General features: G+C 33.1%; 4 protein-coding genes across 4 annotated transcripts in view; all 4 read right to left on the bottom strand.

Moving 5' to 3' along the window:
• The window catches only part of LOC106121656 (uncharacterized), a 1,079-nt gene extending 759 nt beyond the window's left edge, over window positions 1-320 (bottom strand). The window contains exon 1 of the mRNA XM_013317372.1: window positions 154-320. Coding sequence (XP_013172826.1) covers window positions 154-258 — 105 coding nt within the window. The 5' untranslated portion in view covers window positions 259-320. The remainder of the gene's footprint in view (window positions 1-153) is intronic.
• An 18,378-nt stretch (window positions 321-18,698) lies between these two features.
• LOC106121639 (uncharacterized) lies at window positions 18,699-21,973 on the bottom strand. The gene is made up of 3 exons (XM_013317358.1): window positions 21,760-21,973; window positions 20,583-21,489; window positions 18,699-18,771 (listed from the first exon to the last, which is right to left on the bottom strand). Exons 1-2 carry the CDS (start codon window positions 21,881-21,883, stop codon window positions 20,588-20,590), a joined length of 1,026 nt encoding a protein of 341 aa, XP_013172812.1. The 5' UTR covers window positions 21,884-21,973; the 3' UTR covers window positions 18,699-18,771; window positions 20,583-20,587.
• A 7,571-nt stretch (window positions 21,974-29,544) lies between these two features.
• LOC106121634 (4-coumarate--CoA ligase 1-like) lies at window positions 29,545-33,355 on the bottom strand. The gene is made up of 9 exons (XM_013317352.1): window positions 33,213-33,355; window positions 32,805-33,004; window positions 32,233-32,443; window positions 31,462-31,821; window positions 31,073-31,258; window positions 30,788-30,909; window positions 30,543-30,704; window positions 30,105-30,275; window positions 29,545-29,886 (listed from the first exon to the last, which is right to left on the bottom strand). The coding sequence occupies exons 2-9, from the start codon at window positions 32,997-32,999 to the stop codon at window positions 29,596-29,598; spliced, it is 1,698 nt and encodes a 565-aa protein (XP_013172806.1). The 5' UTR covers window positions 33,000-33,004; window positions 33,213-33,355; the 3' UTR covers window positions 29,545-29,595.
• Window positions 33,356-49,501: 16,146 nt separating this feature from the next.
• Window positions 49,502-57,225, bottom strand: LOC106121574 (connectin). Its single transcript, XM_013317286.1, has 3 exons — window positions 57,168-57,225; window positions 50,676-51,748; window positions 49,502-49,953 (listed from the first exon to the last, which is right to left on the bottom strand). The coding sequence occupies exons 2-3, from the start codon at window positions 51,736-51,738 to the stop codon at window positions 49,502-49,504; spliced, it is 1,515 nt and encodes a 504-aa protein (XP_013172740.1). The 5' UTR covers window positions 51,739-51,748; window positions 57,168-57,225.
• Between the last annotated feature and the right edge of the window lie 14,864 nt (window positions 57,226-72,089).

Genomic DNA, 72,089 nt, shown 5'->3' with positions numbered 1-72,089 from the left:
AGACATTAAACCAAAAATTGCGGTGTTGACGAACAAAAGATTTTTTTAATTAATCTCATGTTAAAGTTACTATAAATATTTTATGGCTTCACTAAACCACAGTCTTTTTTTTTAAAGACATATTCTTATATTGTTAAGAAAGCAATAACTTACCGGACATTTAAAATGTCTTCCATATTTCGCATAAATATGTCCATAAGGCACTTTCTCTTTATATAATCGATCTTGAGCCACCAAGAAATCATTTCTTTTGAACATGCCCACGTAAAAATCTCTACAAATAATTGTCTTACTAAGAATAATTAAGAAAAACACGTAATATGGGAACATTATATAAAATCTAGTGAATTAAAAATTAAACTGTTTGAACATCGTAAAGTATTCAAGCGTTAAACGATTTTAAAATTACTTAAAACGTTCTGAGTAATGAATCTCAACTTGATTATAGTTTCTAATTATATTTCGAGGTGTAAATGTATTTTGCAGTAATTCATTTTCTGAAATAAAACCTTTCAAAGCCTCTTAAAGAATAGAAAAGAAAGTTTTTAATGTTTTCAATGTTTTGCAATCTGGTGTCAGGATATCCTAAAGCGTCAAGAAACTTTTACGAAATTTGGCGTTGAGCTAGTAAAAAGTTTGTTTTGGAATTCCCTCTTTGTTGAAAGTGTATTTGAATACGTTTATTTTGAGAATTATTATTTGCAGGATTTTTTTTGTTTTATATCATAAGGTCGCAAACGAAGTGGCCGCTCGCACCTGAAATCGCTGAAATAGCGAAGTGACCGTTGCCCATAGACATACGCAACTGCATATGCGTTACGAGGATGCACAGAAAGAAAATATCTTCCCTTTCCATGCATCCTCTCATCCGGAAAGTCCACTTCCACTTCCCATCCTTTCCTTATAAGAAAAAGGGTGGGAAGGGAAAGATGACTAAATTAGGCCTCCGGGACGCACACTCATCAGACGAAACGCGGAATCGCTTCCACTTGACGCCTGACTTCTGTGGATTTTCTGTATAATGCATAATTCTATGTAGATTTAGTTCTTAGGATGTAAGTGACGTTCCAAGATCATAAGGGATTACAAAGGTTGTTATAATCCATAGAAAAGTCTGGCGTCTAACAATATTAAAAACTTGAAAAATAAAACTGTTATAATAAGAAAGTGTCGATTTTCTTATTTAAGTCCTCACAGTAACATTTATCTATAAATTACCGCTTTTACAATACGCTAGCTTTCAGAGACTCCGTCCGAGCAGAATAAAAAAAAAACTTAATAAGTAGCGTATGTGGTCTTCCAGACTATGTTCGGCATCTTAGCGAGATCCATACAGCCGTTCTGAAGATACCTCGTAACTAACATCCATCCATCCATGTATTTACATTTATAATATCTACAAGATATTAAATTCTTTATAACGCAAAATTTTGTATTCGTAAAAATCAAGTGTATTAACAAACAAAAAGCTTTTATGAATTGTTTCTTTTTCACATTAGAATTCACTCTAAAAACATCCAGTTCTCGGATTTTCCGATGTTACTCGATTTAATTTTCCACAGAGTAACAAACATGTGTCGACAATTTCACGTCCTATGATTCTCAATTCTATTTTGCATCAAAATATGATCGATGGGTTTGGCTGACTGCCATTCTGTCCGAATATCAATCAAAATTTATTAAATATTCTCATACATGTGGTTTTTGTTTATAAAAAAACTCTTAAAGCGATGTACACAAATCATTTGACGTTGAAACAGAGCAAAAAACATATTAGGATACTGTGAAAATATAGTATTTTCAGCTCGGATAAACTACTAAATTTCACGTATCTGTTGCAATGCTAATTCAATACGCGAACCTTGACCTTGACCTTGACCTTGAATGCATTTCATAGGTATCAAAAATGAAATACTGAAATATACATTGAAAAAATTATGATAAAAAGGGATAGGCAATGTGTCCAATTTGCTATATTGTCCCAAATAAAATACCATTTTACCAGGGTCGACGTTGGGTAAAGGCCCGCGCCTTTTAGGGCGCTGGACAGAAAAAGGCGCCACAGATTTTTTTATTTTTCAGTACTCTGGAACGCACCCACGATATAGTTGGCCGGAAACTCTGGCGCCGGCAACTTATTCCAATCCTATGCTGTGCGCACGAGAAACGATAACACAATCGCTTTGTTTGAAACCGCGGTACATTAAAACAATTTTGCAAAGTCTCACATGACTGTTGCCTCCCCCAAGCATAGTAAAAAAGGGCGCCATGAAAATGTCGCCGGGGGCGCCAGTAATTACAGGTATATTGAGATTCCTAAGCCATGTAAAAGTTTACATAAATTCCAGCTTGATACTTTCACGCAGGTAAAGGTAGGCAACGCATATACGCGCTAGCTTGGAAAACGTAAAAAAAAAGTATGCAATTGCGTATGTCTATAGGCAACGGTCACTTCGCTATTTCAGGGATTTCAGGTGGCCGCTCGCTCGTTTGCCACCTTACGATATAAAAAAAACGCGTTTTTGAGAAAAAATGTCTTGTCAGACAGACGGACGGACAACAAAGTGATCCTATAAGGGTTCCGTTTTTTTCCTATGAGGTACGGAACCCTAAAAAGTAAACATTTTTATTATTAAAGAAATCCAATACAAATATCCAATTGTACTAGATTAAATAACTCTATCTTGATACTAGTTACACAATCAACTTATTAATTTGAATTGAGTGTAATTTTGTGAAAAAAATCCAACGCTAAAGTTAAATTAATTTTCTCCGAGGAGTTTAACGCAACTTCGCTACACTCCGCTAGTTAAATTTAATTGAAATTTATTTTAACGTTGTATTTATTTTGCTGGGAATTTAATTGGATATTTTACATTTATTTATTAAAATGTGTTAAAAAAATATGAAAAATTTGTTTTTTTTTTGTAATAATATTAGCAGATTTTTTTTTGTAAATTTACTAATATTTCTTTAACCATTCCAACTAAGCTCTAGGCTTGTGCTAGGATATGGTTTACGACAATAGTCGAATGGCGGGACTCGAACCCCCGACCTCGTGGTCGGAAATCCGTACCCTTAACCATTAGGCTATTGACGTTTATTAATTTTTATATTACTTGTTTGTGATTGAAATTTAGAGGTATTGTTATATTTTTACCATCAGAACAATAATAGCAGCTTCTTCGTATTTTAGCGTGCAATAAAGTTTGTAACAGCGAGACAGTTTTTATGATTATTATGGTTTTAAAGGCTCTCCGAAGTTATCCTATTTCGCGAGGTATTCACTGCTAAATGCAGTGTTTCATTACTTTTTCTCAATTTAAAAAGTAATCTTCGGATTTTGCTAACGTTTTTAAGATGTTTTATGGTAAGGTAAAATTTTGCGTATACTCTTAAAATAAAACAACATGAAGATCACTTTATGAAATAGACAATTATTAATTTAGTATAGTCATTTCATTTTTTTACCCTATATCAAGGTGAGACAGCGATATAAACAAAGAATGGAATAATCCTAATACCTTTTCCAATCTCGACCTTTTGTTCGCACCTGCGACTTGCTGTCAGAGAAATAAATACATTTAGAACGTATTTCATACAATGAGACATTTCATAAAGTAAAAGTATTGGGGAAATAAATATATATATAATAACCATTTGGCAAAGTATTTTAGAAATACTTTTAAAGAGTGACAACGGTAGATAAGTTAGTTGTTAAGAACGGTGGTAGAGCCCGCTTTAACATCTTTGCACGAATTGGCCCGGCTCGCCCGGTGAAATACCACGACCATGCAGAAGACAGGCGTGAAGTGGAAGCAATTCCGCGTTTCGTTTGATGAGTGTGCGTCCCGGAGGCTTAATTTAGTCCTCTTTTCCTTCCCACCTTTTTCTTATAAGGAAAGGATGGGAAGTGGAAGTGGACTTTCCGGATGAGAGGATGCATGGAAAGGGAATATATTTTCTTTCTGTGCATCCTCTCCGTTCGATTCAATTTCGATCGACGATATCAATATTAAACCTTATGTCACAATTCCCGGGAGTGCAAAGAAAATAACTATTTGTTCTCCGTAATCAAACAATAGATTAATAACATTCACACAATGTAATAAAGAATTACAATGCAATATTATTGAATATAATAATTGTTGCTAATTTGTTATAATATAGACCGGAAGCAGATACTTCATTGTTGTAGATGTTAATCTGAACCTTTATAATATATTTAAGAGACGACACTATCGAAGCATCTACTACTTTAACAACGTCAAATCAAGAACAAACATCTCGACATGTATTCAAAGTATAGATAGAAAAGTTAATCTGATAAAATTCACGAAAACGCACAATATGAAAAGCATAGGAGATATAGCTATCAAAACAATAATAACAATGACAATTTTACAATATGCTTTTTCAGGACAAGAATACAAGAAGTTGAATATATTTTATAGGAACGATGACTTCAAGACAAATTATGAACAAATAGCGAAATATTTTAATACAACTGGAAGAAGTAGACCAGAAACTTATTGCCGTCATTTTAATAATTGTATAGAATGTACCAGTGGTACTATGTATCCGTGCAATTGGTGTCATGATATTGGCTGCGTTTCGGAAACAGAAAGAGCATGTAAACTTCGCTACAGCGCTAAGTCAACGAATTCAAGTGCACAGGATATCAGATGCCCCTTCATAAGTCATTCGGGTCCAATTCTGCTACCCGCTGATGTACGTACCAATATTAAAGTTAAAATATTCTCACCAGATCCAGTAATATATGACAAAGAAATAGTTTGTGAAATCAATTTTAAACAGAAATATATACACTTGAAAGGTATGATTGTAAAAAATATAGTTCATTGTTATCCTGTGCAATTAAATGTCAAACGTACTGGAGATATAGAAACGGGACTTTTACGTATATTATGGGATGGTATTGAACCTCATTCGAATGTTTTACCAGTGGTTGTTTATACTTGTGAAAATTTAGCACAAGACTGTGATTCATGTCGGACAATACCATCAGAATACGGATGCGGTTGGTGTGATATTTATAATGCTTGTATATTAGGTGATAAATGTATAAATAATTTTGTTAAATGGGCTCTTAATAGGTTATCTTGTGACGCGTTTAATCGTAAACTATATTACGTTTAATTATAAACAAGACAAGGTAAGAAAACATTCATTATGTCTACGATATTTAATCATCAACTTGACCTTCTATTTAACTGCAATAATTCAAGGCAACTCGTAACCCTTTCAATGGATGTTTTTAATACACAACATAAATTTACTTCATGATTTTCCTAATAAGCATTGTTTTGAATTTGACCTATATAAACAAACTCTACTCCTATAAAGCAATTGTTCATAGATTTTCGACTAGTAATTAAAAATCATCCAAGAAAGGTGCTCAACAATTATTTTTTTTAAATCTTAATGTAAAAATTAATTTAAATATGGAACAAGACTTAATAAATATTATTTTAAGGGTCAGTATTTGCGTACTATTATTAGTAACATCAGTGAATTTACAATTTGAAATAGAGGAAATGGATGATATTTCTACACAGAAATCGTGTCGGTCGATCCAGTCATGTCGGGACTGTAAGAAAAGTGACCTTGAATGTGAATGGTGTCATAATTTGGGATGCACGAAATTCCCTCATCTGTATTGCCCGAAGAAAATCTTGTTAGCATATTTATTTAACAATAAGAATAAAATAATTCAACACGATTGTACGAAAATTGTAACAAAGGGACCTTTATTTATTCCAGCAAATATAAGACGTGTTATAAGTTTGGAGATAGTGATGGACGATGTAACAATATTTAAAGAAGAAGTATTATGTGTTATTCAAATTGAACACAAATTAATTGAATTGCATGGTTTTCTTATTAATAGTACTGTATTTTGTGATTCCATATCTCTTCAGTCTTCGCGTAGTGTGGCTTTAGGATCTATATACTTGAGATGGCAAAGTGTAGAGCCATTTTCAAATCGTGTTCTCATAATAGTGTACAATTGTCAGAAATTAGCTCAGAGTTGTGATCAGTGCCAGATTTTGAATAAACGTTTCAATTGTGGATGGTGTGATGATTCCTCTATGTGTACGTTAACAGAAGAATGTCCAAAAGGTTATGCCGCGTGGACAGATGATAAATATAAATGTCCAAAGACTGAAGCTGAATAGACAATCGGAAATGTATTGATTAATTTGGATTACGGCGATTGGCTTTAAGAATGTAATGATAACAGTGTTCTCGGTAAGAGATATGCCATATAATCTACACCACAACGCTTAATATTTGTTTCATAAAACTTAAGAATTAAAGTTCCATTCAAATTGTTTATTAGCGGCAAGTGTTAAGGCGCCACGATTCGTCATGTGGCATATCCCTAAGATCTATTTAATTACCATTTTAGATATTTTGCAAAATGCTTTCTATGCCTTTTTCCGTAATCTTTACATCCAATGTCAAGATACTTGTTTATTAATTAACGTATTTTTCTTAGAATAAGTATAAAACTAACAAACTGATTTGCTCAATGAGTTTTTAACGTAATATACATTTTCCTAATATAATTATGCAAGTTCATTTAAATACAAATTGACTAGACAAATAATAATTTGAATATTATTCAAATTTAATTCAATTTGAATTAATTTATATCAATTTACTTTACTAAAATAAAGCTATTTATTGTTCAAAATGTGGAAATATTTTCATTATATAATTAAATTTCATTATAATATTAAAATGTACATCGTTGTTATTTCGTGATTCTATTTTGTTTAAAGAAAATTCAATCTGTTAAACGAAATTATTTTTAATATTTAAAAATAATTAATTATTATAATTAATTAATTATTAAAATGAAGTATTATTTTATAGTGTCAATATTAAAATTAAAATAGAAATCTAAAATAGTGTATTGTTTTTTATTTTCGTTGTTTGTCCCTTTTGTTATTCATAATGGATTTATTTTTATACAGATAACCACGATAACTATCGATCGATATTTTTGACAGAAATATTAATATAGTCAAAAAATGCAATTCCTATTATTGCACGAGTAAAAAATAAAATTGTTTAATTAAAAAGTAATGTTTTCTTTTATATTGAAAAAATAAATGCTTTGGATGTTGCCAGTAACAACTAGTGAATAAATTAAAGAAAATCTTTTTGCCAATATAATTCATACATAGATGCATAAATTGTTTTCTATGTTAATCGTTTAATTCTTAATGTCTTAAAATTCAATAGTACTTGGCAGAACTTGTTAGTTTAACAAACGACTCAAGACGGAGTCCCATTATGTGTAGGAATGGCCTGTTTCATTAAGACAATGGGTTTAAATTGCGGCGGTTAGATAGGCAGGGAAAGAACGACATGGTATAAATTATGAACTGAAAGCGATAAAATGCTGTATCCATATTTTAAAATTAAAACCTTTTAGGGTAATCTGGTCCGCTGAAAGAGGCGCTTACATCGCTGTTATTTCTAAATTAGTTAGGAACGGCTGAACTCTATTAAGCAATTTAATTACTTAAGCAAAAAAAATGACTCATAAAAAATTGACGTAAGGACCCTAAGAAGCTACATTAATATATAATATAGTACCACTTGTGAATATCGAGATATGTTTGTCAGTCTAATGTCATTACTAGAATAAAACTTATCTAGTTTCATTAGTAGTAGTATCAAAAAGTACTATTAAATATAAAGAACTAGTTTAAAAATCGCTTCCGCTTACATTCTAAGCCACATAACTATGAATAGGCGGATGAAACAGTTGCATGGTTAATTCATGCCAACGGAAATAATGGACATTAGTCAACGGCACACAAGACTTGCATGTAAGTATATATTTCCGACTAGATATTAATTATTCACCTAGTTAAATGATAACATATTTTATTCTTTTTTAATATGACATCCTTTTAGTATATTGCCTTGTGTATATCTAGGATAATATACAAAGACAGTAAGGTATTATTCATATTTTTAATGTGGCTGCGGTTCGTTTTATTTTATAAATTCAACAGTAAACAGTGAAAACGAACCGAGCCCAAATGTTACGTTCTAAATTGTTACCGCAAAGCAATTAACAAACAATTTTAGACTCGCCTTAATTGTAGGATTTTTTATTTATTAATTTAATTAAATACTTTGAACCTTTAGTATTATTAATAAAATAAATTAATAGACAATGAATATACCACTAAAAATAACTTCCCAAAAAAAGGAAATATTCTGTTACATGTCCGAAAACATTCTTTGCACTCCTCTACCAATAGCCATTAAATTATTACAATGTAACATATTACCCCAGTTATTCTAAACAGAGAGAGATGACAACCTGTTTATATGCAAGCATTTCAACAGTGCTAGCTAAGTTTCTATAACAGTTTTCTATTAGATATTTACAGACCGACAATTCTAAATCCAATTTCAAAGCTATAAATCTGAACGGGGCATAAGTCACACTAAATTATGAAAGCTCACTAGCGCCCCTCTGTCAACGTCAAAAAATGTTACAAGATCTTTTTTGTACTGTACCTGTCATGTAATTTTTTTCTTATATCATTTTCTAAGTCTAAGTAGGTTATTTTATATACACTGACAGAACCGCAATAGTAGCGCCGCTCTCGCCGATTCAGATATTCTTGTTTGACTATCGTGAGTATAATTATCTTTTTTTTTGTTTCGTATGTCAACAAAATCTTTACTATTGTGTGTGTACATTGTATTTTAATAAGTTTTAGTCGGGCGTAGGCGGGAATGAATCTCGTTTCGTCTCCAGTGTATCGTAAAAGTAAAGTAAATAAATAAAGCTGGGAATGAACAGAGGTTCACTTTTAAACATATCAGTTTATTGCGGTCGTCTCTGCACACACAATGTACGTTAAAGGGACTTACGTAATGAGATGAGTAATTGTTTTTCTCTTCTATATTATGTGTATTCATAATGTACTGTTTTTCTGTAACCCTTACTAATATTATAGATGCAAAAGTAACTCTGTCTATCCGTCTGTCTGTCCTGCTTTCACGCCAAATCTATTGGACCGATTTAAATGAAATTTTGTATCATATAGTCTTTTCTTTACTAATATTATAAATACGAAAGTAATTCTGTCTATCTCGGTTTCTTAGTTAACAGTGTTTTGTGAGACAGCAATAGTTCGCAGACCCGTGGCGCTGCTTTCTGGACAGCGCCCTGGACGATCGCCCAACCGCGCCCTACCCTAACGCCGGCACTGGTAACAGGAAAAAAATTTCAAACCTGTCTTTTATATTTTGATCTGTAGGATTTGGATGTGGATTTACGGATTTTGAAGGATGAAGTATGTTTTATAATGACACACAAACATAACATCGAATACGAACAATTATTTTTCCAGTATGAATTTATAAAATGATATTAAATAAAGGTAGAGGAAGGAAAAGAGAGCCTTGAGCGAATATTATAATTGTATTTTAGAGTAGGTAGAGCTTTGGAGGCTTTTGTAAGGACTTTCAGGACGGCTTAATTTTAAGTTTGAACGACTCTTGTTCTAAACTTGTTATATGTTGCCTTATTACATTGTAATTCAATTAAGTGACGAAAATTTTTTTAAGACAAAAAAGCCAACGACAATTTCTTGCTTGTTTAGGTTAATGTGTTTCGCAAAGCAGTTAAGGAAAATATCTTTTAGGTTTCAAGTTTGAATTTTAAGGTTATAGTTTTTTTTTTAATTTAACTTACTTCGGATGTTATGGTAAGGGGTTCTACATTCAAGAAAAAAATAAAAGAGTAAATAACTTAGTTGTAAATTAAAAAAAAAATTACTTGCAATTTAGCGCCTACTGTATTATACGAGCAATCTTTGTTTATAAAACCTTATTCGTCTAAATCTCGTACAATTAGATTTTCATCGTGCGGTACATGTAGACGTGGTTAATAACTGTTTTATTATTTAAATTAATCGTTGACCTCTCGTAGAGAGGGATCATATAATGAGGGTAAGTTTCATTATTCTCATTCAGACGGCTACAACAGTCCCCGCGTCTCCAATTACTGTTTACGAGTATTTCACTTTAAGCTTTATAATTTTTGGATACAAACGTACTACATGTTACTGGCAAATATGCCCATGGGTTATTAATAAAATGATAATTTCATATTTATAGACCGACAAAGTTATTTGACCCGGTGGACATACAAGTCAAACCAAAATTATGATAGCTCTCTCTATGTAAAAAAGTGTCTCAAGATTCTTGTCGTACTGTAGCTGTCTTGTCATATATTTTCTTTTATATCGTTTTTGTTGTCTAAAAATACTTCTACGATAAACTATGATAAAACTACAGGCCACTACAACAATATTGTAATCATTCTAATAATAATAATTTTCTAAAAAATGTGTTATAGCGCATGGGATACGTGGAATGATTTTAGCGTTTTATAGATAAATTTATTCTTTTATGTGAACATAGATCTTAGAAGACTCGGATATCGCTTCACGCTCCATTTGCCACTAAAGAGGGTCCCGAGACTTTGTTGTGACGTTTCCTTTTATATGGCGCGCAGGAGAAACAAATGTCATTAAATCAGGAACTGAAGTAGTGAAGTTGAATAAGCTACCACAGCTATCTAATATATATGTTTTATCATAAGGTGGCAAACGAGCGAGCAGCTACCTAAAATCACTAAAATAGCGAAGTGACCGTTGCCCATAGACGACTTTAATCGACGGAAGAGAGGATACACAGAAAGAAAACATTTTCCATTTCCACGCATCCTCTGATCCGGAATTCCACTTCCATTTCCTATCCTTTCCTCGTAAGAAAAAGGGTGGGAAGGGAAAGAGGAATAAATTGAGCCTCCAGGACGCACACTAATCAGACTGCACGCGGAATTGCTTCCGCTTGACGCCTGTCTTCTATGTGGTCGTGGTATTACACCGGGCGAGCCGGGTCAATTCATGCGAAGATGTTAAAGCGGGCTCTACCACTATCAAAATAGTATAGTCACGGATATCTGACTCGTGAGAGGCCTTACTATCGTAGTTCTGTCAGAAGATATGTAAAACCTATTTGGGCAAAAAACATGACAGGTATGGTACAAAAAAGATTTTGTGTTACTTTTGACATTGACAGGATGATAGGAGGGCGCTAGTGTGCTATCATAATTTAGTTTCAGTTATGCCCACCGGGTCAGATTATGTGGTCGGTCTATAGTAACTGTTAATTTTCTTACAACTTTTCTGTTTTTTTAGAATATGGAGTGATGACAAATGTTTTGTATATATGCTTAGAAGTGAAATTTCGCGGTTCATTAAATTAATAAACCACTCATTAAATAAATATTGTATAAAATTGTTATCTATATTTCTTTACTTTCTAGATATTTTTATAATAAACTGACAAATAATAGAATTATTAGTTCAATTTCTATTTCATTTTCTAAATTGTTTTTAAAGTGATCAAAAAGATCATGTTTCAAAGTTATTTACTTCTCAGTACCTTTCCAGAGTGTGTAATAAATAACTAAATCTAGGGGGCGTCTAAAATTACGGCCCTCAACTTTAACTAGCGAAAAGTCGTGATTCACTAAAGTTGGGAAACGGTCCTGTAACGATATTGAACGGATCGGAATTTAAACTTCACCATTTTGTATTTTAAACACGTAGTTACTGTAACAGAATTATTCTTCTTTGTTCGTTACTGCAATAGAAATAGCACATTTTGTAAAACTACAGTTTTATGTTTTTTGTTTTATATAACAGAAGGGGGCAAACGAGCAGCGGATACACCGAGATGTTCGACGACGTTGGACATCAGCAATACCAGAGGAACCGCAGATGCGTTGTCGGTCTTTGAGATGGTGATACGTTGCTTTCTATATATATATATTATAACAGAAGGGGGCAAACGAGCAGCAGAAACACCGAGGTGTTCAACGACGCCCATGGACATCAGCAATACCAGAGGAACCACAGATGTGTTCTATATGTTATATAGTTATTATAATAAAATAAATATATTTTTAAAAACAAAAGAAGACAGCAAACCAGTAAATAATATGATATTAAATAAGCATAACAGCTCGTTTTAAATTTTAGATTAAACGAAGTTTAGAAGCATTCATAAAATGGTGTTAATCTATGAAATAATTTTACGCCTATATTCAAGAAGGCTTTTATCTTCTCAAAACTTTGATACTGGAGGGATATATTTCAAAGTCACTTTTTAAAAGTTTATTGTTTATTTTATCATTTGGAAAAATATTTTATTTCACAAATACAAATATATTATTGCACAGATAAAACTTATGGGTTACCCTTGTTAGATTAACTCTAAAGAAATAAATTTCAAATCTAATCATGAAGTATAAAATGTGTGACTGTGAGAATCAGCGAAAAGGTCACTTTCTTATTTATCCGTTCACATAATTCAAAAATAGACTAATATCATTGGTTACCCAGAAAGCTCTGTATTCAAATGAAGAATTTTTTTGTCACTGATTTTTTTTTTGTAAATCGCTCTTATGACCTGTAATTTAATCATTACCAATAAATATTATTGTATTGTAATGTATTGTATTGTTTTGTATTGTGTTGTATTTTACTGTATTGTTTTGTATCGTATTGTATTGTAATGTATTGTATTGTATTGTTTTGTATTGTATTTTATTGTATTTTACTGTAATAGATGTTTAGTTTGCTTTCAAAATTAATTACTGATTTACTTTTTTAGGCAAAATAAATAATAATAATTGAGCTATTAAATCACGTGTATATGAAAGTTTTTAATCTTTTATCACACATTATAATGTTGCTTGCGTTCGTGACGGACGGTAATTAGCCATCAGGTGGCGCTGATAATAGCTATAAAACTTATCGCATTGTTCTGCCTTAACCGCTTGCTCCGGAAAAATATATTTTAATTACTTATGCTCCGCATTATTGTTTTTATCACGACTTATACCACGATATCTATTCAAAAATTAAAAAAACGAGAACTCTAAAAATATTTACTTTGACATCCCTTTTTACTAATCATCTTTTGTTATACGTCAAACATGTTTGACAAATCTGTTTGATCACGCTGATCTTCTGTATGGATAAAGCATCAAAGAAGTTTGATAACCAGATGAGACATATTTTTTATCAAATGTTAAAAATTGATTAAGAAACATGCTTATGATAACTTGCTTCTAGAAAAGTGTTCATGGCTTTGGTTATATCAAGATATGTTTCATTAAGTTATCAATTAGGTGAAGTTCGACCTCCCATGGTCTCCTGTACTATAATTACTATCAAGTATTTTGGAAAACTTGTAAAGAATAACCATAAAAAAGTTCTATCGTTTACAAGGCGCTGTCAAATAATATTGCCATTCGAACCCAAGACCTGCAGATTGCAAGTCAAACGCTTGACCCCTGAGCCACCGACGCTCACCGAAGTCATATGAGTATACAAAAATATATTTAAGTTAGTTTTGTAAGAAGTACTGTATTAATTCCAGTGTATTTTTTGCTAGTTCTTAAAAAAATAAAAAAGTGAAAAGACTAGATGTCCTACAGAAAACTAAATTTATGGATTCAGAGTCGGTTTATCCTCTAAAATTTATGACAAAGCTCGTTTAAAAATTCTATGTTTCTATTTTATGCTGGGAGACTGGCAGAGAGAGATAGTAATATTTTATAATTTTACGAGGTATAGACTTTATAAATTTGTATTTTAGTCTTCGTGGAGACTTGTTAAATATTCTAAGTTGTCTGAGTATAATCTTCCATAGCAAATACTGTTAAAAATTATAATAAATTAATTGAAATATTAATGGAATGATCATAGCTATGAATAGAAAGAACGAAATTCAAGAGTGGTAGAACCCGCTTTAACATCTTCGCACGAATTGGCCAGGTTCGCCCGGTGAAATACCACCACCACACAGAAAACAGGCGTGAAGTGAAAGCAATTCCGCGTTTCGTCTGATGAGTGTGCGTCCCGGAGGCCTAATTTAGTCCTCTTTACCTTCCCACCCTTTTCTTATAAGGAAAGGATAGGAAGTGGAAGTGGACTTTCCGGATGAGAGGATGCATGGACAGGGAAAATATTTTTTCTGTGCATCCTCTCCTCCGTCGATTAAAGGTAGGCAACGGATATGCAATTGCGTATGTCTATGGGCAACGGTCACTTCGCTACTTCAGCGATTTCAGGTGGCCGCTCGCTCGTTTGCCACCTTATGATATAAAAAAAAAATCAGTAAATAATTGAGTCTAACACTACGTTAAATAAATGTAGTTATAATTTATACATGGAGTTTTATCTCTCATAAGGTGGCAAACGAGCGAGCGACCACCTGAAATCGCTAAAGTAGCAAAGTGATCGTAGCAAGACTTAAACAAATCTCTTAAGAAACATAGATAATAAAAACCAAAACATATTTAAAGTTCATCAAAACTATTTTCATCCTTCAACAAACATGCGAAGTGCCTTTTATAAGTTTAGATTTTATTTAACCGATGTTCTATTCTGCCTTACCTTAGTACACTTTTAATTAAAATCAAGAAGAAAAAACTATGATTGTCTTAAAAAATTAAAACTTTTGGATCATTAATTTCTTTAACATCGTTCTTTTTATCAATATAACCTTAATATTGTCCAATGTTGAGATCTCTTGAATATAGCCCGAAAAGGAGATATTATATAAACAATCGTAATAAAAACAAAACAAAATTGCTTTTCAAATAACCAAAGGGAATATTTAATGTATCAATGTTATTGTATAGAAGCAAATATTGTTCAAAACAAACTCAATCAATGCCAAAGCTTTTATCGTTACCAAGCTCGTTTCTTATTCTGTTTTTAAAATAAATATACAATATAATATTATATAAATATGTCTCTGTTTGATCATAATTGCTAATGTTATTGTTTGAATCGTTTTCAATCAGAAATGACAGACAGACAAATTGAAATGTTAAAAGTGTAATACAGTATCACTAATCCGGCATTCAGATACATCGGCAAGTCCAATAATCCGGCACCCTCTGACCACGCCTTACTCGCCCCGTGTGCTTCGGTCGCTGCGTCGTCGTTTAGCACAAGCTAATAGTATAAAATTAAAAAATAAAACTTCACGTTAATTTAATAAATTATATTCTTCCTCTGAAATGCTATATTTCATTCATTACCTATGACTTTTTCACTATAATCCAGTAATCCTAAGATTCCAATAATCCGGCACCCGGTTGTTAATAGTGCCGGATTCGTGAGATAATGTTGTATTTGCTTTTGACGTCAAGTTTATAATAGACATCTTTAAAAAGAAATCAAGATCATAAGTTAAGTCAGGCGTTTAAACGAGTTAATTTACTTATACAAATATCCGCTTAGTCTTGAATATATGTAGTAATAATTTGCATCAACCTATTGTTAGTATAAAATATAATTTCGCGCGACGCTGAGTCCATTATCGTACGTGTTGAGTAAATGAAAATTCACGTCGCGAAATTCGGAAACAGATTCTTTATTTAAAAACTTCACCTATTTTCTAACTCTATTAATTTACATTTAAAAACAAGTTGCTTAAAAATAAACGTGACTATTATTTTGCTGCATATATTACTTATGACCTTAGTTTTTTACCAACCTGGAAAAAAGTATGTTATGAAAATGGAAATGAAAGGTGACGAAAGAATTAGTTCCCCATTTACCAATTAAAATCATAAGCGAACACAAGTAGCTTATTACTGGCAGGAATTTTTCTGATCAAATAAATTTCAAATTAATACTATTACGACATTTGGAGCCGTGAGTTCTTTTCGATAAGAAGTACATTGCTTACAAATCGGCTCATTACTTAAGGTTAGGGATTAAAGGATTAGGCTTACAGTAAAGTGCCTACTTATTGGATATAGTCTTTATTATTACCACAATTACATATTGTTGGTGGTATTCTTCTCTTGTTTTATTGCTAATATAAACATTCTCGGAATATTACATTGCATTTTTTGATTTTGGGAATTACAAAAATTGCATTTCTCACAAATCATTAATATAGCCTTCGAGCTAACGAATTATAATTAATTATCAATTAAAATTTTGCAAATTACTTTATACATTTAAATTCCAATCGGCCCAAAGGGAAAAAATCACCTTTGGGCCGATTGATCGAACCACCGGCAAGCCCAACGGGAAACACCCGATAAGTACACAATAAAGTATTAATCTGCAACAGACGGCTACAGACGATCCTCTGCACATATTCCCCAGTCTCCTCTAAAACATGCGAAAAGTATTTAAGTTTTTAATCACATGTTAATTTGATTAAATTACGCTTATCAAATATATTAAATGACACCTTAAGGACATTTTATAAAAGACATTCTAGCGAATAAAGTCACGAAAAAAGTTAATATAACACGTTTTAAGTAAGAGTGACGTTTTCATTATACTTTTTAAATGGTAATACCCGTTTGGACATGTTTCAAAATGACATCTCTAGTTAGTGACGCAGCAAAACGTCTAATAAAACTTTTTTTTGAAGGTTAGCTGATTAATGTAATATTCGATCTCCTACAATCCTTATAGTTTTAAAACCTGGAATAAAATAGCTAGTAAAATAAACCTAATCTCTGCAAGACAATATTACAAAAAACTTTTTTTATTTTTTTTTATAAGAAAAGGGAGCAAACGAGCGGCGTGAACACCGAGGCGATCAACGACACCCATGGACATCTGCAACACCAGAGGAACTGCAGATGCGTTGCCGGCCTTATCTTTATTTTAGCTCCTTTTGTTGAGAGACAATTATTATAAATGAATAAATGTTCCACACAAAATCGAATCGGCTTACAAAAGTTTACAAACGAAATTAAAGAAATCAAGTGTTTTTTTATCTTATCTGAATAAAAGTATACGCAGGAAGCCAGAAAATAACGTCCGGAAATTTCCATAGACTTAAACGTGGAAATCTTTAATCGAATTACGAATTACTGTTTTGATATTAATCACAAGGAAATATAACTGTACATTTGAATTTGCTTTGATGAAAATAGACGGGCTATTCAAAATCGTTCAACAAGAAATTATATTAATGAGTTGGGCAGCCGACATATCCCAAAAGAACATCAAAGGGACTTTGTTAAATACGAATATTTAAACGAATAAATATAGCCATCAGATTCTTTGAAAAGTATTTAATATTTTGCTTGCATTTTTTTTAAATAGGATTAGAATTGATCGTCCCGTAATCCTTTTGGGTTTTATTAGAATTCTTTTCTTTAGTAAATAGATATTCATTTTACCGCAGTTTACGTTTTCATAGAAGGATTACGGACGATAAAGATTTTATTGAGGCTTTTTGGATAAATTTTCTTTGAACGAAAAATTCTAAAGTGGTTTTAAATAATAACCATAATGTAACGCAATGTCTACTAATATAAGATCAAACGAACTTCTCAAGTGAAGTTCGATCGTTATTATATGAATCGCTTCATTTGAAGATATAAGTATTAACCAGGTAGTCCCCTCAACCTACAGGTGACTTTGCACGCTTAAAAGACACTCAATTTACTAAGTTGAAATTTGAATTTCACGCGACTTACCTACACTTCCGGCGAGTCGAGGACAGGGTGCGAGACCATTCCGAGTTCATTATTTTTAGAGTGCTGAGAAAAACTTTCCATACTAGGGTTAGCGAAGTGGCGTTACGGGAGGGCGGGTAACAGATTATATCTTCAAATGAAGCGATTCATATAATAACGATCGAACTTCACTTGAGAAGTTCGTTTGATCTTATATTATATTTCATCGCTTCATTTTTCGATATAAGTATTAACCAGGTAGAATTTCGGAGCGGAAAGTTTTACTCGTTACTAAAACTATAAATAATTCTTAGAATATATTTAATAGTTACAATCGTTATTTTTAATCAGACAATTATTATGTAATCCTAAAGGTTTAACAATCTAGTTCTAGTTCGATAATTATCTACAGAGAAAAGCATAAATCAGACATTATAGAGGTATGGCAAGCGGACTTAGCAAAGTTCCCTTCATCGATAAGGGTTCTATTGTAGAACCGTGCAAAAATATTAGATGAAGGGGTCCATCCGGCAGCTTTGCGGATGGCATCAACGTTCAGGCCCGCGCGGCTGGCCGCCGATGTGGCGGCGTGCCGCGTGCTATGCGCGCCGAACGTCGATACATCCACGCCGCTCTCCGATAGTACTTGTTTAATCCATCGACTGATTGACTGGGACGTGGCTGGTTTGTGTGGTGGTTTGTGAGTCAGAAACAGTTTACCTCTGTTTTCTTTCCTTTTGTTTTCTGTGACAGAAATATAATCTTTCAAAGCCGTAGCTGGACAAATATTGACATTTTGTGAGAAAAATGGTAAAAGGAGTATAGGTTGCTCTCGGCCTGGGGTGGAAGTCTTTATAATATCGGCAATTAATATCTTCGCGTTGTCTTGAGAATAATGATAGCGCCGATCTATGAGAATTAAGACTCCCGTATGAGCAACCGTTATTAAATTGGCTTGTTAGAAAAGACAAGAGATTGAATACTGAGGCATGGAATTGACTAATGTTTCTGTTTTCACAAAACTGCCACCAAGCCTTATAGGACACATTATACTGTTTTACCGTACTATCGGAGAGCGATGCTAGCATGAGTTCGAGGGCCTCTGGTGGGCATCTTTCGGAGAAAGCTTGCCGGAGAGCCTCGCGACACCCAGGGTAAGGCTGGCGTGTAGAGGATGGTGTTCTCTGGAATGCGAACGTAAAATATTTTTATTAGGTCGCAAGAGAAGAATATCGGACGCTAATAACTCTTGTAATAAGGGGAACCAAGGCTGCGAAGGCCAGTGAGGAAAAACGAGTATACCATCTGCTCGGTCCTCCATTATTTTCCTTAGGCATTTTAATATTACAGAAAATGGGGGGAAAGCATAAAAATAACAACAACTCCAGCTTATAGTAAAAGCATCTACAGCTATTGCGTCGGGATCTGGTCTCCAAGAGACAAAGTCTGTGCATTTAGCATTGGTGCGGGATGCGAATAAGTCTATGTTTGGTCGTCCAAAGTATGACACGATGTTTTGAAAACTAGTAGCGGACAGCTCCCACTCGGTGTCCGGATTTATAATCCTAGATTCGACGTCAGCTCGATTTTCTTTAGTATTGACGTAAGACGCGTAGATCCAAATGTTACGCATCTCGCACCATTGCCAAATTCGCCGAGCGATCGCATTTAAGTGGGGAAATTGTATTCCGCCCATGCGATTTACATAGCTAATGGCTGTAGTATTGTCTACCCGTAAAAGTATCGCGCAATTGGTTTCTTTGGATGCTAGGCTCTTGAGTCCGAAAAATGTTGCTAATAGTTCGAGGTAATTTATATGATGATTACGTTCGCTAAATGACCATCCGCCGTGAGCTCGATTTTTATCACATACCGCGCCCCAGCCGGTACGTGATGCATCTGTGTAAATCTCCATTTTATAGCTGGCGTCTCGCATTGGATGCGACGTTGTTTTGATGTTGTTGATCCACCAGGTAAGATCCTCAAGGATAATACTAGGTAAATTAATCTTTCGCTCATAGTTCTGATTTTCTAAAAGAGCAAGGTATTTTTGTCGTTCTAATAGCTTTGTATACGACCAACCATATTTAACTGCCGGACACGCAGCAATAAGATTACCAATCAATTGAGCAAATTCTCTAATAGTGCATGTATGCATGTGTGAAAAATTCTGAACCAATTGCAAGATACTGTTACGTTTACTGTCTGGGAGAGAAATAGTTAGATTCCGAGTGTTAAAAATGAAACCTAAGAATTTACAAATTTGTTGAGGTCGCAATGAACTTTTATCGTAATTTATGACAAAACCTAGGCACTGTAAAAGTTTTAAAGTTTCGTTAATGTTAAACATGCAATCTTCGTAAGTATTGCCAATACATAAGATATCGTCTAAATAGATTACCGAATTAAAGCCTGCATTTCTCAAATGAGTTATAACTTCTCTCATAATCTTAGTAAACACCCTAGGAGCCACGGAAAGTCCGTAAGGCATCGAAGTGAACTCGTAAGTTTTATTATGATTGTTTATCTTAAACTGAAATCTTAAATATTTTCTATGTTTAGCATGAATAGGAACTAGTAGGTAAGCTTCCTTTAGATCAATTGTGGCTAAGTAACCGTTTTGAGGTATTAACTTCGCCGCCGTTCGGTAATCTTCCATCTTGAAGTGACACTTTAAAACATATTTATTTAGTGGTTTTAAATTTAATATAAATCGTTTGCCGCCGCTTGTCTTATTTGCAAGGAATATTTTGGAAACAAATTGGTCTCTACTCGGAAGACATTCCGTTACGGCGCCTAAGTTAACTAGTTTTTGAATCGCTGTTGACATTTCCTGATGCTCTAACTTCGAAAAAGTATTGTGAGGTATTTTTCTTTGATTTACTTTCTTGCAAAAAGGTATGGACAGGCCGTTTTGTATCCAATCTAAAATGACTGGATTGGAGGTTATTTTAGACCAGCAAATAAAAAAGTATTTAATTCTGCCTGCATGTACCTGAGTTACTGCGGTGCCGGGGCACGAGGCCTGATCGCTGCTGCAGGTTTCGACGCTGACTGCTGTTGCGTCGAGCTCGGGTATACGCGGCGGTTCTGTGATATTGCTTTCTTCCCGCCTCGGTTGCCGCGAATCGACGAATACCGGGGCGGGCCGGACCAGTTTCCCGAGTTTGAAGAGCGGTTGCTTGTGGTTTGAGGTCCGGAAGATCTCGAAATAGATTTTTTAATTTGCAGACCCTGACGTTCTATTGCTTTGGCAGCCTTGATCTTATCAGAAAGATTGTTACCAAACAGAGTTTCGTCTCGTACTGAATCTTGAATGATGTGGATAAAATTCTTATCTAGGTTTGGTGTTATGAGTTTAATGCGACTATTCGTGTTTGTTGCATGTAAATCCGAAAGTATGCGACAGGCATTACTTAAATGATTTATGGAAGCTTTCTTGTCTTCGCCGCTTAAAAGAATGTTTAACGCTCGGTTGGCGGCAGTTATGCCCGATCCTAATTGTTGCTGATGGGCAACTAGGATCTTGTCTCTGTTCCTAACAGAGTCCGCTACGGCTGCAGATATTTCGGCATTTAGCTTAGGTGCTTGTAATAACCTACAATTGTCGGGTATGAGGTAATCTTTTAATAAATTATCTTTCTTATCTCTAGGCAAGCCCTTAACCAAAAGCGGAAGCCATAATTTAGCCAAACTTTCGTGGATTTTTTCTCCAAACTCTGAGATGTCACTGGTTGACTCACCGAGGGCTTCTAAAATATCAGGGTCCAACTGTGGATCGCCTGATTCGCCTCTTGTATCCGGTAAAGGGTCAGGATCGGGATCGGGCGCGAGCTCGGGCTCCACGACGGGCTCAGGCTCATTGTTTTGTGGCGCAAGGCTTTGCTCCAAACATTCAGTATCTACAACCAAAATATTTATTAACTTAGTTACTTCAACGAGCGAGGCTCACGGCCTGCTCCAATGAAGAATTTTGTTTCAACGAACGAGGCTCGCGGCCTGTCCTGATGAATAATAATGTTTCAACGAACAAGGCTCACGGCCTTTTCTGTTGAACGTCGATAGCGTGTTCGATAATCGACAAGTGGTATTAGAACACAAGTATTATGTCCATCCACATGTTGTTAACAAATAATGTACACAATGTCTAAAGAAAAAATTATTACGCCTACCTTCGTCATCCGAAGAATCAGATATGATGCGAATACGGCGACGTCGTCCGATTTCGCGTTCTCTTAATTTTCTAATCTTACGTTCGTAATGTGATATTTGATCTTCAGCACTACGTTTCGGCATTGTTCTTTTCTTTTCCTCTTTCTTAAGTTGACGCGTGTTGTTGTCACCGTGCACGAAAAGGGAATGAACTCGGAATGGTCTCGCACCCTGTCCTCGACTCGCCGGAAGTGTAGGTAAGTCGCGTGAAATTCAAATTTCAACTTAGTAAATTGAGTGTCTTTTAAGCGTGCAAAGTCACCTGTAGGTTGAGGGGACTACCTGGTTAATACTTATATCGAAAAATGAAGCGATGAAATATAATAATATGTAACATGAAATGTATGTAATAAGGTTTAATATTACTTCGGTTTAATATAATTAGATATTGATTGCTAGGTATACACTGAACAGATTTTGCAGAAGTGTCAAGTGTGCACACACGGATGGCTACCCAAAGACCCATAGTGTGAAATGGCTCATGTGGTTGAAGGTGTAACACAGTTACACAAAATATATTGCTTAATTACGAAGAGGCCTGAAGCCTTTCATATTCTATTAACATTATCAGCCCGGATTCATCCATTTCTGAACGTCCTCCCCCAACGAATGCCACAATTCCCGGTCTTGTGCCCCCCGCATCTAGTACACTACTGCAACCTTGACCAGGTCATCGGTCCAACTTGTAGTAGGCCTACCAACGCTGCCTCGACCAGCCCGTGGCCACCATTCTGACACTTTACAGCCCCATCGGCCGTTAGTTCTGCGGATATTGTGAGATGAGCTCACCACTTAAGGTTTGCAATTATTCGGACAATTTCAGCCCACCCGTCATTTTTTAGGAATTACTCCGACTTGGTTGTCATAATATAGTTGACTAAGCTTAATTCTTAAGAGTGGTTATTTTCAAAAGGTACAATTTCATATGACATATTTCTCCAGACGTTGTAAAATTTGTCGTAAAGTGACAGAGGCCTATCCCTGGACATTGCAGTTCGTTTGTTTAATGACACATAAAACGAGATATACATATCTGAGTTTCACCATGTGCCTTCATTAAGAAACTTTGAGAAACCACATTAAATTTCCTTTAGTATTCGGTTTCTACAAAGTTTTTGTTTGTTAACAGACCCTAGCAATTACTTATAATTAAATGGGTTTCTTATTTCTCTCAAATAAACTTGGAGATTTTAGACCAAAAGAAAAAATATTTTTCGTTTCTATTGAGCTGATTGAATCCATAGAATCAATCGGCCCGTTGGTAAAAAATCCCATTTCATAATTATTCTATGAATCTTAGAAACTAGGAAGGTTGACATTCGGTACAATAACAACATGATTATACTGATTCTTTTATCAATGAAGTAAAGAATAGATCTCTATAGATTATAGCTATAAGGCTTGATGATGATTCTGGTGGGATAAAACAAGGTAGTCTGATCTTAAGTTAATGGGAAAAGAAGTATAATAAATCACGTACTGGTAATGAAATAGAATTGTCTTATATTTAACTAGCTATGCCTGCGAATCTGTCTGTTCTTCTTGGCTTAATTCTATATTCTTGGCAAATTTGATGGATATCCATCCAAACATTCGCATTTATAATATTAGTAAGAGTGAAGCGTCGATAAGGAGAATCGTGTTAGGTTCGTGTCGGAAGGCAATCAGACTATTGGCGTGTCGATAATGCGTACAAAACTTTGCCGTTAGTTCTTTGATTGTAGCGCCAGTGAAGTCGAAAAACTTAACGCTTCCCTTCCATTCCTTTGCGAATCACAGCTCGTTAGCGTAATTAGAAAAATAATTGTAAGAATCAAAGCAATAATATTATTTCCTTTAATATAATATTTTCATCGGACCCGTACTGACCCTATTTAGACAGTTTTTTTTTATTTATGTATGCTAGGATATGGAGATTAGTGTAAAGTGATTTGGCGATAATTTCAATTGCGATCACATCTGTGTTAGAATATAGTTATAATCTTTGCTTTTTCCAAAGAGGCTGAGAGGTAAATGAGTATTGGAATATTGTTTTACATTGATTACGATGGTTAGAACTCATAGTTAGATGACCTATAAATCAATCGGCCCAATGTGACTTTTTCCCATTAAGCCGATTCATGATATATTCGATCGGCCCGTTACGAAGTATATACTTTTACTAAATTATTAATTAAGTTATTGTTAATTCAGTTTAAATAATAATCGATAGCATCATTCACGTCAGTGAGTTATGACAGAACTAATGCCGAAGCGAAAGTTTAAATTGCAGCCGATTGAACGAACAGCAACAGGCGTCGTTTGCCTCTAATGCAACATAATTTACAACACTTTGTAGTATGTTTGTTATATGGCTTGTTGTTTGTTGTACACGGTGCTTGATCATTGTTATGTGTAGCCTGTTAATACATTTCATCGGAAAGTTAAGTCATGAATATTTTATACTATACTAGCGGACCCGACAGACGTTGTCCTGTCTACACGTCTTTAATTTGAAAATTTCAAACTTTTTTTAATAAGCTAAAATTAAAATTCGAATATTATTTAAAATTTAACACTGCGATGGTAGCGCCGTCTGTCGGATCCAATGTAAAACATTCCAAAATCAATAACTACCAATAAATTAAAAATTAATTAAAAAAACATTGTCCAGCGGACAAAATTGTGAATCTAAACCCATTCCCAGATCCCCTTGAACACACACATAAAATTTCATCAAAATCGGTCCAGTCGTTTGAGAGAAGTTCAGTGACATACACACTCACAGAAGAATTATATATATAAAGACTAGCTGGCTGTGTTAATTAGTAGCCTATGATTTCCTTAGACTATATTCTACATCAATGCCAAATGTCATCCGTTCAATCGTTCTGGAGATACCTTTAATCAAACATCCATCCATCTAAACATTCGCATTTATAATATTAGTAAGATTACTCGTAGAAAGAAGTAAGATTTACTGGTGTACTATATTTAAGATAAATAATTTTTATGTATTTACTTTCTATTAAATTAGATATATAATTATATTAGGTATTGAATAAATTTGAATTAACTATTATATAAAGAATCAAAGATCTAGAAAATTAGTAAGTGCAGGAGAAGTTAATTAAAAGAACGTACTTATTAAACAAAAAAATTATGTTAACATTTTGTTTTTTTAATAAATTTATGAAACATTTATTGTTTGAACTTTTAAACCATTTTGAAAAGCTTTGTTTATTCCAATACCCCTTCAATGTTTGTGATATTACAAAATTAATAACCCTTGTATAGATTAATGAAAACTTTAATAGGACTTGCGCGAAAAGCAACATCTGCGCTTGTTCTGTCATAAACATCTGAGACCAGCCTTCGCTTCAAAGTTAAAAGCATTTGTGATCTTGAAAGAACTTCGAACGTTATTTTAAAATTTTATTATACACACTTAAGCATGATGGTATTTTTGAAGCCTTATAACTTTCGATTTTGAACCAATTAGCTTCTGTTTTAGCTCGGATACTTTACAAAAAAAAATAATGTCAAATGTCACAATAAGCAATTTTAAAATGATAAACATGTTTTGTACCTATTTTTATTCTAAACATAGCGCACAAAACTATAGCATCATTTTACTGGCCTCCCATCTTAATGTTTTGGCTTTTTTGTTACGACTTTTTTTTATCTGTTCCTCCAACGCATCGGTACGGGGCCACGGGCACGCTTTCGCTCTCGTCCGCGGCCCCGTCTGCGTCAGCTGCAGAGGCAGCTCCCTTTCGGGGTATTTGTTACGGCCTGCCAGCATTAAGTAGCAGCAGCACCAAGTAAGGTCTGGCGCCTGCCTACTTGTTTTTAGGACCAATGTATTAATAAATATTTTCATTTATTTACTAGGCTTATAAACAAAAATACTTATCCTTTGTTTTATTTTAATTTATTGCAGTTTAATTAATTTCTAGAAGTAAATTACTTTAAAATCGAGACTTGTAATATTATTACTTTTTTCGTTTTACTTAAGCCTTAGTACGTTGTAATATAAAGCTATCTGAAGGCATGGATTTAAATGGGATTTAGTTTTTTATACTAACACAAAGGGTACAATTTGAAATTTAAATAGGGCGTCTGACTAATCCTGAAACCATCTCACACTTTTACAATTCACTATTGCAACTAATTAAAACTTTAGTTTAATTCGCGATCCCATTATACTTTTAGAATGGCGACGGGTTAACCTACAAATGCGAAAGTCACTAGCTTTTTCACTTGGCTCTCTTTTACACCGATTTTTTTAAATTATTATTTCTGAAAAAACATTTTAACATTAGGTTAACCTGTATTTCTGGAACCAAAATCTACGTTTAAAACATCGTTCTCATCATCTCTGTTTTATCCAAGATAATGACAGGGATGACGATATGTTTTATACAGTGTGTTTCATATCCTTTGTCAATATATTTTTTGTTTAAAAACGTCCAAAAAAAGTGTTATGAAGAATATCCTACGAAAGATAAAGAGCTTATAGATTTATTTTTGGAGCGTCTAAAATTATATACTAAATGCTTTACGGTACACTTAGGTACATTTCTTTTTGATAATGTAATAAAACTTAAGTATATGTAAGCGGTTTTAATAAGCGACCTTAACATACGGTGTAATTGTGGACAATGGTTAATAAAACGGGACAAAAACAGAGTGACTTAAATGCTTTCCTCTTAGCGAGAGCAATTTCCTAATGTTCTCATTTACATCTGTACATGTTCTTTAACAAAATCAGCTTGTTTTGGGCTTAAATAAAAAAAAATTGTATGGAAGAAAAAATATATTTTATTTCGTAGTTGAGTTACGGAGTTATAATGAATTTATTCCTAATTTTTATGTACTTCTCCGGTAAAATTAGTTCCATTATTTCTGATTGTTGTCTATGTTATAAATATCCAGATCAGTACTGCCTTTATGGGATGTCTGGAAACTGACGAATAAATTTTAAGTTAAATTAGAAGTTAGAAAATTAGAATACAAAGTTTTTTACTCTGTACCTATTTTGTATGATGCACTAAAAAGGGAAGTCATTGGCTCTTTTAATACAGGTAACTTAGTTAAGGAGACAAGACTATATTGATACTGTTATCATTTGAGTATGCAACAATCTTTATTGCTTTACCATAAGGTGGCAAAGGAGCGAACTGCCAACTTAAATCGCTAAACAGCGAATTGTTGCCCATAGACATCAGCAGTTGCAGATACGTTGTCTATCTTTAGTCGACGGAGGACGGGATGCACACAAAGAGAATAATAATTTTACCTTCCCATGCTTTCCCGGAATACTTTCACTTCTCATTCTTTCCTTATAAGAAAAAGAATGGAAATGAGGACTAAAACTAAAAAATCTTTAAAAATTTGAATCGAAAATTTATATCATTATTTGATAAAAGCTTGGCCTTTCGTCTCTTAGTTTTAAAAGAGAGATTAGAAAAAAAATCGATAGTCGTCATGTTACTAAAGATGAATGACCTCATTTCATTTGTTTACATCTAGCTCTTATGTTTTGGATACGGAACTAAAAAGTCAAATGTGTTATCAGTAAACATTAAAAAGTTGCATAATAATTTGTTAAAATTATCTTTACGGTATTGAACCATTGACATTTAACGAGGTTATCCTTGCAACTTGATATAACGAAAAAAATTTGCGACATAAACGGTTATATCTTTTGATTAGGTTGGCTTAGAAGTTTTATTTTTTCACAGCACCTAGCGACCGCAGACCTGAACATTTGATATAAATTCCAGCTTGATAGCTTCACGCGTTTTTGGGAAAAAGGGTCTTGACGCGCAGACGAACGGACAACAATGTGATCCTATAAGGGTTCCGTTTTTTTCCTACGAGGTACGGAACCCTAAAAACGTGACTTTTTATTAATAATCGAAAAATTCCGTTTTATAATTGTTTGTGAATGCTTGTAATTTAATTCTAAAAGAAATATATCTTACGAATATTATAAATTCGTAGATTTGGATGGATGTTTGTTTGAAGATATCTCCAGAACGGCTGAACGGATACCGCTGAAATTTGGCATAAATCTAGAAGATAGTATGGAAGAACACATAGGCTACTTATTATTTTTTTTTATCACGCAGACGTAGTCGCGGGCAACAGCTACTACTCTAATATTATATAGAAATATATTCAATGTAGGAATTGCAAAATATATTGTTTATTTTATTTGAATTATCGATAGGAAAAACATATAAAATAATTAACACAAATTCAGTATAACTCCTTTGTATTAAGGGAAACATTACTAAGGTACAATCACGTAAAATTTTAACCTCTTAACCAGTTGAAATTTTAACACAAGCAAAACTGGAAAACTTCTGTTGTTATGATCGCACGTGACTGCGATTTGTGACGTCAACATATGTGTTTTAGACCAAGGAGCACAGGTTGAACAAAACATTACAAATTATGTATAACAGTATATTTAATATGACTGAACTTTTATTATCCCATAATCCTTCAATTATGCTGTACTTAACAACAAATCTATCTGATATTAAGTGAATATTTTGGCCGAAACTACACTAATATTATCTAATTTCTTATATATCCAAGCCCATAAAAAATTTAAAAAAGTTGAAAATAATTGAATACGATTTTCTTTGATAACTACATTGTATATTCCACTTTAGAATAAAATAATAATCGATGTAGATTCAATTATAATTGACGTTGCCATTAACCGTGGGTTTCTGAGAACAATATCCCCATTTCAAACATATTTTTATCACTGTATTACCAAAGATAATGACAGAGATGACGATATATTTTTTATATAGAGATTTTCTAGTATAGTCTCAGAAACCAACTGTTAATGTATTAAGGAATAACTCACATATACATTTCCGATTAGCATTATAACACATGATAAATATTAAAGGTCGTGTAAATGTTACAAAGACAATGCTAAAGTTGATTTATTCTTCCATATAGGTACTTATTAAGATCGTTTAAACCACAGTAAAATAATTACAGTATGCAAACGATATCTCTACAACTATGCTATTCTACAATTAGTTATTTGGCGACGTTACAGCCGTTAATATCGATTAATGGTCAATGCATCCCGATAGGTTCACGTGCTATCACATTTGCAACCGCAATCTCTGTCCATCAAAGATTGCCATCTCTGTCCAAATTGAGCTTGAATATATGGGACCTAAAATCCGGTTTTCGGAGTCGAAGAGATGAAATAATACAAAATTGTTGTTTGACTGATTAGTTTTGATTTTGAAAAGAAAATAACACAAAATTAATAAAGTCTAGGTATCTAATAATTAGAACAGATGACAAGAAAACCCGAAAACAATAGAACTTACTAAATATATACATTAACATGCTATCCCAGATTTGATATGACTTAAGTCCGTCTACCACGAGAAGCAAGCCTAATAATTTTGTATCCTTAATACACTTTAGGTCAATAATATTCTTAAATGATTCCGGACTTAAAATACTATAAATATTCAAAATGATTTATTTCTTATCTTAACTTTATTTCTAAGGAACCACTCCATTATTTCTGAAACATTCACTTTACATTTCATACAATTTCCAGAACCACTTTAATATAAAGTACTTATCCTAATAGATAATTAATTCTTCTTTAGAAATACAAATGTTTTCATACAACTAAGGAAACACTTTTAATTTATATTATAATACTTATTTTCATTTCTTAATTAAAAACTATTTCTCCATATTTTTTTTATTGCCATAATATTAATAGAACTATTATTTATAATTTTATGAATTACTTGCTAAACATATTTTTCTTTGAGTACTCGTCGCAAAATCTTTCCCGAAGGATTCCTTGGTAAGCTATCTATAAATGTAACATCACTTAATCTTTTATAAGCAGCAACTCTTTCTTCTACGAATTGTTTTAAATCATTAGAATTAATACTACTTCCTTCTTTAACTACCACAAATGCTTTAGGAACTTCACCCATTTTTGAATCTGGAACACCAATTACCGCTACGTCTAGTACATCCGAATGCTCTTTCAATACACTCTCTAGTTCGGCTGGTGCTACTTGGAAACCCTTTACCTGAGAAAGGAAAGTTTTTGTTGATAAGCAAATGCCTAGATGCTACAATTAGTCTCATAAATAAGTCCTTTTATGCACGAGTAGAATTACACTAAAAGATACTTTATGTGATTAAACATTCCCAGAATTTTAAATTTTTTGGATTTTTAATCATTTATGATTTTCCGTTCTTCGCTAGAAAGAAGTCTGTTAATTTGAGTATGAATATATTACAATACCTTTATGAGCTCTTTAATTCTATCACATATGGTGACCACACCATCTTGATCAATAGAAGCCAAATCGCCAGATCTAAACCAACCGTCATCTGTTATTGCAGCTTTGGTTGCTTCTGGATTATCTTTGTAGCCTTTCATTACTTGAGGGCCTTTTATTAATAGTTCACCAACCTGAAATTTAATAGTATGTATAAACTATTGCTTTCAAAATCAACCTTATAATAGTCTCAACTGAACTACGGGAACCACTCTACGATGTATAGAACTAAAAATAACACTCGATAAGTCACGTCATTGTTGCGCGTCAGTGCCATATATTTTAGAAATTCTTAATGGAGTCACTTCAGAGCAAATGCATTTTGTCTAACCCTGTCTGAAGGAAAGTTAGAGATATTTCTAGGAAGTCTACTTTAGATGATATTTAGAAAAATCTGTTACCTCGTTCGGTCCTAAGCTTTCATCTTTCGAATTGACTATCCGTAGTTTTGTGTTCGGCAAAGCGACACCAACTGTTGCATAATTTTTAGATCCCAACGGCGCGGTTGTGGCTAAAGGTGACACTTCAGTGAGTCCGTATATTTGTAAGAAATCCACGTCTGACTGAGAAAAAAAAATCACCTTATCATCTTAAAAGAATTTCAACTTATACAAATACTATTTAAATAAAAAATGTGGCTTATAACCTTAGATTTGTCTAAAATTCTGAAAATGTCTTGTTTAGGTAAAGGTGCAGCGCCGCAGATATATGTATGGACGTTCGATAAATCTTCCTTCTTACATTCAGGATGAGAGGCCAAAAAAGATGCTAGAAAAATAAAACAATTTTGGGTTTCAATATTTGAATCCATTATGTCATTTAATATTATATGAAGTGAAATGTTGAAAACATAAATACTCTTTAAAATGATTAGTTACGAATATAATTGAACTTTATGAAATAAAAATGTAAATAATAAACTTATATTTACCTAGAGGAGGAACAAGATGTAATATGCTTGTTTTTTGCTGTTTAATGGCATTAAGAAATGTGTTCTTTTCAAATTTAGGTAATGTAACCACTTTAGCACCCATCGACAACTTATGTAACATGATTACCCCTGAACCATAAATGTGATAGAATGGTAGAACTGCCAAAAGTGACTCTTGACTTGACTCTGAAAAAAAATATAGGTTAAAAAATTAAAGGGTATATAAAATTTCTTGGTACGTGACACCTTTTTCAGAAAAGGCCCAATGAGCCGAAAAATTGCTCCTTACCGAAACAGGCATCTTATCTTATTAAGAATGGCAGTGACTTCTCTAAGAAATATTGTTGTCATTCTGTTCTCTTACATAGAAATAAAATTTTCATAGTTACCAGTAGCAGATTGGCAGTATTTGAATGCTTCACCGTTTTGTTGAGCAAAATTTGCAACCAAAGTCCTGTGTACTAGTTCCACTGCTTTTGGTAGACCAGTCGTTCCACTTGAATGCGGTAAAAGTGCGATTCTATCTATATCTTTATTAACTCTTTGGAGAACACTGGTATCTACATATTCATCGTTTATAAGTTCGTGAAATGATATAGTTCCAGCAGGTAAAGCCTCCGTGTTCGTAACGGTTATAATTGGTATATTAAGTTTGGCTAATTTACAAGCTTCTTTTAGTACTTCAATTGTTTCTGGCATTCCAATGACAATTTTTGGACATGATAGAATTAGTTGCCGTTGAACTTCATCTGCAAGAGAATAATAAGAGTTTTTATATTTTTGTTTGTGAATCCTTATATATTTTTTATAAAGTGTTATCACTATGAATCACTTATTGGAAGATAAGATCGCGTAGCACAATTGTCAAGATATAACAATACTGAGAAAATAATTATTCACATTTATTTTATGCACTTACAACTATTCTTAGAAAAATATTGATGATAATAGTCATAATTATGTAATTAGGTTTCAAAACTAGCTGTCGTGTGCGACTCAAAAAACCTTAATTATGTGTTCTTCCCGACTATATTCAAAATCTATATGTCAAATTTCAGCGGGATGTTTAGCTGTTCTGGAGATATACTTCTAACAAACCTCCATCCATACTTCTAAACATTCACATTTATAATATTATCTTTGCTAGTTTGAATACTTACGGACTGTATAAATGGGATTGATTATGGTGACCGTTGCGCCTGCTTCAAGAGATCCGAGTGTGGCTACAGCGTATTCTGGATTATTAGACATCATTATGCAAGTCACATCGTCTTCTCGGATATCGAATAGTGTACGCAATTTTGCTCCAAATCTCCGAGAATATTTATATAGTTGATGATAAGTATAAGTTCGATTTGTGATTCCACAAACCTGAATAAAAATACGCAATGTTTGTTTAGAAATATTTACACAGTATTACTTATAGAACATTTCCTTAATTTCATCAAGTCGGTTAAATTTAATATACTCTTACCGTGGGTTTCTGATATAATCGCTGTATAAAACATATCGTCATCCCTGTTATTATCTTTGACAATGCAAAGCTAACATGTTTTAAAAGGAGATTTTGGACTTGGAAACCCACGGTTAGTCACTTTGTTATACAAATGCCAAATTCACAATGTACTACTTATGTTTAAGTTAATTCCTCTTTCCGAGGATTTTTTTGGAAACAGATAATTATAAAAATTGAATGTATTTTATCATTATAATATTCTTTAAGTATATTTACCATCGCTGGTTTCTCTGCCCATTTCTCAATATTCTCCCAAATGAAATCATTGACAGTGAGCGAAGGTAACTGAACATCGTTGCTAGGGGAAGATACGATGTTGTCTTTGCTCCACAAATTACGAGAATTTTTGCTAAAATTTCTTATAGATATTAATTTTTGAATGTTCTTTATACCAAAATTAGTTCTTGCCATGTTATCTAAAATCATAATATTTTTTTTAAATAAACAAATGAGTATAGATAATAGCATTATAAAGATTTTTTATAGTTCGAATAAAAAACGACTTAATAAATATGAAACCTTATTAAATTTATTAGATTCCCACAAATTTCCATCTAAACTATTTCATATATTATAAATAAAACAGTATCTTATGAATTGTATATTTCATAATAAAAAACTTACCTCAGTATAAAATAAAACCAAATTCACATATAATCCTTTATATTTCGTGCTTTGTCCACTTCAATATTATAAAGAGAAATATTTGTTTTAAATGTATGAATGTAGTCGAGAGAATGAAACAAAACAGATGTTTATCAAACACTGACATTATACGCAATCAATTCGCACTTTTATAATATTTGATTGCAAAAACATAATTGTTTTATATAACACATTGCAAAGGAAATTCCTCCTAAATAACTTAACTGCTATTATACATCTTTACGTCTAAAATGCTATACAACTCGATAAATTTTATTAGAAAAATTCAAACGTTTTTACATATATTCTAGCTATACATATTAACGTTCTCAAGGAAGCTTCATACTGTTTTTTATAAATAAGATACATTTTTCATACTTTTACGTCTTTAATCACAAACATTAAATAAATATGTAAATTTATTTAAGCAACATGATTGATGAATATTATTTTTATTATTAATAACAAAAAACGGTTGTCTCTTAGATTATTGGAAGTTGTCATGAAACGAATAGCATTTTAATTAATATCTACATAGTAATATGCAGCTTCGGAGGGTCAGTGGTGAAGAGCTTGACTTGCAATCTACATGTCCTGGGTTCGAATCCCGCCATGTACCAATGTGTTTTTCGATTTCCGATTTACATATGTACATTTATCCGACGTTCTTACGGTGAAGGAAAACATCGTGATGCAACCTTCACATATCTGAGAAGAAATTCAAAAGACATGTGTGAAGTCAACCAACCCGCATTTGGCCAGGGTGGTTGACTATGACCTAATCACCCTTAACTTAGGGTAGGCTCTGAGCCGGGGACGTATAGTGAGCTGATGATGATGAATATGCCAATGGAATTGTAATCTTGTACTTTTAGACATCATTAGTTAGAACCCTTTGGTGCGAATTCGTTACCAAGTCAAGTGTCAGATCGATTAGTAAGGGGACATAAACGTTGATATTTCAATAAGGCTAGATGTTGCGCCGGTACACCGGCACAGTGTCGGATTTTCTTCCTAACAGTACGGAGATGATTTGCCGATGGCATCATCACGTCGCGCCTTAACTAGTAGATACCCTGGCGTTATTTGGCGGTACTGGTAACCTGCCGTATACCAATGTCTTATTTCTATATTCGAATTTCATATGTAAACCCCGAAGTTTTTGCGATGATGTTAAATCATATATACTATTTTCGAAGAAATTTAAAGATATGTGTGACGTCATCCAACCCACACTAGGCCAGCGTGGCTGACTAAGGCCTATTTAACCCTTATTATAGTATGCTTGAGCCCCTCAGTAGGGAATTATATTGACATGATGATAGACTTATATCCCTCGGTCGACAGACTTACTTAATTTCGCTAAGACATTCAAAGTACCAGTTTTGCTGCAATAATGTACGTCTGCGAAACGGGATTTTGGTCTATTTCTCAAGTTATTCCAAAATATTGGATACATTGATTATTTACAACACAAGAAACACTTCTTATTAAAATTATAAATAGAACTTAGAATTTAAATAAATTACTGGTCGCGTTTAAACTCGGTCGGAGTTTGAACGTTTACACGACGACTCCTTACATTAGCTCTTTAGTGTTTCGCAGGTGCACGACTCACTGCCTCCATTGCGACAACGAATCGTGTTCATACACTACATTTAACAATTGCTACTCGATTAAACTCGAAGGATGTTATTCTTAAAACGACGAAATTTTGTTAAGAAAATCATTGTATCAAGGAAAATCACATCAACGTTGTCGAGAACATTTTTAACATAAGCTGTGAAAAGAATCAATGATTTTTTTTCGCTGAAAAATATGTAAAGACCATATTTTATTACAATATATCTTATTATTTCCTAATATTATGAATATATAAAAGTTTGAATGGAATGGATTACGACGCAATTCCAAAACAACTAGACAAATATTGGACGGAAATAGTTTAAAGTCACGAATAGTACACACGCTTTCTTAAATTAAAACGACACAGACGTAATCACAGACGACTGAATAAATAAAGACACATTGAACAAAAGACACTGAGACACATACCTTCCACATTTAACTTGCTTCACCTACATTTATACATCACTAGCTATCAGCCGCGACTCCGTCCACGGAGATTAAAAAAACTTGATATGAGTTCTACCAGACTATGTTCTACATCTATGCCAAATTTCCTTGAGATTCATGCAGACGTCAATCTAAACTATTATACTATTAGTAAGATAGACTGCGTGACAAACTGACTGAATATTTACGTTACAAAAGAGACTGGTAGAGGTCGCCTTTGAAGTAATTAGACCGACCACGTTAATTATAAAACCAGTCTTAATAAAACTCGTTACTTATTATTTCTGGAATACCTGATAATATTGAAATTACTATCCTAAGTGTGGAATTTATTTGCTATTATTAAAATTATATCTGCTAATATTTATAAGCTTTTATTTAATAGCTATGAACGCAAGTTTGCTTGGAATCTTGCAACTCATTTTTGAAGCAGATGTCTTTAACCGATTAAGTTGAATTAATATTAAAATGCACCGAACCCAATTAATATGGTCTTGACAAGAAAAAATAAATTAAAAAATATGAAAATAGAACACATAAGGAACTCCAAATAGAACTGACAATACCTTTCAATAAGTCACGTGATTGTTGCGCGTCAGCTCCATAAAATGAAGTTCTCTCACGAAGTGGAATCGCTTCGAAGTGAATGGACTATGTCTACCCCTCTTAATGTGTCTATTTATATTATTTTCAAAATGTATGTTAGCTTGTCAACACCATATTAAAAGCGTCAATAGCCTAATGGTTAAGGGTACGGATTTCCGATCACGAGGTCGGGGGTTCGAATCCCGCCATTCGACTATTGTCGTAAACCATATCCTAGCACAAGCCTAGAGCTTATTTGGAATGGTTAAAGAAATATTAGTAAATTTACAAAAAAATCTGCTAATATTTAAAAAAAAATATTAGGTTCGGTGAATTTTAATATTAAAAAATTCCAGACAGCTATTTGTTTTAAAATTCTTACACAATACACCAGTAAATCAATTTCAACAAAACATATTTCAACAAACAAAGGTAACTGTTGAAATTCCTTTAGATGAATTTGTTCTATTAGTAGTGTGTTCGTTTTGAACTGAACATAAGTTAATTTTAGCAGTTGTACGTGGCGCAGTAAATTTATTAGTGAGTCAAGCGCTGTTGTGAATTAATTTGAAACGTGCCAATGATTTACAACCGCTTGTTCGGCGGTAGTTCGGCAGTAGTTCGGCGGTAGGGGCCAGTTGCCGACTGCAATTACCATTTAAAGGGTTAAATGTTTTACCTATGCACATTTTAAATATCGTCCCACAAATGTAATGTATGGCGCATCATACATACATCATTAATCCATAAGTAAATACATTAATTGTATAATAAATATTAAAAACTGGAATGTATGACTAAATTAAAATGGTTACGAACTGAAAGGTATTCTAGACAATTTTCTTTGTTATGTCGTTCTATATTTCGTTGATTATGTGTTAAAAATAGTATTTAAATTCAAATTAAAATGTAGCATTAATTTGAAATGTTGCAATGATTTGTTAGTTCAATTTACGTGTAATTCGGTTGCGGCCGGCATCTCGCGTGGTTTATTGAGCATGTATATTTGCATTTTAGAGTCATGGAAAGTTAGCGTTACCTTTAATGCACCTATTACGTATTATATAAGACTCGTATATCATGTATAGTTCTTTTCACATATCTCAGTAATATTACAAATACAAAAGTTTAGATGGATGGATGTTTGTTAGAAGGTATCTCCAGAACGACTGCATGGATCTCGCTGAAAATTGGCATAGTTGTAGAACGTACTCCTTTTTTTATAATTCTGCGCGGACGGAGTCGCGTGGGTCAACTATTTTCTAATATATGTGTAAAGCTTATTTTTATCTGACTTGTGATAGTTATTCTTTTGATGAATTTGTGTCATATTTTGTTCCGTAAAACATTTTTAATAAAAACTGATGTACATACTTTATCGATATATTTGAATATTTGACTGGTGCCTTTGATTCGAAATACTGTAATACCAAATTTATGATTTTTCCTCTAAACCATTGTGCATGCATGAAAAAATGCAATTCGAGTTTACAGTGAAATTTTAATTTAAGCTACACCCATACAACCAGTGACTGGCTTTATGTCGGAAGCATAAAAGTTATTCGAAAAATATTACAGTATTCATTCTTGCGTGGCCGAAATTTTTATGGATATTTTATATTTTTTTGATCTAAAAAAAATATCCCGCGTTGTAGTTGTAGGTTGGTCAGATTTACAAATATGGATAGTGTGGTCACAAAAACCGTCTAGTTTGCGAAGTAAATAGTATATCAAATTTTGTGAATAATGAACATTATTTGGTAAAATTTCACGAACCAGTAGATACAGCTTTATAATTTGAAATCGACAGAGTATTTTTTTTATATAAAAATTTATGAAACGTTCCAATTATAATAACAAATTTATCTTTTAAACATGTTTGACTCTATGGGAACGTTTTTTTTACCTTATTACTTTATCTTACTAATTTTATAAATTTGTTTCAGCGTGGCTGTATGGATGTTGGTTATTACGTAACATCACAATAAATTTGAATTAAATATGGAATAGACATAGATAGCCTGGAATAGCGCATAGATTACTAATTTAGTTTTTTTTTTAAATTCCGTACTAACGGCGTCTCGCGCGACAGCCAGTCATGTGACATGTCAAAGGGCAATTTAACTTTCGACTTATTGGTTCTGAGCTTAAGTTCGCGAAGTGGAAAATAAGTCCCATTCAAGCGCCGCTAACCAATATTCCACTTGAGCTGAAAATGTCAAACGGAAACCATTGTACTGAAAAAATGTTAAGAACAAAATAAACCTTGTTGTTTGTTTCTCTTTTATTGTGATTTAATTTAATTTTATTATCGTTCTGGATGATTTGTTTGATAGCATATTGAAATAAAGAAAAAAAAGGTGCACGATAAGTTTCATTTGTTGAACCAAAAATCTAGTAGGGATTTTTACATTTGGAGGTGGATTGTCTGTTTGTAATATAGAGAAAAATATGATATTTCGTATATATATTTGTGTTGCTTATAATCAAAAATGTATTTTAGGTATATTATAGGCGTAACGTAGTCACGGGCGATCGCTAGTCTCAGTAATATTTTAAATGCAAAAGTTTAGATGGATGGATGTCTGTTAAAAGGTATCACCAGAACGGCTTAGTCTACTATTCGCTAGTCTTGAAGAACATATAGGTCACTAAGTTTTTTTTTATTTGCGCGGACGGAGTCGCAGGCGACAACTAGTTTTAATAAAAATTACGTAATGTAACATCAATGTCAAAATTAACCACAATTAAAACCTTCGGAGACCTTTTAATTTTCCTCACTTTGTGCTCCGGTATATCTACAGCAATCTAAACCTAGTGTGTAACCCGCTGTAAACCAAATTGCCCATTGTAAACTTTATAGTCTCTGCATAGTTTATTTTTGTATAGCTGTATAAAACTTTACGTCTATTGTGACTACTATCAATTTTACTATACTTGTGTTTTTCTATAGCATTTACGACTTCGGAATGGTACTAGTGTTGAATTTAATATAACACTGCTTTCTCCATGTTCAAACTGACGAGTCAAATTGTTTTTTGTCTTAAAGTCTTTAATTTGGAAATATCTTGTTTTATAACATAAAACAAAAGATTTTGTTTTAAATTAGCACTTCAATAGTTTCAGTTGTCATGATTAACAGTGTGTTTCTAAGACCAATTTCTGTATAAAAAATATTGTCGTCCCTGTCTTTGATAAAATAGAGATTGCAATATGTGTAAAACAGAGACTTTGGTTTCAGAAACTCACGGTAAGTTAAGAATTCTCTGGCAATCTTAAAATTAAATTGATTTTGAAAATATTTCAAACGAACATCTCAAAAACCAACTTTAATCAAATTATTGCGGATCGAATTTTAAAAATGCAAAAAGATTACTCAAATTTATAAGAAAATAATATTAATTGCATTTACATTTTGACTTCTTTTGATATATTATATGTTTATCTACGATATTAATCGTTTAGACAACGAATAATTTGCTTTTAAAAATAAACAGTAATAAATAAAAAAATTAAATTTACATAATATTTTCTACTCAAGAATAATAAATCAAAATGTATCCGCAGTTATTAAAAAATGTCGTAAAACAAATATGATAAAGAATTCGTCATTGTATTTTGCCTGCAACTTCATCCGGGTGGATTAAAAAAACTTAGTAAGTAGTGTGTGGGCTATACTCATTCGCAATTTCAGATGCATACTTTTAATCGACGCAGAAAGAAACGACTAGAAAAAGGATATATATAACCTTCCTATACTTCCTATCCACCTCTCATTTCCATCCTTTCCTTATAAGAATAAAGTGGAAAGCGAAAGGAGCCTAAAATAGGCCTCTGGCACGCGCACTCATCAGACTGTACACGGAATTGCTTCGGGTATTGCACCGGGTTAGCCGGTCCATTCATCCAACAGATGTTCTTGCTCTACCTAAGTTCACTGTTCGTTTTACGTAGGATATAATTGTTTAATTTTTAAAGGATAATAAACACTTAAAGAAATAGATATTTAGTCTTTTTATAATTCTACGCAGATGAATTCGCACGCAATGCCAACATTACTATACAATTACTAGCTGTCGCCTGCGACTCCGTCCGCGTGGGATTAAAAATAGATGTTGGCCGATTCTCAGACCTACTCAATATGGTCACAAAATTTCATGAGAATCGGTCAAGCGGTTTCGGAGGAGTATGGGAACGAAAATTGTGACACGAGAATTTTATATATAACATATTACACATATCAGTCCGTCAAATATCAATTTTATTTCTAGCCTACAATTTAATATGAGAGAAATTTAAAATATTTGTAGGTAAACGTACACCAGTGGTTACAAATTATCCGAAGGAAACTCTCTTGATTTCAACAACGTAGAACTGCTTCGCCACTGAACATATTCCACTGAATACCAATAAGCATATCTCCCAAGCGACTTGCAACACAAAATATTCAACATTTCCTAGAAAACAGTTGAATTTGTTAACTGCAGACTTCGTAGAGTTTTTCTAGATTTAAGTAAATATTATTTGAATAAGTATAAATGTAAATTAACTTTATTATAATGAATTACCAACAATTATTTCTCTAACGTTTGTAATTTGTACTATGAATTCAAGTGAGGTAATAGAGTCGTTTCAAGTCCAGGAATTTAACAGCCCTTTGTCCGAAATACATGTATAAAAATGTATCTCTTTAAAGCCTCATAACAAAACTATAGATTAACAAAAACAACTAATTATAATCTTACTATTTTACGAATATTCCAAATAAAAATGTTTAGATGGATGGATGGATATTTGTTTGAAGATGTCTCTGTAACGGCTGCGTGGATCCCGGTGAAATTTGGAATGGATATAGAACATTGTCTGGAAGAACACATAGGCTACTTATTAATTTAGTTTTTATTCCGCAAGGACGGAGTCACGGGAGACAGCTAGTCTTACTAATATTATAAACGCGTAAGTTTTTATGGATGGATGTTTATTAGAAGGTATCTCCAGAACGGCTACATGGATCTCGATAAAAATTTAGATGTAGAACATACTCTGGAATAACATATATTCTACTAATAAAGTTTTTTGTTACATCCAGGCAGACGTACTCACAGGCGACAGCTAGTATTTAAATAACACACACACATGCATTACTCCTGTATGTAAAGAGATAATGTATATACATTTCTGCCTATTAAACCTGTATATAACATAACATCACTTTAAGAAACATTGGCGGAAGCACTTTGCATAAAAAGGATTACCGCTCCGTAAGTTTTACGTGTTTATTTACTTACCTTACCTTCATCCTTTATCAGCTTGAAGCTGCTCATAATTTTCTATTATTCCTTTATTTTTTCATACATTCTTTCTTTCTTAAAATGTCTAAAGTAGTATCCAAATATAATAGTGGAATGAAAACTTAAACGTAAGTCGACGCAGAACATAGACTGGAAGAACACATAGGCTACTAATTAAGTTTTTTTTTAATTCTAAAACGGTGTCGCGGGCGATAACTAGTTATGTTTATTAAGACATCTTCACGTATAAGCAGTGCCAGATGCCTTAACTTACTTCAAAAATAGCAATAATTGTATATTATTCGCATAAAACGTTATACTTAGAAATAATACGTGACAAGAATGACAGTAGCATTTTATTTTAATTTATTTTATAAAATACTAGCTGTCGCGCGACTTCGTCCGCATGGATATATAAAAAAACTTAATTAGTGTAGCCTAGCTTAAGTGTGTAGTATGTGTTCTTTCAGACTATATTCTATACGTATGCCAAATTTAATCAAGATCAGTTCTGCCGTTCTAGAGATATCTTCAAACACCCATCCATCCATCCACATCACATCCATCTAAACATTCGCATTTATAATAATTGTAAGTTAAATAAAAAGGAGCTCTTTAAGGCATCAATTCGAAAAAAAAATAATAATAATAAATAGTATCCCATGTACGTCTCCTGGCTCTAAGCTACATCCTCACCAATTTTCAGCCATATTGGTAAAGCCGTTTTTGAGTTATAAATAGTGTAACTAACACGACTTTCTTTTATATATATAGATCATATTTTTTTTTAATATGTTTGTTTTTTTTTGTCTTAAATACATTACAATATATTTATATATTCTGTATAACGCTGAGGCAGATTTTAAGTTTGTGTAATTAATTAACTTTGAGCTCAGTAAAGATCTCTTAGTGGAAATTTGGTTCAGTTTAATTTATGTTCACGTGGATTGGTAGCCAACCGAGTGCAATTAGCATTTATAACACTCTGCTTGTTTGAGGCTCTCTTTGCTAACCGTCAGTTAAATTAACATACTATTTCTACTGGAAGGTAATAAAACTTGAGTCTGAACAACCTTCTATAAACATGTCTTTATGTTGGCTAATTTAGTTTTATATTTTCTAACCAAAAAGGTTACTGGGAAAAACGGATGTACATTTTTATTTTTTATTTTTGAAAATCATACGACAGTTCTACGTAATAAAAACATTAATCAATAAAATATGTATTAAAGCAGATCATAGATTCAATTCCTAAAGGTGAAACACTTCCGCGAAAAAGTATTTTAAGAAATCAAACTGAAGTCCCTGAATAATTTCCTGTAGCAATCTTTTTCGTTTTCTAATCTTGGACGCCTGAAGAAATGGCATAGCAATAAAGTGCTTGGAACGACGTTGCAAATCTAATGATAGCAGTAATTAAGGAAAAAGAAATCTTGGATTGCAAATGTGCAAGTTAATCGCTCTTTTTATAATTTAGTGGAAATCATTAGTTTTTTCATCATAATCTTACTATTATTATAAATGCGAATGTTTGTTTGAATGTATCTCCAGAAAGACTGAAAGGATTCCGCTGAAATTTAGCAAAGATGTAGAACATAGTCTGAAAGAACACATAGACTTCTAACATTTTTTTTTGATTTCTTGCGAACGGAGTCGCGGGCGACAGCTAGTATTGGGTAAAATTAATAAAACTACGGTGTAACATAGTTAAAATACTTATTTATTAAAAAAATCAGTTTATAGTTGACTATATATGTTTCAATTATTCACTCTTTCTTTTTAATAATTGGAGTAAACACGAGACAAATTATGTTTCCTTTCTTAGAGAGTACTAAAGCTTTGAACGTGAATTCACCGTAGAAGAACGAGGTCCCGATATAGTTATGAATTATTTCCGTGAAGTTCAAATTACAGTTGTACGTTCCCTGGAGAATAAATGGATTTTGTTAAAAATACTTTTTGTTAAACAACTGCACTTTTGTACCACTGGAATCTCACAAGGTAGTTGCTGGTTTCTCTTATTTATACGTGTTATAAAATAATAAAGATATATTACCTAACTTAAAAATCAGACCTAACCTAAAAAATTTCATTAAAATGAATGCCAAAGTACTTGAAGAATACAGTAATTATTTTACTTCTTATTAATGTTATAAATGCGAAAGTTTAAATAGATGGATGGATGTTTGTTAGAAGGTACATATCTCCAGAACGGCTGCATGGATCTCACTGAAATTTTACATAGTTGTAGAACGTACTCTGGAAGAACAAATAGGTTACTAATTAAGTTTTTTTTTAAATTCCGCTCGTACGAGGTCGCTGACGACAGTTGTCCTAAATATTGAAAGAGTTCAAATTACCATAGCATGAATGTAGCAATATTCTTATGGACTGACCTTTTTGACAACACAATTTTTGGCACCAACATAAGTTTCCAATACCGCAGCAAGTGCGAAATGTTGGCAAGGCTTCACAACAATGTAATTCCAGAGTAGGGTTTTTCGTTTTTCCTTAATAGCAAATACGGACATTTTTACCTGTGAAATTGTACATTTTGTAAAAAAAAAATCTTATTCACAAATATCCGAATGAGGAAAATTCTAAATATGATTAACATATTTTCGACGTATATTAAAATTCGTAAATATTTTTTACTTACTTCTTCTATTAGAGTTTGATCAAGGAAAGTAAGATTCACTATACCTCTGTATATATTATTATTTTCAATGATCAATTCAGAGGTGTATTTAGTTAAATTCACCGATTTCGGTCCATGACAGGCGTCAAAATTTTTCCATTCAGCAACATAAGGGCCCTGCGAATTAAAAACAATTGAAATCACGAGGTTCCACTGCCGATACAAGTACAAAAACAATCGACTATTGAATTTCTTAACTATCATCCTCCTTTTCTTCCTAAAGGATCGGCACAGAACTAAACTTACTAATTTTATAAATACGAATATTTAGATGGTTGTTTGTTTGAAGTTATCTCCTGAACGGTTGAACTGATATCGATGAAATTTTGCATACATATAGAACATAGTCTGGAAGAACACATATGCTACTAATTATCTTATTTTTTAATTGCGCGCGGACGGTGTCGCAAGCGTCAACTAGTCTTCTATACATCTCTTACAATTCCTCCTTATAATCCATAAATCAGCCGTCATGTTTAAAACAACTCTTCTCTCACGCACATTAGGAGCATTCATCATCATCGTCAGCTCACTATACGTCCCCACCGAGACGCTCGAATCCTACCCTACGTTAGGAGTGACTTGGCCTTAGTAAACCACGCTGGCCTAGTTCGGGTTGGTTGACTTCACACATATCTTTGAATTTCTTCTCAGATATGTGCAGGTTGCCTCACGATGTTTTCCTTCACCGTAAGAACGTCGGATAAATGTACATATGTAAATCGGAAATAGAAAAACACATTGGTACATGGCGGGATTCGAACCCAGGACCTGCAGATAGCAAGTCAAGTGCTTGAACCCTGAGCCACTGACGCTCTATTTATATTTCTGTACCTTTCGCATATTCCAAGATTAAACTTACGTAATTATTTGAATCCTTCATCATGGACGCAGCACTAGTACAGATACAAAACAGGACGGGAAGTAATATTATTATACAAAACATTTTATACTTGATTAAAGCGGAATGGCGTCTCGCCAAAACGTAATAAAACTCCAAATATGTTCCTGTGCGAATGCCAAAACGTTGAAAATTAATGGTTATTTAATGCTCAAATTAAATGAGAACAAACAGTAGCTCTGTTTGTTCTCATAACAATTGTATATGTGATGTGAATTTAATGATGATACACAAAGTAATAGTTAATTTAAAAACCTTAAAATAGATTAACCATGGGTTTATGAGACCAAAATATCTTTATAAATCATATCGTAATCCCTGTCATTTGACAAAACAAATATGTAAAATGTTGCAAACTAAGATTTCGGTCTCAGAAACCTTATTAATTATCTTCTAAATCAGTTGAATAAAAAAGAAAATATACAGCAGGTATATTAAAGCTAAAAACTACGGGATTAGTAATCCAATATTTGTTTTATTATCCACTTCCTCATGGCGGATACGATGATATAAGTAGGTTTTGATTGAAAATTGATATCTTATTGACTACGTTCAACGTAAGATATTTTTCTTAAAAGAATATAAAGGAACTTTGATGGTAATTTCCAATCATATCTAGAAGTATCTTATTGAATTTCTTTGAAGTGCGGGCATTACTGCAATATTGTATGAAGTTATTAAACAATATTTTTCTTTAATAAATTAATTTTAACATATTTATTTTGTACAAACTGTCGCCCGCGAATCTGTCCGCGGGGGATTAAAAAAAACTTAATTAGTAGTCTACCATACCATACAACATTTATATATATAAAATATATATATATGTAAATGTCTTCTTCCATAGGATGTTCCAAATCTATGCCAAATTCAGAGAGATCCATACAGCTCTGAAGTTACATTCGAACAAACAAGCAGCAATCCATCCACAAATTTGCATTTTTTTTTTAAAACAGAAGGGGGCAAACGAGCAGCGGTAACACCGAGGTGTTCAACGACGCCCATGGACATCAGGAATAACAGAGGAAGCGCAGTTGCGTTGCCGGCCTTTGAAATGATACGCTCGCTTCTTGAAGGACCCCAAATCGTAGCGGTTATAATATTAGTAAGATGTATCTAGGAATATTGATTACATTTTGTGAATAACAATTTGACTATAACTGTAGTTTGTTTAATTATATTTATAATTATAATTTTGTTTTGATTCTTTTACTATAATTGATAAGAAATATAAGATAAGAAAGTTGTCTTATTATTTGTTGTCTGAAAAAAATATTAGAAAATTTACTGATATTTCTTTAACCATTCCAACTAAGCTCTAGGTTTGTGCTAGGACATGATTTACGACAATAGTCGAAGGGCGGGGTTCGAAGTCCCGACCTAATTGTTGGAAATCCATACCCTTAACTATTAGGCTATTGGCGAGTTTGACATAAACTCTGTAAGGTAAAAAATCAAATAAATTATTGATCGAGTAAGCCAGTTTCTATGAGATGTTTTTTTCTAAAACTTGAATATAACTTATTTTACAACAATTACCCGAGGGAATAACAGAATATATTTTGCTACACAAAATTTGAGTTAGCATTTTCCTGTTTCAATTCTGAAGAAATAATATTGTTTTTGGAGGAAATAGGTGCATAACGGATTTATTGATATAAAATTTTTATTTTATAGACTCTGGTTGAATTGGGGTGAATCTTTAAGAGAAATTATTTGTAAGTAGCTGTCCCCCGCGACTCTGTCCGTGCGGAATTAAAAGAAACTTAATTAGTAGCATATGTGTTCTTCCAGATTATGTTCCTTACTATGTCAAAATTCATCGAGATCCGTTCAGCCGTTCTAGGCATAACTTCAAACAAACATCCATGCATCTATGTATACATTCGCATTTATAATATTAGTAAGCTTACTAAAAATACAAAACATAATTTTTTTTCTACAAATAACATAATATGATTTTTTTTTCCTTGGATATATTCATATGTTTACGAAATACGTCTAAAGAATTTGTTGTGCTTCGATAACTTAGTAATAAGTTGACCAAACTTTACTACGGAACTTTCCTTATCAATTACGAGCTATGTACCTTTTTGTTTGGCATTACTTTTACTTGTTTTATTAGATACTAGCTGCCGACCGCTGTTCCGTCTTCGTGAAATTAAAAAAAAATTTAATTGGTAGCCTATTTGTTATTCTTATCTTTGTTCTAAATCTATGCCAAATTTCATTGAGATCCGTTGAGCCTTTCCTGATATACCTTTAAACAAGCCTCCATAAATCTATCTAGTCTTATCTATAACCTTGAAGTTGAGTTGACATTTCTTCTACTTCAGTTACTCCACTTCATATTTGTATAACGAGGTTATATAATATTTCTTTACAATAATAACTTTAACCAACACAATTCAATCAAAAGAAAAACAATTTAAAAGAGTAAAATATGTAATTCGACTAAAACATATCTGTCAATAACTATTCACGTATAAAATAACAATATTTCTCCCCTTAAATCTTTATTCCCCCTTATATCCCGTCGTGCTATTGTGGTTAATAATAACTCAATATTGTTCGCTTTTACAATGCTAGAATAATCGGCGGACGTTATTAAAAAGGTATAGATTTATCACATTTATTGTATTTGGATTTTTATATGGGAATCCACCAAAAATGTTACACGTTGTTATATGATGATATGTTTATATGAGAAAAAGTATCAAGGGTCTTCTAAATAGACACTATTTGGTTTTTACATGAATTACAAAGTACAAAATTATATTCAATGTTAGCCTAATGATGAAAAGCATGCAAAAAAGGTAATAATATTTTTTGCTATTAAAAATTCAAAGGCGTTTCGAATTAAACTCATAACATGAAATAAAAATAAACATTTTTGTAGAATGATATTTATAAGACTAGTACCAATAGATCTTAAAATTCGATTATCAATTCCATTCAGAAACTATGCTTTCAAATTATTTGGTACTGATATTAGTGGTACTAAATTGTAAAGTTAAATATAGGTTTATCAGAATATTTTATGAAGACTGTTTTTAATTTGTAGTTGGATACCTAATTATATCGTTCTACTACAGTGAAGGTAAAAATGTGGCAGTTGTCAATTTCCTTCTATTTAACTATTCAGATAAATATGGTCCAAATGAAACGTTGATTTTTCTTAACCGCATATTTAAAAATGCCAATTGTTTATCAAATTCTTGCCTAGAAATAACAGATACATCGCTTTTTAGAGTATTACATGTGGTCTGATTAAAAAAGTGCCGTCTATCCTAGTCCGTTTATACTTCTAAATTTCATTAATTAGGAAATAATGGAATTCTTTTTCGCTATAGACTTATAAGATTGTTTTACATGTTTCTGTGCAAGTTTCATTCAGTATTAGGTGATTAACGTATTCTTTTTGCATACTATACTACCATTTTGTCTATTTGTAACGAATCAGGTAACTCTCTCTCTCTCTCTCTCTCTCTCTCTCTCCCTAGCTTGCATCCCACAAGGTGGTGGGGTCAGCTTTCCCAATCCGTCTCTTCCACTTCGCTCTGTCCATGACATCTTCTTCTGAGACTTGGCACTCACTCATGTCTTTCATTACTACATCTTTCCATCTCGTTTTGGGTCTGCCTCTGGATCTGCGACCAGGGAGGGAAAGTTGTAGTGCTAAATTACCGATGTAGTCTGGCGGCCTCCTCCTTACATGACCATACCATCGAATCAGGTAACATATATTCTAATTTATCGATTCGGTATCGTCTACGCTAAATAATTGTTAGTTACGATCTAGCAATTACAGTTCAAATTGTTGGTTATGATTCTAAACTAGCAATGGAAAATCATTTTTAAATGTCTTTGATAGACATAATTTCAGAGTAAATCGTACAATTAATTTACTACTTGGACTGCGTTTTTTCTAGTTATAACTTTTTTAAAGTTAGAATTCTTGATTTACGTAAAATAAGACTTCGGGAAGTATTTGTTACGGACCCGTTTATCGATTTTGTATTAGTCCAATTATTTCATAGTATAATCCTTTGTTTGGCCCTTTTATCTGTATTTGAAATGTTTGATGAATGTTGGTCAAACGTATTTGTCAAAACATTTGATTTTTTTACTGGGCTCTTGGGGTAAATCTATGTTACAATAAATTTTCTTCGATTTAATCACACACTTTAGTTCCTGTCCTGTTCGTTTTATTTCATCGTATTTTTTTTAATGCAATCAGTATTAAAGTATTATACATCATCATCATCAAATCACTATACGTCCCCACCGAGGGGCTCGGAGCCTACCCTAAGTTAAGGGTGATTAGGCCATAGTCAACGCTGGCCAAGTGCTGGTTGGTTGACTTCACACATATTTTCGAATTTATTCTCAGATATGTGCAGGTTGCATTACGATGTTTTTCTTCACCGTAAGAACGTCGGGTAAATGTACATATGTAAATCGGAAATCGAAAAACACATTGGTACATGGCGGGATGCGAACCCAGGATCTGCAGATTGCAAGTAAAGTGCCTGAACACTGAGCCACCGACGCTCCGTATTAAAGTACTCATAATAAAAAACCAAAGTTAAATCTAATTAATTTATTTAATAAAGCAAAGCTATAAACAGCGATTTACGTACAATAGTTTATCTTACTTTAATTTTATATTCACATAGAAACACACTATAAGGAATGTCTTAAAACCATCTATTAATTAATGATAAATATAAGATGCCAATAAAAGAATTAATAATGGAAATGACGTCATATTTGAACTTGAATTTGATTGCCAGTAATTTTCATCTTTAGATGAAAGCATCAATGAATCTTCTCTTTTAGGTAATTTTTCACCAGGACAAGGTAAAGAGTCTATCGGTACATCAACTAATACTACTTCATTAGATGCAGTTTTCTCTGTAGTATCCAATTTATATAATGGATTATCAGGGTACAATTCATCATCAGTTTGTTGGAACACATCACCATTAGTACCAAGTTCGAATACCTTTTCTACTTTATCTTTTACGTCTTGTTCTTCTTTGAGTTCTTCATTCCTGTCAAATGTACATGTGATTGTGTTCAGTGCTAATTTAAGTGGTTCACTTTTTGTTTCGTTTCTTAGAGTTAGCAACCAAATTAGTTGACAATCGCAGATAAAGTTGTTACCTGCAAAATAAGACATATATTTTAAAATCATTTAGAAAGAACAGCGCGCTTTCGTTACCAAGTCAAGTGTCAGATTGATTAGTGAGGGGACATAAACGTTGATATTTAATAAGGCTAGTATTGCGCCGATACACCGTGACAGTGTCAGATTTTCTTCTTAACAGCATTAATAACATAATAAAACATCTAAATTAATTAACGAATGTTCCCATGGGTGTTTACTCGTAACACAAAACTAAGCACAAAAATATACAGAGGCAGTCAAAACGTATGCTAACGAGGATCAAAGTAATACCAGTAAACTAAAATCAAGTTTCTGCATTTATTCAAATATTATTTTACTAATAACTAGTTTATAAAAGCTTTGACTTGTTGACAGCAAAGGGAATAAATTACACAGTAATATTATGTTTGCACAGTTAAATAGTTCCCATTCGTTGCATTCAAAAGGTTATTTTGTTGTGAATTTGCTGAAGGGGGACTTTTGTACTCAAAGTTGAGAACAGGGGATTAAAGCACCAAAGGGGATTGATATACATTCTATTGTTAGGGAAACAGAGTTAGTTAACCGTAAATGAACAGTTAGTGGTATTATTAAAGCTGTAGAAGCAATCTTAAAGCCACCCTTACTCTAGTATTACATGTTACAAGCTTATCCAGTTAAATTTCGGAAATGTGTCTAATTAATTCTATCAAATTGTCATCAGATTTTATTAACTCACCACTTAAATAAAGTACTGAAGATTTGTCTTTTAAATTTTCAAATATTGGTTTAACCGTTTCTAGGGAGAAGGTCTTCAATTCATTATTTCTCAAATCCAATAATTTAAGTCCTCGAACGCCTTCCAAAAGTCCTTCATTGATAGACTGCAATTGATTACCCGTCATTGACAACTTCTCTAGCAAAGCGAGTCCATCAAAAGCCCTTTCAGACAAATATTTCAATTCATTGTTATCCAAGAGTAGCTCATTCAAATTCCACAATTCTGTAAATGTCAAATCGCCGATCATTGACAACTTGTTCGACCTCAAATCCAATCTTGTCAAATTAGCAAGTCCTCTGAAAGTATCTCTAGTCAGAACTGTAATTAAATTCGCCTCTAATACTAAATCATTTAATATAGATAGATGCTCGAAACAGCCGTCGTGGGCGAGATTAATACTGTTGAAAGATAAATCAAGATATTTCAAGCTTGGTAATTCAACAAATATGTCTCTTTGTATTTCTGTTATTTTATTTTCTTTGATTGTTATATTGACTAGAGCCGGTAGGCCTTTGAATGCGGAGATATCTAATTTTGTAATTTTATTATTCATTAATGTTATCTCCTTAATTGACGTCAGATTTGTGAATGTTTTCTTTTCTATTTTATTCAATGTAGCATAGTGTATGTGTAGCTTCTGCAATCTCTTGAGACGATGAATCACGGCTAGCGGAATAAACGTCAAGGCTCCGTCTGATCTAACATTAAACGTGAGTCTCTCTAAATACATTTGAGAATTGAAGCTCGCCCATATGGGGTCGCTTTCATCAATGCCACCATTGAAAACCCAACAATCAGCCCTAGTCGCAGTATTGATTTCAGTTCTCTCACAGTAGCAATGCACTTTGGACTCTCTATTTGCGATTTCGCATAAATTATCCTTTACTTGTACGGAATGATGTCTTCTGTCCGTTTTGTCTCTACGTTTCTCATTAAGCCGGCTCTCTGTGTATGATATATGAAATGAAGTCAAAGCCAAAGTTAGGAGTAAATATTTGACGACCAACTCCTTGTCGGGCATTTTAATGTACCTGAAAAACATAAAAATACATTATGAGAATATTTTGTTAAAAAGTTTAACAAAAATGTTTTGTTTTGTTTTTTTTTAATATAGATGAGTAAAGGCCTTTGTATTAATGTTAGGCATTCGACATCAAAGGTTTTATGAAAAGTATAATAATTTTTGTGGAGTTATCTAGATTTTTAATGTACAGACAAATAAAATAACTGATAAAATAATACAATACATAGCGAATGAAATCATGAAATAGTGATTTCATAATTTCTGCGCATTTTGGAAACCTACAACTAATTGTTTCAATAATAAAGATTTTTAGGAACGTCTAATGTCAGCGTACGATAAAAGAGTTGACATATGTTCATTCAACATTCTACAAGGGTAGAGGAAGACCAAAAAAAGTATGGAATGACTGTGTGAAAGAGGATATGCGTAAGAAGGGGGTAGACTCGGATATGACTGCTGATAGAGATGTATGGAGGAGTAGTACATGCTGTGCCGACCCTCGATAGGGATAAGGGCAGGTTGATGATATGTTCATTCAACATTAGACATTAAATATTATATATATAAAATTTTATGGCACAAACTACTCCTAAATATTCTCTACCAAAAATTCATCAAAATCTGTTCACCGATTTAGGAACGTATATGTCCATAGAAATCTTTTTTTTATATCATAAGGTGGCAAACGAGCGAGCGGCCACCTGAAATCGTTGAAATAGCGAAGTGACTGTTGCCCATAGACATACGCAATTGCATATGCGTTACCTACCTTAATCGACGGAGGAGAAGATGCACAGAAAGAAAATATTTTCCCTTCCTATGCATCCTCTCATCCGAAAAGTCCACTTCTAATTCCCATCCTTTCCTTATAAGAAAAACGGTGGAAAGGAAAAGAGGACTAAATTAGGCCTACGGGACGCACACTCATCAGACGAAACGCGGAATTGCTTCCACTTCACGCCTGTCTTCTGGTGTGTTATTCAAATCTCTTGTATTTAAATTATTTTAAAAGGATAGTCTTAAAAATTTTATCTTTTGTTCCTTTAATAATTTTTCATCTTGAAAACTCTATACAGTATTTAACAAAAAAAAACCATGGACTTTTATTACTCAACTTCTAAAGACCTCTCGTCTTTTGTCTTTAAGAAGGTTTTCGACAATTTCCATTCAAAGAGACTTGAAGTGGAGGATCGAGAATCAAGTTCGTCTTTTGTTTTTAGATTTAATTTTTTTCACTTGGACTGTACCCGATCGTTTGTCTTTCGAAATAAGCTGTAAAGATACACTCGGAAAAAAATGAAATCATTTCGCTTTCTGCTTACTTTCTTTTGTATCTTTATATTGTTTTTCTTTGTGAGCGAAACGAGTTTCGTATACATTTTAATATTACAGTACATTTTTATATCTATTTAAGTGCGTTTAAAATCTTTGAAGTGGTCGGTTCTTTTGGCGATTGTCAAGTTTTAAGACTTTCAGTTCGTCTTTGTCTTTTTTTATAATTTAGGTCAAAATTACTTGACAGGTATCTTTAAGTTACATATATTTTTATTCTATGTTGCTTTAGTTTTTTTTGTTGAAAATGAGATGCTAATTTTTTAAATACTGAACATTAGAATAACTAGAAAAGGTTCACTTAAGTAACTTATTTAAATCACTTATATAGCACTTACTTATATGTTAAAATACGTCTAGTTTGGTCATAGCGGGTCTGAAACCAGTAAGATTTCGTTATATTAATCCTGTTACAAAATAGGCAGTACAATTTAAGGCAGAAACCTTGAGATCCCTTTAGGCGAATATAAGATTAATCTAGAGAATACGGTGTTCTTCATGCTGTTTTAGAGATAAGCCTTTAAGTTGTTTAATATGTCGTATGATAATGAAATCCTTGCACGGACTTGAGAATAATTATACGCTTGTTCAAATAAAGACCCAAGCTTTGTAAACAAAACATACATTTCACTTTGAGCTTTTACACTTAAGTCCGAAAAAAAAATATTGGCAGCCAATATTTTATTTAATAATAATAACTTCATGGAATTAAAAAAAATCTATGTTTTCTTAAAAAAAATCTTCAGTTGAAGGTAACTATATCAACGTAGTCACAAGATAAATCAATTCAAATCAACTTGAAACTAAAGCCTAGCTAAGTTGTATAACTTAAATTTTAGTAAGTTACGACGCTGGTAAGTGTCTATCCTCGCTTAAGGTAATTAGTTGCGAAGTATTTATGTGCGGGATAAAATTTGATTGATGTAGGAAAGTGCGGTACAGCTGCCTTAAGTTTTACTTAAGTTATGCATCTACGGATTACAAGTTTTGATAAAGTTTCTTCAAGTTTTCCGTCGACTACATAATTGATATTAAATTGTTGTGAAACTATTTCGAGTGTTCGTATAAGGAAGATTTAAAATTTTGATTTTATTACAAGCAACAGCATGAAGAAGAGCGTCGGTGGCTCAGGGGTTTTAATACTTGACTTGTAATCTACAGGCCCTGGGTTCAAATCCCGCCATGTACCAATGTGTTTGTCGATTTCCGATTTACATGTGTACATTTATCCGACGTTCTATACATATCTGCGAAGAAATTCAAAGATATGTGTGAAGTCACCCAACCCGCACTGAGCCAGCGTGGTTGACTAAGGCCTAGTCACTCTCAACGTAGGGTAGGCTCCGAGCCCCTCAATGAGCGTATAGGGAGCTGATGATGATGAACAGCATAAAGTACAAAATGAAGCTAAAAGCTAAGCTAAGCCTTGCCTAAAGGGACTCCTTTTGTTAACATATTTTAGTTAATTATTCGGTTTTTTTTTTAATTTTTATTTTATATCATAGATTTAAGAGTTTATGTATTATAAGTATATATATGTATAAGGATGTAAATAAATATACTTAGCTTCAAATGAAGCTAAAATAAACATTTTAATGTGAAAATTTTCATTAAAAATATATAGGACAGTGATGTTAGTTTTTTTTCAAATGTTTAATACCGTACAAAGTATTCTTCCGCCGAAGCTTGGAACTAATAAACGAGTGACACTAATTGGCGCCGAGATCGTCTCAGGGAAGACCACTTACAAAGAAATTCCTGTGAAAAATTCTACGAAAAAATTCCCGTCTAAGCTTCCTTACCATCGTTTATTAAAGACGCTAAATTTTTTTACTTTTCAAATTTAGAACGAACGACGCTCTTAAAGCTTTTGCGACAAGAAAAATATGTCACGTCCAAGCTTTTTTATAACATAATCTGCGCGGACATGCCCTTTCACCTGCCAAGAATTTGGTTATTTTAACGACCTCTTATAATTATGATATCTTTTTATAGTAGTTATATTAAAGCTTAATTACATATTTAAGTGGCGTACTAGAATATTTTAATGTTTATTTAAACAGTCACTTAGTAAATACGAAACCTACACTAACATATGCCCTGAGTGATAAATCTGAATCAGACAGACAACCAAAGAAAGTTAAACAGTCGACATTATTACAATTGTTTTTATTCAATTTAAAAACAAAATAAAGGTCAATAAACTCGTACTTTGATCCATTTTAAGATAGCATTTAGAAAGACAGGCTTAAAAATTTTAGGTTATTCGCAAATAGACATATTAAATGGAGATATACAAAGCCTAATAGAATACAAGCATTAATTATTGTGTGCTTCTAGCATTCGTTAATGCCACTACAGTGATGTCATAGGCTTGATAATTTATTATATTATAATTTAACTGATTAAAGTTAAAAATTATTTAATTTCTAGTAGCGTTTTTTTAATAAAATAAAATTACGATTTATGTTAAATTCGATCCACATTATTCTTTCGTCACGGACGATCATTCTTCATCTTGCCTTAATTCTGACAATTGCTCCTCATGCGACGATATTAATCATCCTTACTCCTACGCCATGCCTATTATTCTATATGCTTATTCAAAGTTTTGTTAAAATCATACTGTAGTTTAAAAATACAGTTGTACAGTCAGCTGCATAAATATGTTTGCACGTTTCAAAATATTTTTGACTATTGGTTACAAAAATATTTATGCACTGAGTCGTCAAGAATAATCTTTAATCAACGACGTAAATATAAGAACCGATTGTGCACACATATTATTACAACCAAAAGCTTATATAAGTTTGTGAAACTTTGTAAATCTATACGTAATAATGTAGTACACGAAAACATGAAAATAAAAATAATTTTAAATAGTTATTTAATATATAAAATATTAGGTGAATATAACAAAGATAATTTTTATCATATTTATTTTAAAAATAGAACTAGAAAAAAAATTAATTAAGTAATTATTACTAAAATTTCATAACATAACATTGTTATGTTCACTTTTATAGAATAAAGCCAGTGAATATCAGAATTGCTATAATTTAAAAAATAATAAAACAAAAAGATCTTAAAGAAGATTAATAACATCAATCAAAAACAAATCTAAGAAAAAGTTTTTGTTAAAACCAAAACAAAAAAAAATTATCTATAAAGCTATTAAATAAAAAAAATTAAATACATACCTTAAATAAATTCAACTGGTTCATGAAACACCCACAAATAAACACAACAAATGAATTAAAAAGTTAAAATTCGGTAAAGCAACACGAAAGTTCGGGAATGGAAATTCTTTAGTTAAGGACGTTCATCCCGGTACGACACGCGGCTACGACTGAAGTAGGGGCGTGGATGATTCAACGCAGGGACTGGACAATACGTGAGTCCTTTGCCGAAATTAATACATTATTTTCAATGTGTTAGTTACGTCTACGATGTTTCTTAGTCTCTCTAGTTCACTAATACTTAATGCGTAAAATTTATAAACAAAATAATTGTAAAATAATTTTGAATTTAATATTAATTCAGGAAGTAATTTGTTTAAATACGGTTTGTATACCCAAGTTCATATTTAGTTATTTTCAAGGAAGATCGCGGAACGAAATTTGTAATTTATAGGAGAGACGAATTTACGAAAAGGGAATTTTGTTGCGCCAGCTGCTGCCTGTATTTTGTAAAATTCTTGCCTTTATTACGAAATATAGATAACAAAAGTTTAAGTAATTATCATAATTAACGTAAGCATATCATACTAATATTATAAATGCGATTGTTTAGAAGGTATCTTAGGAACAGCTGCATGGATTGCGCTGAAATTTGGCATATATATAGAACATAGTCTGGTAGAATACATAGGCTACTTATTAAGATTTTTTTAATTCCGGACAGAGTCACGGGCGACAGCTAGTTTATTAATAATGGTTATTTTTTTTATTCATTTTTTACAAATCATTTCAAAATTATAATCGATCAAAAATTTACAAAAAAAGAAGGAGACTGAGGGTCTTTCATAGATACCAATTAATGACTTTGAGTGCGGAAGTTAGACGTTTATTTATAAATCGTATGATATTTCTTACTATGAAACTTTTTCCATCCTTTTTGTCCGTCTGGGTCCAACCCTTATACACATAAGTAGATAAATACTGTGATAACACACCCCACGCGGCGCCGTACCTACCGTAATACTTCCCCGTCGACTGACCCCTGCACGTCATAGCGTGAGTCATAACGCCACCTGCCTTTTGTAATAGCATTAAGTAGCCAAAGAGCACGACATTCTTTATACGCTCTTCCATGAAAAAGCTAAACTTAATAAACAAAAGACTATCACGGTGAGTCTTCATTTTCGTAGCATAATTACAACGATACTGACATCCCTGTTGTTCTCCCTTAGAAAAACAGAGATAACAACAGTTTTCACTTAAATGTTTTATTCTTCTTTCCTGCCGTTGCAGTCTTTTCAGACTGTGTTTATTGAAATTAGTTATTATTGAGCAATTATATAATTATCAAAAACAAATCTATTTTACAGGAATTGTATATTTTTCTGAGATAAAAAGCCTATATCTACCTTAAAACTACTTTGAAGTGAGCTGTTCTGAAGTTAACTGTTAACAACCATCCATTCAAACTTTTTCATTTTTAACACCATTAGAAGGATTTCTTTTAGAAGAAACTAAAAAGAAAAGGTTTAATATATCTACGTATTTCCGAAGCAATAAAAGAGTATAGGAGATTAAAAAGATATCCCTTTTTTTGCTTTTTGTCGATGATATTTTTAATTATGCGATATTTGATTTAGAGCTTTCGTCCAACAAAAGGCTAAAATACAAAAGTGACATATTAAAAATCACCGCACCCCCAGTTATGATAATATTTTTGTATTATGTCTATTAAAGAGATTTTGGTATACAAAAAGTCGTATTCATATAGCGATAAAGGTTATAATCGCTTACCGCCATCAAACGGATAATTGAAGGGTCAGAGAGTCGGGTTCCCCTTTCATAAAGAGATTATTAGAAAAAAATCTAACACATATTCACGGGGAGCCATTCGATGAGTTAATACGTTCGAAATCATATGGAGCTTTTGTGACAGTAAACTAAGATTTAGCTAAACACGTAATTATGAGAATTTCGTTGAATACGCTTTTGTTCGTGTATAAATTACATTGGAATATTGAAGGTAGGGTGCTTGCTATTGAATAAGATTTTTATTTAATAATTAATGCGACCTTGTGACTGTAATATAATAAATAGTACAATATATAAAAAAATATTTTTTGTTGGATAGTCCATTTATAGAGGATGGCATTATGCTATATAACATTACGCTGCGACCAACAGTTTTTTTACAATTTCAAGGAGTCGCGGGCGAAAGCTTGTTTGAGATATACGAAGTAACGAAATGCTGCACGAACTAGGGAAATGTTCTTTATTTTATTAATAATTATTATTATAAAGTAGTTACTGATGTCTCAAGGTATCAATGCAATGCTTTCAAAACATTAAAAAAAAACTTATTTTTAGCCTGGACTTTCGTGGTACTTTACCAAAATGGTATGACAAAAAATTACAAGGAACTGTACAATAGGATTATTCGTGCAAACCAAAAGTTTTATAATACGCGTAATAGAGACAGATATATCAACACTATATCCGTCTCTTTCACGGACATAATTATCCCTTACCTTGCTAATTCAGGTAGTAAGTATTTCTTTGGCGCCACAAAGAAAATAATCCTCGCAAGATTTATTTACTGCACGGAAATCCCAACTCTTACCCAGAATTGTATTGTATACATTCAGTATTGAACAAGTGCCTTTAATTATTATTATCAAGAAATTTCGTCACTTCTTTGAAAAAATAAGACCTTTTGGGTAAACCTTTCTTTTGATATCGTCTATTCGTTTTAGTTTTAATTTTTCTGCTTAAATATTTGTTTCAAAAGAACGAAAAATTAAAAAAAAACGTTTTTGTTTCATTATGAAATTTTCATTAGATTTACTGTAAGTATACGAGTAGCAATTGAACTGAGCCATGCAACCAACTAAACTTTATAATTTTGACTGGAAATATTTTATTAAAGTAAATCATATATTAGAGGTTGAATAGAAATAATAAAATACATTACGTGAACACGACAAAGGACACACCCGCTAAAATGTAATCTGATTCCAGTGATCGATCTCGCAGTTGACAATTTGTAACGGGCGACAACGCGGCAGATGTTTGTATGATTGGAACATGAACAAAGGACAATGTTACTATATTCAACATTTACGATAACATTTAGGAATAATAATTCCATAATCTTACAATAAACCTTGACAAAAATCTAGTGTTTACCATCAAAAATATTACTTATACGTTTTGCATTATTACGGAAATTTGTAGCTTTATACGTATACATCATACTAGCATTTAGGATGTAATAAAAATGATAATCGCGGCCTAGTATAAGGATATTAATTCTATTGATTACTATAATAAAATCTTATAAATGTAGTAAGTCCACTAGACTTTATATAGACTTTATGTAACAGTGGTAGAGCCCGCTTTAACATCTTCGCACGAATTGGCCCGGTTCGCCCGGTGCAATACCACGACCACACAGAAGACAGGCGTCAAGTGGAAGCAATTCCGCGTTTCGTCTGATGAGTGTGCGTCGCGGAAGCCTAATTTAGTCCTCCTTCCCTTCCCACCCTTTTTCTTATAAGGAAAGGATGGGAAGTGGAAGTGGACTTTCCGGATGAGGGTATGCATGGAAAGGGGAAAATATATTTTCTTTCTGTGCATCCTCTTCTTTATCGATTAAAGGTAGGCAACGCATATGCAATTGCGTATGTCTATGGGCAACGGTTACTTCGCTATATCAGTGATTTCAGGTGGCCGCACGCTCTTTTGCCACCTTATGATATAAAAAGAATATACGAGTATATTGGCTGCTCAGACATCATACTGTATGTAAAATTTCATTTGTTTTTAAATAAAAAGTTCTGTAAAATTTCCTATTTGTATAAATTAGCTATTAAGTTTCCTATGCTGTGTTCGTATAAATACAAATTAAATATTATCTAAGTATAATTATTTGTTACGTTTAAAACGAATGCAACACAATATTAATTAATTCTAGAAACGAGAAACTAGACTAATTATGCGTACCGTACCGCCGTCAGACATTGAAACCGACGAATGAAGAAAAAACAATATTGCTTGAATAAATAGCAATTCGCAAGTTTGCCGATGACTCTCTAACTAACACCACGCTTATCTGGTCAGCAACGTAAGCTCGTGACGTCATGAGGCCAATGGCAAAAATTCCGCGCCATGTATCAGTGCGTTTGTTTAAATGCCAGTTGTTATAAAGTTATAATATAGAATAACAATTAATGATCAATTTCTAATCTCTAGGCCAATTTTACAGTGGTAGAGCCCGCTTTAACATCTTCGCACGAATTGGCCCGGCTCGCCCGGTGAAATACCACGACCACACAGAAGACAGGCGAAAGTGGAAGCAATTCCGCGTTTCGTCTGATGAGTGTGCGTCCCAGAAGCCTAATTTAGTCCTCCTTCCCTTCCCACCCTTTTTCTTATAGGGAAAGAATGGGAAGAGGAAGTGGACTTTCCGGATGAGAGGAGGCATGGAAAGGGAAGATATTTTCTTTCTGTGCATCCTCTCCTCCGTCGATTTAAAGTAGGCAACGCATATACAATTGCGTATGTCTATGGGCAACCGTCGCTTTGCTATTTCAGCGATTTCAGGTGGCCGCTCGCTCGTTTGCCACCTTATGATATAAAAAATAATTAGTTTAGTAGTGTTAAATGCATCTATATTTTAGGCAATTCTATAGAAAGAGTCTTCAAATTACTTTGTATTAAATGGTTTGAAAAGGAATCACTAGCTTGGAACAAGGAATTCCTTGATGTTTACAGTAAGACCATCTTTATTAGTAGAATTAAGTAAATTCTTTTTAATTAAATTGTATTATTATATGGCCTGCATACAGTATGGATTAGCACAAATAATATATATCTTATCCTCATGTGGCTTACCCATGTTATCTGTCAATCGGGCAAATGTGGTATAGCCCTAGTATGTCAACGTCCTAGATTCAATAAGTTAACAAAGTAACAATACGATATATCTCTGAATAATTCATAAGAAATTTATAATTTTGTGATTATGTTACCGTAAAAGAGCAATCTACTTTATATTCTAAGATTTACCGGTAAAATCTAAATCTACAACTCCACTGCAGTGACACATCATATCCGTTCATTCTGCTTGACAAAATAATGACAACAATATTTACTAGTAGAAGTGACGTGACATTTCTACGGAAAAAGTTATGATAAAAGTCCGAAAACTTATGTGATCTTTGTTCATTTCAAACTTTTTTCACTTGGTTATAACCATATTCCTGGCCATATCCCACTCACCTAAGTCGGTGTACTGTGTTTTATACACCTTAATTTTTTTTTGCCTTATTTTTTAAGACCACCAGACTTTACCACTGGTACCACTGGTAAAACGAATTAAGTGAATTGTGGTCTAAATAAACAAAGTTATCATAACTTTTCAGAATTTTACATTAAATCTATATTTTACCGGTAAACCTTAGATGTTGACGGTAAATTTTAGAATTTTCGTTAGTACTTTTACGGTAACATATGTTATATCTGGTGGTGCGTGAGTAAGCAACATAAAGAGCAAGCGCGAGCATTTAGCTGGAGTAATTCTGGATAATAATTCATCGCTAAAATTTACTACACGCTCCTGCAGTGTGATTAATGTTGCAATGAAAAAATAATCTGCAACAAAATGTACTTCTTTTTAACAAACAATTTTATAGATTTTGATACAAAAATTTTACACATACAAAACTTATTACCCTCTTTCCCTCCTATATAATAAATTGTTAAATTTTCATTTTCAAATATAAATACTCTGACATCTTATTAATATCATAAATATGAATGTCTTTATGGATGGATATTTGTTAGAAGGTTTCACCAGAACTGCTGCAAGGATGTCGCTGATATTGGGCAGAGGTGTGCATAACGCAGTCTGGAAGGACACATAGGCTACTAATTAAGTTTTCTCATTTGCCCGCGGACGGAGTCGCGGGCTACAGCTAGTCTTCCATACAACCTTTTGTAGAAGATTTTTGAAGTGACAAGGTAATTGCCTCATACTCATAAAATCATTTTTTTATCATTGGTGCAAAAGTTAATGTAGATTTTGTATATGTAAAAAATTTTACATTTAAAGCTCAACCAGCGAGTTTATTACTCGAAAGTTATATTCTCATGACTTAATTAGCATAATTTCGATTAACAGTTAAATATAAAGCATTTACTATGTAATAAATCTCTCGAATGTGTTGCCGGCGTACGTTTCCTTTGTATTCTACTTACTTAATTATCTACGCCAAAATAAGCCGATCATTCAACGGAGGATCCTCACGCTAAATAAACAAGGGGTGGACACAACCACACGAATATAGTTACTACTAGATGCGTCATTTTGCGCAATGTGTAGACTCCGACTATGCTTTATTGTAGACTGTAAAAATGGCTTAAAGTTAATTGATAATCCTTATCTTTCTGCTCGCTATTTAGATTCATAGCACATACTAGCTTTCGCCCGTGACTCAGCCCGGACGGAATTAAAAAAAAACTTAATCAGTAGCTTACGTTTTTTTTTCAGACTATGTTTTACGTGTAAGCCAAATCTTAGCAAGATCCATACAGCCGTTCAGGAGATATCTTTTAGTAAACTTCCAACCATCCAAACATTCGTATTTATAATATTAGTAAGATGTACATAACTTTTATTACTTGGGAATATAAGTGTTGAAATATAGAATGAAGAAAATTTTAGGAATACTAGTTCTGTAAAATGTAATTATGTAACTTAGTTCAAGGAGTTTTTTTTGCTCTATCTACAGTTCTTTTTGTTAAGTTATTTTTTGATACATCATTTAATTAATTTTATTTTTAAAAACAATACATTTGATATGTTTTCTTTACTAATAGAAAGCCACTCCTAGTGGTTACAGTTTCTGTGTTGACAAAGGCGGTTGTTTAATTTACCCACTGATTGCTCATTGTTCGAGGGCTGCAGATCCATTCCACGCTATTATATGGGGTGCATTCTAAGGGTGTTTGTTTACGTTTAATATTTACTTTAGGGGTGCAATACTCATTGACTTGGACGTAATTTAAATTATAATGAAATATAGTTAAGAATTAATTTTTTTTAACAGTGGTAGAGTCCGCTTTATCATCTTCGCACGAATTAGCCCGGCTCGCTCGGTGAAATACCAGGACCACACAGAAGACAGGCGTGAAGTGGAAGCACTTCCGCGTTTCGTCTGATGAGTATGCGTCCTGGAGGCCTAATTTGGTGCTCTTTCCCTTCCCACCCTTTTTCTTATACGGAAAGGATGGGAAGTGGAAGTGGACTTTCCGGATGAGAGGTGTATTCTTCCTCCATCGATTAAAGGTAGGCAACGCATATGCAATTGCGAATGTCTGTGGGCAACGGTCACTTCGCTATTTCAGCGATCAAGAGGCCGCTCGCTCGTGTGACCTTATGATAAAAAAAAAATTCGCTATGATTAATTTTGTGATTGTTAAGATTTTTTTTTTCATCTATCATTTACCGATTTTTTTCATGTAATGTAAAGAAACATTAGTGATAAAACAGAATGATAATACATCAATCAATCGAAGTTAATTCCCTTTACATTTATTTAATAGGAAAAATGTAGGTGCTAAGTTGCAGTTGGGACTCGCATGACAAATGACGATGATCATTTATCTTCTTAAATGTCAAAGAAGCCAATCAACACATGTGTGGCACTGAACAAACTTGTCTAACACAATGTCAATAGAATCACACCCTTATTACATTCCAATTTAAGGTCGTTAATTCTAAATCGATAATATTGCAAGCAACCAATATCTGACGGGCCGCAAAAAGTGATTACATTGATTGACGAAACGTACTCGATGAAGATCTAATTAAAGTGGTCTTGTGAAAATTTCAACGTGTGTCTTTACAGATCGTTCGACCGATTGGTAATCGTACAATCGATCAAACGTTTCAAAGGCTGGCTTAATCTAAATTAAATTCCGATCGTGTACAGGACGAAAACATTGAAAATACATTTTGGGAAAAAAGGAAAATAAATAAAATTGTTAAAAAAATAAATGGAGAGAGAATTACTTTTAGGATTTTACATTTTTGGACAACATTTTAAGACGTTTAGGGACGGGGAGGGATGACAATTCTTTGCAATTGCTTTACATTAAATATAATTTTGTTAGGTTCAAATAATTGTCAGACATATGTCTGTGGGCAACGGTCACTTCGCTATATCAGCGATTTCAGGAGGCCGCTCATTCGTTTGCCACCTTATGATAAAAAAAATCGCTATGATTCATTTATTATTCATGGTATTAGTAACAAAATGTTTTATTTTTTTAATTTTACATATAAAATTCTCGTGTTACAATACTCCTCCAAAACATCGTGACCGATTTTAGTGAAATTTTATATGCACATTCAGTAGGTCTACGAGCCGGCTACTATCTATTTTTTAATTCCGCACGGACGAAGTCGCGGGTTACAGCTAGTAAATAAATAAATATGCTTTAACATGTCGTAATGTGTGTTGATTTTCGTTGTGTGTAAAGTATTTGTAAAATATTAACGTTAGCTTACCTTATATTATTATAGCGTAAAAATAAAGCGAGTTTGAAAAATTTTGTTGCATTCTTCGCAAACGTATTTGAAGAACTCATACGGGATGGTATCTTTAGTACGTGACAAAGAAGATAACGCAAACATACGTATAAAAATGGATATGGTATCTTAAATGTTTACCGTTGGACCGATCATGGGAAAAATTACCGGCCCAACGGGAAACAACCGAAATTTAAGTACCCTATTTTGTACATTTTATTTTTTTTAAACAGATGTATACAAGTCGTATTAGTTTTTAATATTGACAGTTATAAGATTTTCTATACTCTCCACATCTTTATTAGAACCTATTATAAGAAAACTGGGTAGTTTAAATTACGTCAGTATCTGTATTTCAAATTAATTTATATGAAAATCAATTGCTGTTCGTTAGTCTTGCTAAAACTCGAGAAGGGATGAACGGATTTAAAAAAAAATCGAATTATTGCAGGGAACTAATAAAGTATTTTTTCATTTCACGCGGATGAAGTCGCGGGCGACAGCTAGTTAGATATGAAAAAGTACTGCTGCGACAAATATAAAATATTAAAAGTTATATTCTGTGATCCGTGTTCTAGTATCTTTATACCGCATCGATGTAACTTGTGTCGCTCGGAGGCTATTATTTAGAGATCAAATGGGCTATTCAGCTGCGGGGTGCGCGAAAGTATTAAACAAAATTTTATTTTCATAGTACTTAAATGTCTACAAAATATCCCGAGGGAATTGCTTGTCTTAGAAATATAATGTGTGAATTGATGTTCATGTTTTCAACACAATTGTATTCGGAGATATTAAATTAAAATTTATAACTTTGTGTTCAATTAGATAAAATAATATGCAATTTTCTGCTTCTTTTTTTAAAGCTATAGAAGCGAACATACATTTTTTTATAACAGAAAGGGGGCAAACGAGCTGCGGAAACACCGAGGTGTTCAACGACGCCCATGGACATCAGCAATACCAGAGGAACCGCAGATGCGTTGCTGTCCTTTAAGATGGTGATAAGCTCGCTTCTTGAAGGACCCTAAATCGTAGCGGTTTGGAAATACCTCCGAGGACAGACCATTCTACAACGCTGCTGTGCGAGGCAGGAAGTTTCACGCATTACTAAGAATCCAAGGTTTTGTATTTTTGATTACTGACTACATTACTTTTTTTATCGAGGGGAAATCTTCGTAAGACTCTCACATAATCCTGCCTTTTGGGGGAAAGACAGGGTTATGTGAGATTCTTACTCACTAAATCCCCTCGGTGGCCAACCTCTAGTACGACTGCGAGGTCCCGAGATCTCTAAAGGAACGCACCGGAACCCTTTGCACTGGGCTTCTGCACGACTCCAGGAAAATACTTCCTCGTGCCTTCGCAAGCTTGACTGCATTACTACCATCTTAAATAAAACATATCCATTCAAAATAGTACAACGCGTAGAACAAACAGATGCTTACCCCAATGATAGTACAACTAAATAAATAGTAAATACGTAAAATGAAACTTCAAAGATAAATTCTCAGGACTTACAAAGTGTCAGCTTAAGTTGACATTGAAAATGTTATTAAATGCCGCGAACTACCGCGAAGTTTATTCTGCTATTGGAAACTTAGGTAAGGTAAATAAAACATCGTTTTCGTGACATATTATTAGAGTACTAGCTATCGCCCGCGGCTCCGCCCGCGCGTAATTAAAAAATCTTAATTAGGACTCTATGTGTTCCAAACTATGTTCTACATCCATGATTAATTTCATAGCGATCTGTTGAGCTGTTCTAGAGATACATTCTAATAAAACTCACCCATACATCCATTCACACAATTATAATATTAGTAAGAAGTAAGATTTCATAATAGCTATCGCCTACGACTCCGTCCGCGTGGAGCCTATATGTTGTTCCAGGCTTTGTTGTATATCTGTGCCAAATTGCAGCGCGATCCTTGTAGCAATTTAAGAGAAACCTTCTCACAAGCATCCATCTATCCAATCAGACATTCGCATTTATAATATTAGTAAGATTGTATACTAAATGTTCACAGTGAGCGACGGGCCGCGTCCGCGAAATAATACCAGTACCTCTCATCCTGATGAAGGGCCCCCGATGGGCTCGAAACTAGTCGGTGCCGCCACCGGACGAATATACGTGTGTTTTTAGCCGTGTTTATATATCAATTTAGTATAATGTCTCACGAAAGTTTGAATAATTTAAGATTGTATACCTTTATATTCCCGTTAACAAAACATATACAAGATGTTCCAATAAAAATGTCACTCAAGTCAAAATCCACTGTTACATTCTAAAAGGTATTGGCATAGATAATAATTTTATTCCAGAAACTAAATATAAATTGAAGTACGTCATTAAAAATGAAATCCTTGTAATGGCAACAAGAACCGCAGTAAACAGGTAGGGATAGAAGTAAAATAGGGGCAGGTAGATAACCAGGTAGTTAAAACCCCGCAAAAGGACCACAGATAATAAATGTGAGCAGGTATAAACTTTACAGATTGTCAAACTAATGGTCAAATAGTCTACGTATATTATAAGCTATCAACATTTTCTAAATTAAAAAAATTAATAATATTTTTCTTTCACAGACAGATAACTATTTATTTATTAAGTTAGTAGTTAACTATTTATTTTACTAATGTTATAAATGCTAAAGTTTGGATGGATGGATGCTTGTTACAAGGTATCTCCAGAAAGACATAAGGAATCTTGATTAAATTTGGCACAGATGTAAAAGATAGTCTGAAGCATAGTATGGAATTAAGTTTTTTTTTTCAACTCCACGGTCGATGTGGCGGGAGACTGCTAGTTATAACATACTTAAAAAAAAGTTAAGAACGATTAAATTGTGAATGTTGGGCCATTACTCAAATTTACTATGTCGTAATACCAAGGCATAACTTGTGATGTTTTAAACTGACGAAGTTCTCATACGGTCGGTGACATAGACTCATTTTTGCCTTTGTCCAATGTAACGTGTCGGCTCGCTCGGGTTAATTTTATAAATAATTGAAGAGCCCGACCTCGCGACGTGATCTCGTAAAGTATTTATAAGTTACGAATGGAAAAAGGACAACGCTATGTGTGAATTACCGATAAAAAGTGCTTCTAATTACTTACGCTTACTCGAGTAAAATTAAAAACTAAATTATAGCCTACCTCACCCGGAATATTTTTTAAATAAGGCAGCAAACGAGCAAGCGGTCACTTCGCCGAAATAGAGAAGCGACAGCTGCCTATGGACATCTGTAATTGCAGATTCGTTTCCTTCCTTTATCAACGGAGGAGGAAACCCTCAGAAAGAGGATATTTCCTGTTCCTATGCGTCCTTTCTTCTGCTAAATACACTTCCACTTCCCATTATTGTATGATAAGAAAAGGGTGGACAGGGAACGTTGGACTAAAATTAGGTGCGTGCCGGGGACGCATACTCATCAGACTAAACGCGGAATTGCTTTCACACGCCTGTCTCCTGTGCGGTCATGCTATTTCAACTCTGACGCCGTTCATTCGTGCATCTAACATTTATTGTTGTTGCGGGATCATCCGCTGTCAATGCACTGAAAGTAAGTAAAGTAAGTTTTGACATAAACATATCTTTTTATTCATAACTTTGGGTTATTTAATAATACCGAATTCTTAAAACCAATTCGTATAGTGTTAATAAAAGCAAAGGCTTCTTTTTTAATTTCCCACACAAATCTTTACCACTAAGCGTGAGAAGTCTCACTCTTCTAGGATCTGACAATTTTCACACATCATGTTGACACATTTAGTTTCATTTGACACACGCACTTACAAATTTTGAGGTTTGTAGTTTACACAAACTTTGGATACACATTCTCACGGCAGTAGATTCAAATCAACGCTAGGCAATGTTTAATTGAAAAAAATTGTTAACAAAATGAAATAGAAAGGAAGTGACCTCAGGTGCTTAACTTAGTCGTAGTCAGAAGCAACAGATATGCAAACTCTACCAAATCTTAGTTATCGTACAGTTTATCAGTTGAGATGTCTTTGGAACGGCTCAATGGATCTAGCTGAAATTAGGCATGGATATAGTGTTCTACACCTATAGTCGGGAAGAACACATAGGCTACTAATTGGGTTTATTTAATTCGCCGCGGATCGAGTCGCGGGCGTCATCTAATCTGAATAATATCATTTTATTAGATTCCGGTTTACATATTTATATTGAATTGTAAACAGCAAAAAATGTGCAAAATAATATAGACAGCAAGGAAACTGTTTGCAATCGCTCAGACAACATCCTGTGAATTATCGGAGGCTGTCAAGGCCCGCCCGCTCGATATACCGCGTTCTATGGCCCGCCCATTTTAATTTCCTGTCAGATTTCAGCGAACATTTAGCTAACTGGAGTCTTTTTAGCATTACCACGTATAATAATTCTGCCCTCAAATAGCTCTATTAGAACCGTTTCCTAGAAAGGTTTATTATGCATAGTCGAGTATAATTTTGAAAAGTTACGAGAAAAATAAATTTGTTTTAATTGATATTTTAGAGGAAATTTGTTGTTTTACTTTCTCAATTATTCTTAAACTTGAACAAGCATTCAAAGGATACAAGACGGAGGAATCAATGGAATACTAATGTATACGATATGATTCCAAGGATGGACAATTGCTAATCCTTATTTCCTTACTAATATTATAAATGCGAAAGTAATTCTGTCTGTCCTTCTTTCACGCAAAAACTACTGAACCGATTAAGATGAAATTTGGTACTCAGATAGTCACACAGAGAGCCTGGGAAAGGACATAGGCTATCTTTTGACGCGAAAAATAGGTTGTAAGGGGTTGAAGTGACGATGGAAATTTGTATGGAATATCGTAATTTTTTCAGTAAGAAGTTTCAACTTATTTTTTAAGCTGTTAATTTGATAGCCAAAGACAGAATTACACGCGGACGATCGCGGGCACAGCTAGTTAACCATATAGGTTGACTTTAATAATTTTAGAATGCAATATTTGATTTTTTTAATGGAATGTGGCGGTTTCACATCAAATCAAAAATCAATCAGCGCGGTCGCCGGTCCGTCAATTGAATAAGTCATAGAAAATGTTTACACTGTGAGTCGGTTGTTCAAATATACATACATTTAGATTTTACTGTTCAATTTCGAAAGGTAAAAACACGGAAATCAACTGTGTGTTGTTTACTTCTAGTACTTTTAAGGAAAAACTAAACAACTTTTGTACTTCAGTAGTCAATCGTTTCCTATTTTCAAGATGATTGACTTAGGACCTTTATAAAAACCAGACGCAATTAGTGTTCGTGGGCTTACACTGCCATTATGTCTTATAAGAAAGAGTTACTCTAAGACAAAAAAAAACTTTAACTTTAATTCAAAAATATATTATAATGTTTCATGGTGTAAGTTCTTTCATAAAAAAGATAGTTTGTTTTTATAACTAGTGTTCCTGCGTATTCCATTACCTTAGGGAAAAATAAGTTCAACATTTAGTAAGTCAACTTATGACCAAAGGTTGACAGTCAAAAAGCGCAATAACGAAAATGTTTTATATAACACTAGCGGTCGCCCGCGACTTTGTCTGCGCAGATTTAAAGTAACCTATGATAAACTCGTGTGTATCAGCTAACTTCCCATCCAAGTCCTGAGAAAATAGGTCCAGCCATTCAATCGTGGTCTTGCGAACAGACATACCAACAGTCGAACAGACAAACTGACAGACAAAAAATTTAAAGTCGATTTTACGTCATTAGGTATTACGTAAACACATCATGAGTACGAAATATTTTTTTTTCCATTTTACATACAAACACTCCAATTTTAAAAATACATATTTATGGGTTTTAGTAAATAATTGAAGTGCGCAGCCCTAGTAAGACGACAAATTTCAAGCCACTGGGGTATATTCAATTATTCAGGTTCTATTGTATAATTTTAAGGCCAAAACAACCTTTGTTTTTTTTACGTCCAGTAAATGTACAAGTAAATTAGACGGAAAACAAAAGTCAATAAGGAAATTTATAAAATTTTAATAAGACCTTTTTTCATGTTTGCGTGTTCACTTAAAATAACAAGGCGACAAAAAATAAGCTGTATTTTGAGGAATACCTAAAATTATCAATCTAATGGTTTAGAAACGTAATACGGACAAACATACGAACATTGATTTTTGTATAAAGAACTAATGTTCACTCTTTTGCACAATTTTAAAGCATACGTTACTATAGATCAGTGGTTCCCAAACTTATTCTGTCTACTGCCCACTTTGAGAATAAATATTTTTTAGCGCCCCCATATTTTCACATATTTAAAAACCACTATAACTTCAAATTAAATTAATTAATTATTGTAACCTATATATGTATATTAACGGAGAATTCTAAACGAAACTTTTACTATAACCCGCAACTGACCTGCAGCGCCCACAATTGGACGTTATCGTCCACTTTGGGAAAGACTGCTATAGATAGACACTTAGAAAATAAATGTAAAAAGTATTGTAAAACGTCCTTGAAAGGTACAAAACTTTGCGTAACACAGCAAAATAAATAATCCATTATCTTAAGTAAATTAATGGAACAATATAAAACAAAGTAACCGCCAACAATGGACGCGATAAACTTAATTTGTTTATCCCTTGCTGTTAGTTACAGTTCCTTTATAATGAACAAAACAATGATCTTTTGAATGTAGCCCATTTGTTTGTGTACAGTCATACTTCTTGTGTGTTCTACATGATTTATGTGGACTTCCTGACATTGTTTCGTGCGGATAGTGAAGAGGTATATGTAGGATTAGCTGTCGCCCTCGACTCCGTTCGCGCGGAATTAATAAAAAACTTACCCAGTTACTTTACGAAGTGGACTTCGTGGTAGGTGATAGTGAGACCTCATTCCAACATGTTTTGGATCTGCAACCGTACAAATATAGTATAAAAGTGCTAGACAAACAAAAAACAAAAATTATTATAAGGATGAGGTTTTTACTTTTAATATTTCTCATGTCACGCGAGCGAAGATGTCTACTCCGTGGATTTAAATTAAACTCAAAATTACGTAAAGTGACATTACGTAACCTATGTCTAAAGGTTTTCTTATTAATTGTAGATATAAATAAAAGTATTTCTTTAAAATGGTAGTAGAATAGCAACCTATTGCCTTAATTGTAAATAAAATTTCGAGGAAATTCAAATTTACTTTGGTATTCGATAAAAATTAATCCTGTAAAAGCTTAGTTAAGACGTTTATAGGT

The sequence above is a fragment of the Papilio xuthus genome, unplaced genomic scaffold, assembly GCF_000836235.2.
Source record: "Papilio xuthus unplaced genomic scaffold, Pxut_1.1 DF826938.1, whole genome shotgun sequence".
In the NCBI taxonomy this organism is placed as follows: domain Eukaryota; kingdom Metazoa; phylum Arthropoda; class Insecta; order Lepidoptera; family Papilionidae; genus Papilio; species Papilio xuthus.
Note: the sequence above shows the minus strand (reverse complement) of the source record. Positions and strands in the feature narration are given on the sequence as shown.

Bases quoted from the DNA above. Each gene is read 5' to 3' on its own strand.
- LOC106121639 (XM_013317358.1), bottom strand. From the start codon at position 21,883: ATGCCGAAACGTAGTGCTGAAGATCAAATATCACATTACGAACGTAAG. The intron at 21,490-21,759 runs GTAGGCGTAATA...TTTTGGTTGTAG, and splicing joins TGATTCTTCGGATGACGAAG to ATACTGAATGTTTGGAGCAA.
- LOC106121634 (XM_013317352.1), bottom strand. From the start codon at position 32,999: ATGGCAAGAACTAATTTTGGTATAAAGAACATTCAAAAATTAATATCT. The intron at 31,259-31,461 runs GTAACTATGAAA...ATTTTTTTTCAG, and splicing joins ATACTGCCAATCTGCTACTG to AGTCAAGTCAAGAGTCACTT. The intron at 30,705-30,787 runs GTTATAAGCCAC...TTTTTTTCTCAG, and splicing joins GAATTTTAGACAAATCTAAG to TCAGACGTGGATTTCTTACA.
- LOC106121574 (XM_013317286.1), bottom strand. From the start codon at position 51,738: ATGCCCGACAAGGAGTTGGTCGTCAAATATTTACTCCTAACTTTGGCT. The intron at 49,954-50,675 runs GTGAGTTAATAA...CTTATTTTGCAG, and splicing joins TTCAGTACTTTATTTAAGTG to GTAACAACTTTATCTGCGAT.